Raw genomic sequence first — 64,797 nt, forward strand, 5'->3', positions numbered from 1 at the left:
AAATTGTCCAAAAACCTCAATACATGGCTTCCTCTTCTATATCAAATAAGCAATGCACAAATGTGACTCAAAGGAACCAAGGAATTTCATCTTTGGAGTCCAACCCTCTTGACTTAACACGACTTCTAGCAAATGATGACCAACGTAAAATCTTCGATGAGCACTTCCATGGTCACATTATCTTCACTCTCAAATACGGTATTCTCAGGAACTTTGAGTTTGGAGATTTTCTATTTCCTTATCTCTTGAGACAACAAAACCTTTTCGATTTCTGTTGTCAATCAAATGAAATTTATCCTGAACTGATTAGAGTATTTTACTGTAACATGAACTTTAGGAAAAACCGTCTTACTTCCTATGTAAAAGGAAAACACATTACTTTGGATTTGAAAACCATGAGTTCATTGTGCTGTAACATAGCCTATCAGGGGAGCATGGTAGGTTTCGGCCTTGTATGTGAATGGGAAAATTATGATCGAAAATATTTTTATTATTCTCTGTGTAGAATAACCAAAGAGGAAATAGAAACGCTTAAGCAATAGGGTTATGGTAAAACTGTTAAAAATAGAGATATCCTATCTGCTGGACATCTCAAACTGGAAGACCGTGTGCTTCATTATTTTCTGAGCTATGTCATCTTACCAAAATTTTCACACCACTCTCAAATAAGTGACATAGAACTCCAAGTGATGTATGCTATGAACTTTAATCTGAAAATCAATTGGACTCTGATGAGAATGAGACAAATATGGTATGTAAGAGGAACACAAAGCCCTTTGCCATATGCAATCTTAATAACAAAATACCTTGAGCATTTTGGTGTTTCTATTGCTGGTGAAACTAAGGTCTCGCTTAACCCTCGTGAAAGCCATATTGATGTGGATGTAATCCACAAAATGGGCTTCACATTTGATCTTTGTGACCGGACCTACAAGCATAAGAAAGATAGACCTCCTGCTCCAGAACCTGCCCCTGCTAATCCTTCTAAACCTCAACCTTATGAGTTTTATGCTCAATCGTCCTCATCAGATGTCATGCCTTCAAATCAGATGATTATGGATGAGTTGATTTCTCTTTGAGACTACATCACTAACCGGGTGGATGCCTTTGATACTCAAAATCAACAAATCCAGTTCGAAATTCATCGTCTCTCTTCTAAGCTGAGTAACATGGACGTTGATGAAGACAGTTTTGAGCCTGAGTCTTATACTTTATCCATTGTTAGGATTTTCTAGTTGTAATGTTAATTTCTCCTTGTTTCGGACAAATTTCTATTATGTTGTTTGTATTGTTGTTTGCATTGTTAATACTTGAACGTCTTTTTGCTTTTATGATATTGCTCAAATTCTGTTATATCTTGATATCTATATTATTATACGTTATATTGCATGTATGCTATATATATTGAGTTGGACTCTTGACTTTTCTACTTTTTGATGAAGTCAAAAGGGAGAGAAAAGTTGAGAGAGTGTATTTTCTGTTTAAAACATTTCAGGCACATAACTCTAAGTGAAAGGGGGAGCATACAATATAGGGGGAGCATACTCATGACAAGTTAAGAATATCACAAAATATATTGCTCTCAAAAACTACATTGTTAAGAAGATATTGGTTTGTAATCATCAAAAATGGGGAGATTGTGAAGAAGATCTTTGCTCTTGACCTTGGCACGGTTTTGATGAAGACACCAACATCACCAAAAAGAAGAAAAGGAAGAATACTTATGCAGACAATGATGATTCAAGCTTCAAGATATTCAAGACTTTTAGTCTAACTCTAAAATAGGTACTTCTATCCTATACTCTTGATTATACAATAGTAATGCTCAAACTATTTTTAAAATAAAATTGAAACACTTTAAAATATTTAAAACAATTTTAAAAAATCGTGTGTAACAGGTTACTTCATCTAAGTAACAGGTTACGAGTGTGAGAAAAGAGTTATCCAACTTAAAACTGATCAGAGTAATCCATTACTGTCTTTGAGTAACAGATTACCAGTGTTATTAAAGTTGAGTAACTGATTACTCAACTTGCTAGATTACTCTAATTCGAAAAAAATGATAAGTGGACAGAACATTTGAGTAATCGATTACTCAATGATGTAATCGATTACTGAGAGTTGTTGCATCAGATTTTCAAATTCAAAGTGAATGAGTTTCAACCCAAAAGACATGGTTTCATTCCAATCAAATCTTACCCTTTCAAAGAGACATTTTGACTGATTGGAAAGCCTATATAAAGGCATTAAAACTCACAATCACTACTCACAACATATACACAACTCTCATACAAATTTCAAAAGCTCTTACACATATTCTGAAATTATTTTCTGCATTCTTGGCAACAGATTCTTAAACTTTCAAAGTTGATTTTTCTGAAGTTGCTTAAAGTGAAAGTGTTTCAAGTTTACAAACTTATAAAGAGCATTATTACTAAGTATACAAAAGAGTTGATTGGATTGCAAGTTACATACTTTCATATTTGTAAAGGCAAGTCTGCCATTGTTGAACATTCTTCATTATTATTACAGAATATTTTCTTTCACGAGGTGTGATAAGAAAGGGCATTAGAATCACTTGGAAAAGTGTTTTCCAAAGGTGAATCAAGATTAAGGAGTGTGTAAGGTACATAGAGATCTCGATGTGAGATATTGTAATTGTAGCTCATAATCTTTAGTGGAAAAATCTCTTGTGCTGCAAGAGTACTAGATGTAGCCTTCGGTGGACAAGAAAGTGAATCAGTATAAAAATGTTTTTGTATTCTCTTCTCCCTTATCTCTTTGATTTTACTTGTTAATTTTTTGCATATATTTTCTGCTGCACTTTAATACTTGATTTTGCAGAAAAAGTGGTCATTATTTTAAGTCAACTAATTCACCCCCCTCCTCCTCTTAGTTGCATTCTCAGTCTTATAAAGTTTTATATTTTACAAGTATAACAAAATATTAAGAATAATTACTTATTTATACATTAATAAATTAAAAATTGCTATAACTAAAAATATAAAAAAAATGGTAAATTATAAAAATAAATTACGTGGACATGAATAAATAAAACCAAATATTGCATTAATTAAAATACATTACAAACAATTTCAGAATATAACAGAAATTACAACATAATAAATTAAAAGATAAATAAAATGCACAAAATAGATAAAGTACATCACAAAGCATAAATTTTATCTCTCATCACTAAGAACTATTCATGTTACCAAGTAATGTTCTTATTTAAAAACAAAATTTAAAAAATAAGAATGTCACAGTGGAGAACAGAATAAGAATGTTCTTATTCTATTAACAACAATATTAAAACAATCATTGTAGATGCTTTAAGTTAGGTAACCATGAATTTTCATGGACTAAAATGACATTTTACTAAAGTAGCCATGAATCCTTCACGCATAGCAACATTATACGGTGCATGACAATTATTAATGAAAGTAGGAACAAAGGAATCTCAGCTAGAAATCCTTCTAAAGATAACCTAATTAGCTCCTTTTGCTCAAAATTAAACTAAGCCCACGATAGAATCATAGAAAATAGAGAATAAATTATAATAACTGAAATCTAACTTCTCCGATGAATTTAGCTAGTTAGAGCAAACTTCTATTTATAGAAGTTCAGGTACAGAGATATTTATCTCCTGACACTAGCAAATATGGGTATACATATGTTGTCTCACTCTTTTATATCTCCATATGTTAGGAGATATAATTGGCCAAATAATATTTAATAATTATATTTTTAATTTAAATAATTGTTTTCAATCAATTACAAGTAATAATGCATAGAGTGATATAAAAAGTAGGACATCAAATATGATCCTACACATATGCCCTAGCTTGGATTAGCTAACCTAACTAATCTAAGTTTTTTTACATAAACTCTATTAAAATATTACAACCAGACAAAACAAGCTAAATAAAAGAAAATATTTCTTTCTCTTTTTTTTATCATTCTCTTGTATCAAATAATACCAAAAAAAAAATTATTCCCTCATTCCTTCTAGCCACTTCGTTTCTTACCTATATTTTTCTTCCCTTCATCTAACGAAGGTAATAACCTTTAATTTCCTTCGGCCTAGGTGGTCATGGAGTAGCCTTAGAGATCACATTTGATCCAAGTCTTTAAAAAATCTACACAAAATCTATGGAAAAAACTACGTTACTGTGGACATAAATCATACTTAGACTTTATATTAAAAACTTCTACTACGTTGAAAATAAGCCAACCAATTACACAAATTGAATACACCCGCTTATGACTAAATTTATTTTGGCCTTATATGGATCTACATATTTTGGAAACAAGTGAAACATGGAATTCTTTAAAGTTGTTTAATTTTGAAATTCAAGATTTGAGTTTTCAAAAAATATATTTTTAATCTAATAGGTCAATCTATTTATCAAATATTTATTATATATAATAAAGAATTTATAATACTTTATATGATTTGTGTATTAGTACGTTAGAATATTTACTTGTATAAAATATAATGTTTGTTAAAGGTTATATTAATTAAAAGCATTCTTGAATGAGTAAGCATACCGTTTAAATTGAGTCTTATCATAAGGTGGAAGAAGTAAAATTCCTTGAAGGACTTTTCTAATGTGTAAGCATGTTTTAAGAAACCTCTAATGAGTAAGCATGCCTTCGGAATTGATGTTATTAATGCATATAAACTAAAAAAATGCATCAACTCATATTGCAAACTTGCCTATTAGTATTATGAGTCTCTTCATACAGAGGCAAATATTTTAAAAAATAATGGAAAATATCATTTAATGAAAAATTTATTCTCTTAATTATATTGAAATTCCACATTTGTTACTAAAAACAAAGGGAAAATATTAATAAAGAGCTCATGTTGCTGTCGCGACTCGATTTTCGGTTGGAAGATCGGCTCTGCAACTTAGGAAGAGGCGAATTCGATTTGTTACCTCTCCCTTTTGATTTGGAGTCGCCACTACATTTTTTTGCGGTTAAAACGTAGAAAACTCTTAGTTTATGCCCAATTTGGATAAAAGTGGTCTTTGAATAGAGATTCTGAGCTCAAGAGTCGATTACGAATCAGAAGATATTAGCACCCCACCCGCCCGTATTAAAACGGTACCCTCGCTAATCACACATATTTTTATACCCTTAAAATTATTCATTCAAAATTCAATTAGTAAACAAAATATTTTTATTTTTATATTTGCATCTGACAAGAGGTTATCTTGCTCCTACGTATCCCCGGATGCAATAGGGAAATCAAGACTACGTAGTTTTAGTTCGAAAATTGTTTAGCTACTTTGGTTGATTCTTAGTGATTTGGAAAATACCGATAGGTTTGGAAGTATTGATTTATTGAATTGATTAATTTGAAATTTTTTAAAATATATAATTGTTTCGATTCAATGAGACTAATAGTTTAGAAGCGGTATTGATCGTAGACCTTCTCCTCATTTTCAGAGGAGTTAGAGACGAATCGAACCATAACCTCATTATAAAAGTCTCATAAAATTTATTTGGTAAAATAGTTTCTAATTATTTATACATATAGAATTTAGTGATAAAATAGTTTATAAATTATATATATATATATATATATATGGAATTGTTTAGAGACGGTGTTGGTCGTAGACCTTCTTCTCATTTTTCGGAGAAGTTAGAGACAACTCGAACCATAACCTTACTATAAAAATCCCATAAAATTTATTGGTAAAATAGTTTCTAATTATTTATACATATAGAATTTAGCGATAAATTATATGTAAATTAATTCAAATCAAAGGACCTAGTTGATTTCCAGGCATTATAGCATATGAATTATATTCAATGATGTTACTTTGTAACCCAATTATCCAAATGTTCTTGCTAATCATGAAATAATATTATATTTTGAGTTTTGCACCAAACAAGAAAATAGTAGGACAAAATTGAGTGTTGACAGTCGCATAAAATATGTCCCAAACAAACATTAAATTGAGTAAGATACTAAAGAGGAAAATGCTATAAAAATAAAAGTAAAATGCTAATGATAATTTTATTATTTTATTATAATAAGATAACATTTTTATCCTTCAAAATAAAAATAAAAAATAAGAACTTCTCTATCTGGTATCATTATTCCATTAGAATAATCCTCATTCAAATAAACAAATACCCTATCTCTTTTATTTAACTTGATCTAAACTAAAATATACATATATTCTCAAATAAGATTATGCTTGCAAGTGAGAATCAAGTTGTATAAATATTATTTAATGATAGACCAACAAAGCACGAGGCAAAATGCCAGTGAGAAACAAACCTAAGTCAGCAAGGTGTTTAGGAGCAGCCACAAAAGACTTTAATGTCTTGAACCCAAATGTCCTATGAAACACATTGTTTAATACTTGTTAGTCTTTGGACCAATTCATTTCATGCCTTCCAATTCACGGGGTGACTCCACTTACCGATGCTCAACTAATCAAACTACCTAGTCATTGCTTCAAAACTATTCTTAACACTTCTTTATTTTTATAACTATTATTAACAAGTTTATCACCCTACTTTTCTTTATAGATTTTCGTTCTCTTTGGCCAACTCATTTAACTAAATAATCTTCTCTCTCTCTCTCTGTTCATTTACCTGTTAAAAATGTTTGGTTGCTTATCAACATAGCAAAATATTTATCAATAATTGTAAAATTCCATGGGCTAACTTATTGAAGAAGAAAATAGAGACATGATCCGTTCATAGAGGGAAGTAAAGTTGTACAAAGGCTTATGAGTTCAAAGGAATAGCATTATATTATGTTCTGCTCAATGTTGATGAAAGGAAAAGGCAAAAACAAACGTTGTCTATAGCTACGCGCCACCGACTAAAATGTTATTAGCCCTATGAATAGTCAAATTTGTTTTTGTTCTTTAATAATTGTACACCAGCTTTAAAGCATAGTGGCCTGAATCTTCTCATAAAGTTTCAGGTAAATTCACCAACAAAAGGTCTTGAATGAATGGAATAATAAACCATATAAGACATATTACTAAATTTCCCAATAAAATATACGAGAAATCATTCTCACAAAAAAAGTAAGCGTACGAAAGGTTTAGATCCTCTATAGCAGTGGAGAGTCCACTATTTGACTAAGATTCAGATTATTAAATAGAGTAAGGTTCGACTTTTATTATTATTTTAATATCCATGTTATTTTTATTATTTATCTTATATTATTGTATTGAAGAGTTCAATATTTAAGAACAAACATCCTCGCAAGTGAAGCACACAAAATTTGTGGATCATTGATGGAGAGAACATAAAATAAAGAAAATAATTGTTTTTTAAATAAGGGTTAAAATAAATGAGGTCAGATTTTGTCTTAAATAGACTGAACTATATAAAAGTTTGCATCTTACATGTATTTTTGTTTAAAAGTCTAATCTAAAATGTTAGGCTATATAAAAGTTTGTTATAATATAAGGTCTTGAAATAAGTCATTATATCTACATTTAAATAAGTATACTTATAAATAGGTACTGTGACCTGGAAAATTAAATTATAATAAACATTTTTAAAATAAAATTACATATATAATAATATTAATTATATTAAAATTGTATCATATGATTATTATTATATAATATAATTAAATAGGTCTGCATATTAGTCTTAATAAACCTTTTAGATAGCCTAAAGTATGGTCTCTTAACATAAATATGCTTTTTAAAAAGCTTAAGTCTCTCATGTTTACGGAAAAATCCTAACCTACCATAGCTTCTTATTGGCTGGGTAATTGACCTGACCTTTGAGAGACAGACTTGTCTGTTTTTCCGCCTTATTTGTGAGGCATGTGAAAAGGGTGTGTATATTTTGGTAAAAGTGTATGAGTATTAATTTAGATAATTGTATATGGAATATGAAGATTTTTTTTTGTATAACTAATTATATATTCTCGCCATATGGATAAGTAATTAATCTCTTTCACGGTGTATGACTGTACCTCTTAACAAGATATCAGCCAAAACACGATCAGAAGACAAAATTATGACCGAGACATATCAGCATCGTGGCTTGGTCAAAATGAATGAGACCCATGCATCTACTGCATGAGGAATGGATAATGTGCATCAGATTGGCAAGGCCAAGACCATATATGATGCAACCAAGTTGACTTGGTAATCATGGTGAGAAACTAATCCAATACATGGACCCTAACTCGACAATCTCGATCACGCATGAGCATCATGACTCAACAATCTCGGTCAAGCATGGGCATAATGTCTCGATCAAGTGTGGCCATGGTGTCTCAATACCCTCAATCAACCTACAGATCTTGGTATGGTCAAAATGGCCAACCTATAGCCTCAGTCAAAGAAGTTATTGATTTGATTACTTATTATAAGGATATTTTGGTTAGTTAGGTTAGTTATGATTGGATTTTCTATGGTTGTAGCTACTAGCCATAAGTATCATCTCTTTACACATTCATTTCAATAAGATTTCTCATTCAAGTGATTGGTTTTAACCATCATTTTCTTCCTTCAGCTTGATCGACTAAATTCCTTCTTTAATTTTTCTATTTTTTCTATTACAAGTGTCGCTCACAGGTAGGGCTAGCAATGAACTGAACCAACTCGGTATTCGTTCGAAACTCGATTCGTTATATAGCTCGATAAATTTGGTTCATGAACCAAATGAGCTGAACTTGAGCTGGAAATTGAGCTCGTTAAATAAACGAGCCGAACATGAACTGGAAATTGAGCTCGTTTAATAAACGAGCCGAACTTGAGTTGGAAATTGAGCTCGTTAAATAAACGAGCCGAACATGAGTTGGAAATTGAGCTCGTTAAATAAACGAGCCGAACTTGAGTTGGATATAGTTTGACTCGTTTGATTCATGAACTGACTCGATATATATATATTTAAACTAATTTTTAAGTTTATTATGACCATACATTATTTTTTATATTTATTGTTATTATAAATATAAACAATATTATATTTATATATATATAACTTTTTTGAAGTATCTTTTCAAAATTTAATTATTTATTTGAGTTGTCCAAATGAACCATTCGAACTGAACCGAACAGTTCGCGAACTTTAACCGAGCCGAACTCGAGCTAAAATAATAACTCGTATCGAACTTGAGTCGAGTTTCGAGCCGAACCAGTCATTATCGAGTTGAACTGAGTTGAGCTCTGGTTCAACTCGGTTCGGCTCGTTTCCAGCCCTACTCACACGAATTGAATCATTATCATTTTGGTCTCTATAGGGATTCATTGGAAGCAAATCTATTATCTCATAAAATGTGTCACTTCATATGTCATCAGTTGTGATTGGTTAACAAAATGTATATAAATTGAAATTATAATTATTATATATTTTTGTGATGAATCACAACTAATAACACATGGAATAACACATTTTATGAGATAAAAGATGTACTCTGAATCTAGTTTAAAACATTATAATTGATTAATTAATAAATCTATATTAAAATTTAGTTTAAATTCATACATATCAGTGTCTACTGTATAAGTTAGACAATAGATGAAAATATCCCTTAAAAAACAAATAACGTTATTAAAAATAGTTATGTTCTCATATAAAATTTTACTCACTCGTCTTATATTAGTGATAAGCATGTAAACAATTAGTCATAGTACCATTATTGTTTGCCCATAAATACATGTTACTTTCACTCTTTTAGATACCACTGACAATCCTTAACGTTTGTTTGGTGCACGTAGATCATCTATCTAACGTTCATAGTCTGAACTTTCTTTAAACTACTTGTTTTGGTCATCTTCCTCCAACAGCAATGGCCCAAACCTTTTTCCTTTTTAGGAGCTCTAAGCATCTTTAATTTTTATATTGGGAAGAGAATATTTATTAAAGAAAAACAAAAATGTATATCCTTTAAGGGTCCTTTTAGCCTTTTAATCCTAAAGAAGAAGAAAAGGGTTGATCTCAATGAAAAATAATTAAAGCACCTATACTAGTAGAGTTCGAAAAGTAAAAGTTTGATTAACTTTAGTCTCTAGATCTTGTTTACGAAGCGAATTTTTCCACCACATAAAGCTGGTACTTGACCCTTTTGGATCTTGTTTTTAATCAAAATTATTAAAAAATTAAACCTACTTTAGTACCTATAATATGTTCATTTAAATATTAAGTCAGTAAAGCTGCCACCAAAGATTAAAAATTCAAGAGCCAAGCAAATAAATAATTAAGATGATAATGAAAGTGATAATGCATTCCCATGTGTGATGAAAAATCTGAATTCTTAGTTCCTCAAATTTCAAACAGTGTTGCTCTGTACTTTGGAGGACCAGAATTCCAAAAACAGTTACTCAAATTTTGGACTGGTGCCATATTGCCAATAATCTAAATTGCAAAATCTAATTTTCTTTCTATGTTTCATAAAAGATATCATGGCCTAGTTGTTTTTTGTCCACCGTCAAAATAAAAATAAGGAATCTTTTTTTTACAGAGTAAAGTACAATTGAATTGCTTTATAGTGTATAAATATATCATGAATATAAAGATTTATAGGCACTCATTACACAAAAGTCAATAATGGTTATGTTATATATGAATAATAAATGATATAATAATAATGTATAAAATTTACATATTGTCGGTGCATATTTTTTTTTCTTGTTTTTAAACACTCTTCGTCACTTTAAAGGGATTATTATAATTTATAAGTTAATCCAAAAAAACCAAATGATTGCCGCGTTGATAAGTAAGCATATGCAAGCACTATCGATATTGTACTATGTATTTATTGTCTTCACATTGATTATTAATGGGACGTAACTTCTCGCGGTAATGAAATTCAATATGGGTTGGCCTTTAATATGTGTTTATACGTGGCAATGGCATGACATATATCGATCATTAGTGACCCCTACTTCAATTGTAGGATTAGTAGGATGAGTTTAAATTTAATGCAAGATTATTATAAAAAATAATTTGCATTTGATAAAATTATGGGAAAATTTATAATTATTTGTGGTAAAACATTAGTAATTATCTCTAATATTTATTAATTTAAAATTATTTTATTATTCATAAATAATTTATTATTATTAGTATGTATTTTAGTAGCTTGAAATTAATAAAATTTGATAAATTATTAGTATAATTATTATTTCTTATTGGTGTTAAAAACCTAATTGAAGTAGTTTTTTTGAAAACAAGATTTCAAATTTCATTTTCAGTAGTTACAAGCTCTTTCCAATTTTTGTTTGTTGAATAGTACCCATACATCGGTCTATCTATAAATGCAAAGATAATAATTACAGAGTAAAACAATTACAAACTCCATTTTCTAAATAAAAAAAATTGCTCTTGAAAAGTGCCCATATATCAATCTCTATAACCATAAAGATCACAATTATAGAAATCAAAGACCATAGAATGAAAATTTAAATAGTAATAATTATAAGTTAATGGTCCCTACATACTAATATGTGGTCCATTTTACTTATGTCATTTGACCCCAAAATTAACAAAAGTTTAATGGAATGACTATATATAGTACTAATAAAAACAAATTAAAGAAACCAAAATGGAATAAAAATGGTGAAGAACTAAAATAAAACAATTAAATCATTAGATCATAACCCAATTGTGTCAATAAGTTAACCGTCTAACCAATGTGTCAATAAGTTAAAAAGTATCATCAAACAATATATATTTTATGTTTTAATCAACATAAATAAATTTAAAAATTATTTAAATAATTGAAGTTAAATTACAATATAAGATAATAAATGAAACTAAAAGAATGACAAACATAATTACCATAGAAAACCATACTTTTCTTCTTAAGATGGTGTTGTTTTGCCATTTTTTATATAAAAACAATTGAGTAAATCGGCCAATTCAAATTGTTCCAATTAGTTAAGACACTGATTTTATACTTAAAATGATAAAATTAAATCAAGTTATACCAAATTTGGTCATTAGATGAGCAATCATGAGATATCTAATTAGAGCAATAATCCAAGTTGAGTTTAATAATATTAATATACATTATGAACATTCTTTCTCTTCATTAGTGTGACTTATGTATGTCCCTTTCATTTTAATTTTTTCTCATGAATTTCTAGATATTAATATCAATTGAGACATAATTATCACTAAATTGAGTTTTTCATCTATCAATATAATCATACACATACCACAAGATGAGTTGAATACCTAATATATAATCTTAGCTACATATTAATTGTGTTGGATTATTCAATGCCTATATTTGAACAATGATCATGTTTATGATCTTTTCCGTTTCTCATAGGTATCTTTGCATGAAGGCAATCATGTCCAAGCCGAGAACATCCACACGTATATGGGGCTAACTTTCCCAGTTTTTTCCATCTACAAGACTCAAACCCGAAACCTTGCTTAAGGAGAATCAAACATGTATCACTTGAACTAACACCCGTTGATATCTTTAAGATATGATGAGAGTTCTTATTTTTCTATTTAATTTCAATAAAAAAAAATATAATTTCATTATATATAAAAGGATAAAAGTATCATAGTATTTAGTTTTTCTTTTGTTTTATAGTACTTTTCTCTATGATTCTTACTTCATATATTTATTGTTTTACTCACTCAACTCATAAATTATTTTGGTTTTTTATCCTAGATTTCAAAATCATAAAATAATAATAACATTAATCATTAGATTTATAAAGTAAATAAAAGTTGGTAAGCTGATATAAATTCATCCTCAATCTCACAATGACATAAATTTAAATTTTGTTATCAATATGAACATCACCTTATAAATAGTTAATAAGTATATAAGATATTGAGATACAAAATCTTATTTTTCACAAATAAATAAAAGTCTTTAGTTGTGGAAAATGTTATATTAACTTTATAAAGTACAATAAATCATCTATTAATTTTTAACATTATATTTCTCAGCCTAATAAATGATTTAGAATATATGAAATTTAACAATTTAATATTGCAAATACTTATTACTTCATTTATTAAAATGCTAGTTTTTTAAATTAAGGAATTATCATGATGAGCATAATTTAATGATTTCCAATTGTTAAATTTTAAAGTTAACGGTATCCATTTACTAATGGGGAAATTGATATGCTTCAGAATTTTCTTAATTTATTATCCATTGAGAGAAAAGGAGAAGGAAACAAATGACAGCCATAACTGCAATATATTGTCCAATTTTTTAATAGATAACTGATTTTTTACCCAAATAACATTACTCAATTGTACTAAATAAATTCTTTAAATACAATTATAATTCACTATCCCATAGTTTTATTTCAACATTCTTTCTAAGAGTGTCATCTATAATAATCCAAAAAAAATTATATTTCATTCACATAGGGATTTGATCATTTGAGAGTTTACCAAAGTCAATAAACCATACACCAGAGAGTTGGCAAATCTTCCAACTGTACATGCATGTTTGGTAGTAGAAAAGATGTTATTCTCGCATCACTTACGAGGAGAGTACAAGCCTCCTAGGAATAGAGAGATAGAGCAACTCTTTCAACAATTAATTAACTATTTCTTATAGTTCAACAGATTCTGTTATTTATATATATATATATATATATAATATATATATATATATATATATATATATATATATATATTATAATAGTAATAAATATAAATATTTTTTCTTCTGATAACTCAACTATGTTATAATATAGTGTCTTAACCAATGTTTGCCTTTTTATTGGGTTGTTTTTCAATTATACAATAGGCATAATTATTGTTGCATCTTGGTGCTAATCGATCAACATTGATTAACTATTAAGAATGAACTCGGTTACTCAGTAGACACAAGTTCTGATCAATATGACTGTTCATCATGCTTAGATGGTCGACCTAATTAAGAAAAGGACGATAGTCACATGACATTGCCAAAGGCAAGACCAAATCACAACAATGTCAATATAATAAGTTGAAAAATGACAAGGTCACACCATCCACAATGATGGCATACCTCCCATTAGACTCCAAACCACTTCACCCCACATTATAAATAGGTGAAACTACTCATAAGGAGATGGCGTGTATTCTAACTCTAATTTCTCTATCTAAACATATACATATAAATATTGACATCAACGTCGTAGTTCCTTTTCATGTATCCACCCAATGTAGTTTAAGGTTGACAATTACGCAGATTCAACAAGGCAACTCAGGTTCCTACCACCCGCTCCTACATAAGAACATTGGCATTGTCTATCGCTTACCTACACCATAATTACCACTAGAAATCAAGTTCACCCTCACAATCATCTTGATGGATTAGAAATCAACCTTTTTCTGAACCATAATGCTCCATCATTCAATCTTTAATCTAAGATCCAACCTTCAAAGCAGGCTAGCATAGCAAACAAACCACCATAGGTCGGCCTCCACATACCACCCAACAACTTTTAGAGATGATGGAGTGTGAGAAGTAACTGATCCAACAACGTGCACAAATGTTTTATGAGCTATGTCTACCAAGAACAACATAATGAAAACTAGCTATAAACCATCTAGGTCATTGCACCTCATACATGATAGTATTAATGAGGTTGAATCTAATGGTGAATTCACCCTTGTGGTAGCCTAACAAATCCCAAGTCCAATACATCAACATAGAAACTACAAGTGCTAGAACCCACGAGTGAATTAGGAGTGAAATACCCTTTCACCGCAAGGATCATGACCCTCAAATTCCAAACACAATTAGACCATCATAAAAATATCAAGCAATATGATGGGATAACAAACTCTTAGGATCATCTAGACTCCTTTGAAGCATTAATGATGTTTCATGGAGCTTCCGACCCCATTATGTGCAGAGTCTTCCTTTTGGCGCTGAAACATACGACACACCAATGGTGCACACAATTAGAAATAAATTTCATCACCTAGTGGAGAGAATTGGAGAACAAGTTCAGTACCAAGTTCACAAGCAGCAAGGAACAACCTCGTTCCTCCCACACCCTGTCTATGATAAAAAAGGGAAAAATGAATCCATCAACGGTAATTGAACTAGTGTTCTTAGCTCAATAGTCGATTATGATAATTGAAATAGAGTTCTTAGCTTGATAGTCAATTATGAGTTGGGGGAGGTATTAACATCTCATCTACCTGTATTAGTACTATATCATCATTAACTACATGTACTAATTATAAATTTAATTTATTTTATTAAAAAATTATTTATTTAAATAAATAATATATTTTTTAACTTCATGTCTCACAAAAGTTTATCCTGATCTTTCGTATCTGAAGATACAATAGGAAAATCAAGACTACATAGTTTTGATTTGAAAGTTAAAATTGTTTTGGTTTTTATTGAAGAAATTATTTTAATTAATTAAAAGGAAGTAATGGGAAAGAGATTGAATTGGTCGTGAACTGACTTTCAACTTTGAGAGCTGAAAGAAAGGTACATTTGGAATCATCACCGTACTATTAAATTCTCAAATTAATTTCATTTAAAACCATTTATAAGAGATTATTTTTACTTATTTAAATTTAATTATTATTTTATCATAAATGAAATATTTATTATTATTTTATCCATTTATTTAAAAACAAAATTATTCTATTAAAAAGATAACAAGAAACAAATAAAAAGGGAGGGATTAAATGGAAAATAAATTAATTACCTATACATGTGGCAAGACAGGAGTGGAGGTAGGGAATGTCGAACATGAATATGATGGTCCTAGTGTTAATCGTCTTCTCATGTTGGAATTGGGTGCAAGCATATCACCATCGCCCCCAAGTCAAGTTCAACCTTGTTCAAGTTTGATGGTCTTAAGTATATCTGAGTATGGACCACTCTCGAAGCTTTTCTTGAAAAAGGTTTATTGAAAGTGATAATATAAGATATTTTGTGACTTGTTTGATTCATTTTTTTATTCATCGTAGATCTATGATTAGTAACTTTAACATTGCCCAAGTTTTAAACTTATTGGTACTTTCCACTTGAAAACGAGGTCAACGCAGTGAACTGTCCTTGTGTGATATGTCTATTGTCACCCTTCTAATCAATTTATCCTTCATGATTAGCGTTGATAACCTTGGATAAAACCACTTCAAAATTGTCTAAGTTAAAGAAGACCTCAACAACTCTTCCTCTCCTTTTGGTTTCCATTCAGCATATTCTTTATTTCCATGCAAAAAATGGAAAAAGAAAATTAAAACAATGATCGTGCAAGCTTGAAAAATGTTTAGGCGTTAAGTGATAATATGGTGATGATGATGAAAAATGGCTCTTAATCTTATACATTAAAGATATGATACTTTTATCATAATTTATGAGATTTAAAAGAGTCGGCGTTTCCTCGTTATGGTCAGTACCTTGGGAAAATCAAATCTTCAATAAGATCTTTTTAAGCTTGTAATGTGGTCTCGTTAAGGGTTTCTATAAAAAGATATTGGGTTAAAGTATGTTTTCTCGTGCCCGTTTTCTCATTTCTTCCTTTCCCCGTCATCTTATTTTCAACAACTTTATGATATGACATTTAATTACTTTGATTTTATTAGGTTTTGGTAATGTAACGAATAAAGGCATAAAACTAAAGCGATAATCTTCAATGGTAGGACATTAATAGGCCATTTAGTGATATTGATAATGCATTTTATTTGCCATAATTTTTGTATGAGATATTTTTTGAAGATTAACAAATGGTTTTTTGTGTATTTTACGCACTTAGATTGAGGAACAATTTTGTTGGAATTGATTTGGATTCTTTATCCTTTTGGTAAGCAATGGAAAATGTTTATGAATGGTCCGTAGAAGTGTATTCATTTGTTAATAATTAAATATCAAAAAAATGCTGAAAAAATATCATCTCATGGCTATTGATATTTTGTGGATAGTTGAGGGGGAAATTCCTTCATAATGCCTATGCTCAAATGGGATGATTGTGGATGCCATCTTGGAATTTAGGAAATAACAAAGAAGTCTTGTGACATCAGAAAATGTTGTCTAAGGATGCACACCATTTTGTGTCTTATGTTTGCATCATTCTTCAAACTATTTAAATTCTTGAATTAAATATCTCACATTAATGCATGTGTTAATTTTATTTGATTTATTTTCCTTGGGTGAATATATTTTGTGGAACGATGTGTGAGATGAAAATTTGCATGACCAATGTGTTATTATATGCTTGTTAAAAGTATATGCAATAGAAAATAAATTTTTATTCATAACAGAAAAACACAGGTTCCTATTATTTGATGACCTTTAGCCTTGGGGAGAGCAATAAGGGATGCTAAACTTAGACATACAAATTATTTAATAACCTTAAAACTTTAGGCAGAGCAAAAGGGGTTTCAGAGCAACATTATTTATCAATTCTCTTATTGTAAAGTGAGCATTATCTTCATGAGCTCGCTTATTTGTTCTTTGAGCTTAGCCAGTTCTGATTCTTTTCTCTTGGATTATTTCATGATCTACCATCATTCAAGCATGAAATTGTGCATATTAAGGGTTCTTTGGACTATTGGTGGTTGAATCTGGTTTACAAGTTATTTTTTGGGTACATTTACAAGTTATTTTAATAAAAGGAATGTCTTATTTTCTTGGAGAGCATTTGCTGTCTATTTATTCATGAATACATGATGAATGAATCATTAATGAATGAGATGCATGAGCAAGCTAATGTAATGTAATTATGATACTTATGATTTTGGAATTTATGAACATACAAATATGAACTAACGCATAGAACTATAGAAGTGCATATGATGTGTGCAACTTTTCTTTTTTTGAATGCTTGAAACTATTTTAAAATACATTATTGGATGCAAAGGTAACTATAAAATGTTATGTTTGAAGATGTGTCACATTATTTGTTTTTGATTTTTATGTTAACGGATGAGGTAATTTATAGTAATGCATGAAATGAATATGGTGAGATAGTGGATTAGAAGGCATGGGGTGATAATTGTGTATAGAATTTGGATCTTCTCCATTACTGGAGAATCCATTACCATGTTAAGATCATGACACGTGGCAAAAATAAAAATCCAACAGTCCTTATTTTAACTCATTTTTTAATAAAATAAATTATATTTATTGTTTCCCCTTAAAATCCAGTACTGGACTCTCCAGTACTGGAGAGGAGTTGGACTCTTGTGTATATTGCAATATTTGGATGATTTATTTTTAATTTTTTACTGAATATATGAATGACTGAATAGATGTATGAATATATGAATGATCTATTTTGGATGAATGCATGTATGTATGGATATGATTTGTAATGATGACAATTCATTGTGTATGCCCCTAGGGTTGGGAACCTTATTTTGGGAGACAATATCCTCATTACAAAACATGATGTACCAAAATCGGTTGACAATTGTCATATAGTTCAGACTAACATAGGATAACAATGAGTTTCCCCAATTTCTCACTAAATATAACACTCGGGATAATGGTCCATATATTATAATTTATGCAAATGGGTCATCTTTATAACATAAGGATACCAAAATACAATGATATCATGTACCACTCACAATCGGGTGATGATGTGGTTACTTTATTTACGGGATGAAAGTCCAAATTTATGATGAGAAATATAAATGGTGAGAGATAAAAACATATGGTGTGCTTCTCGTGTCATACACAAGGTACACCCAACAAGTTTTTCGGAATGTCTAAAGGCCACATTCATACAACGAGGTATTATGATATGTCTAAAATAGACTCCAAAAAATGTTCTAGACTTCTAAAGGTCATCCGACTACATCAAATCTCTAAAGAAAGGAAACAAATATTGTGAGCTAGAAACGAAAAGAGACTAACTCCTCACTCAAGCAACTAACTCACAATATTGACAACAATATGGATGAACCATCATGCTAATACTAGATATCACACTAGCTCCTCAAGCAAAGAACTGCCATCTTCCCAACCAAGTGTCAAGCACCATAATAACAATAATGGCGACCACCTAGGATATACCAATCGAAATCTTGAAAGACAAAAGGACATTACTTAATTTAACGAAATTTCTTTGGCATTTGAAAAATGTTTACACCTAAAATGCTCGACAACCGAAGAGTGGATCGAGCCCAGATGGACTTATGATAAGCTTGACTACCATCGCTCCCAAAAAGAAAAGTTGTCACAATGGAGTACCCACATTGAGAACAACCATGCCACTAGACTTGGGTAATTGTTTCATGCCATTTCCACAATAGTTTAATACAAGCTGACTACTAGGAATGAGGCCTATTATCGGGCATATTAAATCTGGTCTATACAAGTGTTGATCATACCCAGAAATTCAACCTAGTTAGGAGAAAGGATGACAACAACAAGATAGGGCAACTTAACACTAGTCACGCTAGAAAACTATCATTCACGCTAAATTCAAGGCCACACCGCCTGAGCAATATAGTTTTACGTTGCTTACGCGACAAAGATAATCCAAATCTACAACATTGTTAGTCTAAAAGGTTAAAAAAGAGCAAGATCATATTGGTCACAATGATGAATGACCTCCCCATGGAGTGAAGACAATCTCACTCCCATAATGTAAATATATGAAGCCATTCAGAAGAAGATGACATGTATATTTACTCTACTTTCTCTCTAAACATATACTTATAAATAATGACTTGAGTATCAGATTCCCTTTTCAACCACCCCTCTAACATTAGTTCTCTAATACCGGAGAGTTTAATGCTAAATATAGATACTTATATAGGACATAAATTTCTTTTAAACGGTTAAGACTTTAATTATTTTTTTAATAAAATAAAATAAAAAGTTAACAAACCCTTTTCCCCTGTACATGGAAAAGATTCCAACCCCTCCAACATGAAAAGTATTATCATATCATATGAGGCTGTTTTTCAATCGACATTGTCAATACTGGATTACTATCTATGAGATGAAAAGTAATGTCGCCATTAAAAAAATGGAAAGAAATGGAGTGGGGTTCAGTTTTGGTGAGCTGTTTATACTGAAACAGTGCAACCCTTCTTTAATCACTTAAATTCCATCCACATGACCCTCTGTCTCTCACAACATTAAATCATTCTCACCCTCCTCCCTCCCATTTCTCTCTCCGTTTTTATTTCAAGAAATGTGGTATCACTCTGTAAAATCATGACCCTCCAAAACACTCTCCTCCACTTTCTTCTTCCCCTTCTCCTTACCTTTAACCTATGCTATGGCCTAACTAAGGACGGTGTCCTATTACTTTCTTTCAAATACGCCGTTTTAAGTGACCCAAACTATGTGCTATCAAATTGGAACTACAATGATACCACACCCTGTTCCTGGAACGGCGTCGTATGTTCCTCAATTTTAACCTCAACAAACACAACACCTAGTGTAACTTCATTATCTCTTCCAAATTCTCACCTTATAGGTTCAATTCCCTCTGATCTAGGTTTAATTGAAAATCTTCAAGTTCTAGACCTTTCTAATAACTCACTCAACGGTTCTCTACCTTCATCATTTTGTCAACCTTCTTCGCAACTTCGGTTACTTAACTTGTCTAGTAACTTAATTACCGGAGAGGTTCCTGATTCCATAACTCAGCTTAGGTTTCTTGAAATTCTTAACCTTTCAGACAATTCCTTGGTGGGAAAAGTGCCAGATAATTTATCTAACTTGCAAAACCTAAGTGTTGTTAGTTTGAGAAATAATTATCTCTCGGGTTTTCTACCCAACGGGCTTCGGAAGTTGCAAGTGTTGGATCTCTCTTTCAACTTGTTGAACGGAACACTTCCGTTGAATTTCGATGGTGATAGTATTAGTTACTTAAACATTTCTTATAACCGTTTTTCCGGTAACATATCACCGGAGTTTGCTGCGAGAATTCCGGTGAATGCTACCGTTGATTTCTCGTTCAACAATCTCACTGGTGAGATCCCGCGTGAGATTGTTTTTTTGAACCAGGAAGAGGAGTGTTTTGGTGGGAACATTGGTTTGTGTGGTGAACCAACGAAGAAACCATGTCCTATTCCTTCTTCACCTACTTCTTCTCCTGCAATCGCTGCGATTCCAAAAACTTTCGATGATGATGATGATGATTCGATGTCACCAAACGGATCTTACGAGCTGAAACAACAAAACGGTGGTATTAGGAGCGGAACTGTTATAGGAATTGTAGTTGGTGACGTTGTAGGCATTGGAATCTTAGCAATGATTTTTGTGTACTTATACAAGAGAAAGAAAGAAGAGAATGCAATAAAGAATGAAGTTGAAGTAGAACATTCAGATAGTGTCAAGAGTTCTTCATCGACAACCTCGGAAACAAGAAGGTTTACGAGGTGGTCGTGTTTGCGAAAAAGAACAGAAGAAGAGTCATCATCAGATGCAACAGTTTCATCTGATAGTGATGTAGAAGCTGCAAAAGATGTGCAGAATTACCAAAAGGGGCATGAAGATCAGAAACAAATACAAAATAAAACGGGTACTTTGGTAACTGTGGATGGTGAAAAAGAGCTTGAGGTTGAAACACTTTTAAAAGCTTCAGCGTATATATTAGGTGCAACTGGTTCAAGTATAATGTATAAGGCGGTGCTTGAAGATGGAACTTCTTTAGCGGTTCGAAGAATTGGTGAGAGTGGTGTGGAACGGTTCAAGGATTTTGAGAATCAAGTAAAGGTTGTGGCTAAATTGGTTCACCCGAATTTAGTTCGAATTCGTGGGTTCTATTGGGGACATGATGAGAAGCTTATCATCTATGATTTTGTTCCAAATGGGTGTCTTGCTAATGTTCGTTACAGTAAGTCTATTCTCTTCAATTCTTCCTTGTTTCATAATTCACAACACAAACACAAGAACATGCACATACTATTATTTTTTTAATTATTTTTGTTGTTGTTATTGATGCATGTTAGCATGGTGGGTTTTACTAGAATTCACTTTTGGTTAGTTATCATTTGTCTCTAAACATGTTTTATTATATATCTCAATATATATCTCAAGTTAATTATAATATTACTTTTTATAAATTATATTTTATTTATGTGATAAATATATTTAGTCCGAGACAAAAAAAGAAAAAAAATGTATTTATTAACAATATAAGAGTTCTTTATACTGTTATTGCATTATCTAACATTTATTTTTAATTATCATTGACTTTTCAAAAAAATTATTCAAATAAAAGATAAATAATACATTGATTATGTATATATCTTTACACTATCAGTACATAAATTTAATAATCGACAAAAAATAGGATAAGTTGAAAACATGTGATCCTAGTATCATATATGACGATATGACATAGACGGTGCAGTAGGTGTAACTACAACCATTTACTTTAATGCAATGGATAGTCAACTATGGTGAGAAAATAGTGCTATAGAGCGTTCCATGGCTTTCTGATAGTGATGTGAGTACCTATAATTGGAAGCACCTAATATGTTATTTGTTTCTTGCTCGAGTCTAATCACTTTCTTCACATTTCTCATCCCAAATCTAGGACCCATTTATGTTTTATATTATTGCCACTCTACTCAATGAATGCTATTATTCTCACCATTCTACATAAAATACATAGTTGTCAAATCTTGTGTAATAATGTGCATTTCCTTTTTTGTAAACTTTTATTGACCAAAAATAGAAAATTCCAAACTTACTTTAGGTCTTAGTTATCAACTCTAGAGAAATTTAAACCATTAAATTTTCTTAGAATTGATAAGTGAATCTCTTCTCTTAATCATGTAATAGAATTAGGTTGGAAATGTAGTATAAAGACTCCTCTAATATGGAAGTTGAATACACACCAAATTTTGATATAGATCCACTAATTGAGTATTGATATCACTTTTCATCATGTTGACAAAACATTAACAATATATATATATATATAAGAATATATCATTATATTCATAAAAAAGTGACAATCAATCATTAATATCAAAAGATATCACTTTGTAACACATGTTAATTTTCTTATAATGTATGAAAATTTGTAGAAGAATATATCATTTTTCTATAAGAATAATGATAGTAGAAATGTACATAAAAGATATACTAAGCATTATTGGACTTTAGTCAATGTTTGTGTGATTGATTATAAAGTAAAGTAAATTTGTGTTCTTGGAATATAGGGAAAGTGGGCTCCTCCCCTAGTCATTTGCCATGGGAGGCTCGGCTAAAGATAGCGAAAGGGGTGGCACGTGGACTAGCTTACCTCCACGAGAAGAAGCACGTGCATGGAAACTTGAAGCCAAGCAATATTCTATTATGCAACGACATGGAGCCCAAGATTGGAGACTTCGGCCTTGAAAAGATTGTGACTGGAGACACTAGTTATAAAGCTGGAGGATCAGCACGCATATTTGGGAGTAAGAGATCCACGGCCTCACGTGATAGCTTCCAAGACATGACTTTCGGCCCAAGCCCAAGCCCGAGCCCGAGCTCCATAGGTGGTGTGTCTCCTTATAATGCACCTGAGTCACTCAGGAACCTGAAGCCTCACCCAAAGTGGGATGTGTATTCTTTTGGGGTCATCTTTCTTGAATTGCTAACGGGTAAGGTTGTGATTTTGGATGACATGGGCCAAGGGCCCGGGCTTTTGGTTGAAGATAAGAGTCGGGCCTTGCGGATGGCTGATGTGGCAATTCGATGTGAGATGGAGGGTAAGGAGGAGGGCCTTTTGGCATGCTTCAAGTTAGGGTATAGTTGTGTGTCTAATGTTCCACAGAAAAGGCCTTCGATGAAAGAGGTGTTGCAAGTTCTGGATAAGATACCGTTATCATCTTATTCGTTGTCATGCTATTATTAATAACCCGTAGGAGGAAGTAGTATTTTTTTAAAGGATTTTTATAATGTGTAAATATGCCTTTGGAATTGATGTTATTAATATGTTTTAGGCGCACATTAAAATAATCCCATTTTAAAGAAACAAATACCGTGTCTTTTATATGTAACTTATTTAAAGTAAAATATATTTAGTCTCAAGTTAGATTATGCTTGCATGTGCCAATGAAGTTGTATGTATAAATCTCATTTAAGGATAGAGAAACAAAGCACAAGACAAAATGCTGGTGAGAAACAAACCTAGGTCAACATGGTGTTTAGGAGCAGCCACAAAAGACTTTATGTCTTGAACCCAAGTATCCTATCAAATATTATTAAAATACTATAATATTTACGCACTATCAGTATAAAAATTTATAAATAATCAATATATCATTTACTAATTATTTGTATTACTTTTTTTATAAAAATCAATAATAATTAAATATTAATAATAAATAATACAATGTAGTATGTAAAACTCATAATATCAATGCATACAATTTTGTTATTAAATACTTTTAGACTTTGAACCAATTCATTACATGCCTTCCAATATTACAGGGTCGACTCCAATTACCAAAGCAAACTACATGTTTGCTTCAACACTATTCTTAGCACTTTTTTTATTTTTTACAACATATCCTTAAAGAGAAAGACTGGTATAAATATATATCTATGTAAAGATAATCAATAAAATATTGACAATACATTAAAATTTAGTGCTACGTTATAGCATCACAAAAAACATAAATACATTTGTCTGTATTAAATACCATTTGTCTGTATTAAATACGTCTCCATCCAAAAAAGTTTCATCCTTCATATAGTAGAGAGCAGAGGACTAATTTTTTCTTCAAAGTAGAAAGATTATGGAAAAGATTAAAATGTGTCCCAACAACATAATTTCATATATACATGAAAAATGGAATCCTATTGAACCACTTGCATCATATTTAAGGAATCGACTATATATATATATTATTAACTGTTGAACTTTGTTGACAATGTACTCTTAGCTTTATTAATCTTATGTCTCTCTTTGGCCAAGTCATTAACTACTTAATCTTATGTCCCTCTTTCTGTTCATTTACCTGTTAAAAATGCCTGGTTGCTTATCCACAGAGCAAAATATCAGTACTTTTACATATTCCATGGGCTAACTTATTGAAGAAGAAAATAGAGACACGATCCGTTCATAGAGGGAAGTAAAGTTGTACAAAGGCTTATGAGTTCAAAGGAAAAATCATTCTATCATGTTATGTTCAATATTGCTAAAAGGAAAAGGCAAAAACAAACGTTATCTATGGAGCCTAAACTTCAGTTTTAAACTTTGTATTACTTTATATACTTTTTGTTTCTCATTTATTAGAAAAGTAAAATATAAAATATAAAATAAATATAAATTAATTTTATATTTTTTATCAATAAAAAACAAGGAGTACATAAAGTAATACAAAAATTCTGCTTCTCGTTCTCTATAGCTACCCGCCACTGACTAAAAGTGTGTTTGGCTATGTGAATAGTCAAATTTCTTTTTGGTTTTGATCATTGTACACCAACTTAAAGGCATAGTGGCCTGAATCTTGTCTTACAGTTTCAGATTACTTCACCATAAAGAGGGTCTTACATGAAATGAATAATAAAGGATAAGACATCACTAAATTCAGCACTAAAAATATACTAGAAATCATTCTCATTAAAAAATATAAAAAAGTAAGCATAGAAAGCACACAAAAAACTGTGTAGGTTATGAGGTATGTGAAAAAAGGTATCCTATAGTATCTACATTTGGTTAATATATATATTAATTTAAATTATTGAATATATTGTTTAAATTATTAAATTTAGTAAATGAATATATATTAAAATTTGATGGATGTTTATATACATTTATTTTATATATATGCGAGTGAAATTAAATACTATGGAATACTAACCTTACATATAATATAATAATAATAATTTACTTCAGTGGAGTATATAAAGTAGAAAAACGTATACAAGTAGTATGAATACTGTATCATCCATCATTTATATTTATTAATTATTAGCTTTTCAAACAAAATAATCTAAATAAATAGTGAATAATAACCCAATAACTTGGAATTACACAACCAAGCTATGAGCTTGATCACAACTTGAAGAACTTCTGTAATTAACAACGCAACTTCTAACATAATGCAGTGATTGTGTGTATGTTTTTACATTAACAATACATACATATTAAGCTCTATAAATTATGAGTCTTTTGTCATCCATCTAACATCCATAGCATGACATTTCTTGAAGCTGCTAATTTTGATCATCTTCCTCCAACAGCAATGGCCCCAACCTTTTTCCTTTATAGTAGCTCTAAGCATCTTTAATTTTTATATTGGGAAGAGAATATTTACTAAAGAAAAGCATAATTGTATATCCTTTAAGAGTCCTTTCAACCTTTTATTCCTATCTAAAAAAGAAAAGGGTTGATGTAATGAAAAATAATTAAAGCACATTTTACTGTTAATGGAGCTTGCAAAGTAAAAAAATTGGTAAACTTTATTCTCTAGATCTTGTTTACGAAGCAAATTTTTCCACCACATCAAACAGGTAACGGACCGTTTTGGATCTTGTGTTTAATAAAACTTATTAAAAGGGAATTATGCCTAATTTAGTACCTATATATGTTTTTTTAAAAGAAAAAAAATGTATATACCGACCACATATGAATTTTACATATTATTTTTATATTATTCCCAATTCATATTTAATAATCACTAAGTCTTTAAATGATATAGTAATTATACAAATTATACTGATAATATATTACCTCTTATTTAAATATGAGGTCATAAAGCTGCCACCAAAGATTAAAAATGCAATAGGATTAGACAGGCTAATAAATAATAAGATGATAACTGAAGTGATAATGCATATCCATGTGTTGTCTGAAAATCTGAATTCTGAGTTCCTCAAATCTGAAAGAGTGGTTGTTTTTTACTGAAAGAGGAACCAAAACTGTTACTCAAACTTTGGATTGGTGCCATATTGCCAATAATCTAAATCGGAAATCTAATTATATGTTTATGTTTCATACAAGATAAAGGACATCGTGGCCCAGTTGTCTTTTGTCCACCGTCTAAAAAAAATACAATAAAAAATACCGACATCTTTTTCCACATAATACAATTGAATTGTGTTTAGAGTGAGCATAGCTTCTTATAAAAAATTTAGAGTATTACTTTGATTGCAAAAAAATAATCTAAATTAGTATTCAAAGACAATCAAAATAGTCCGATCATAAAAAACTAAAAATAAATAATTTGTATTACGATTGACATTTTTTATACCATTTTCATTTTTTTAATGATCAAATTGATGTGTCCAAAAATTTGAACGAGATATTTAATACTGTTTTAAGCAATCTTACAAGAATTACATGTTGATCCAAAAATAGCAAAATGTTTGATGCGTTGATTAGTAAGCATAGACCAGTACTATCGATATTGCATACGTATTTATTGTCTTCACGTTGATTAATAATGGAGCCATAACTTCTCGCGGTAACGAAATTCAATATGGGTTGGTCTTTAATATGTGTTCATACGTGTCAAATGGAATGACATACCGATCATTAGTGACCCCTAGTCCAATTAGAAATTGTAGTATTATTAGGATGAGTTTAATTTTATTGCAACATCATTATATAAAATATCTTTATATTGTCAACCACATATCAGTCAAGCATTAGGCTATTAAGCGAGATTGAATATCTATATTATAATATTTCATCATAAATTATATTAATCAAAAAGTATTAATCTCTAAATATTTTATATTCGTTTCATCTAAGTTTTTTTGGGACCTCATATGCCTCTAAAAATTAGATTAACTTGCATTTCATTCACACTCATTATTGTCACTTCTTATTTTTAATTCATACATGTCAAAATCAATTGAAGTATAGTTCTAGTAGATTTTTCAATATTAAGAGGTACAATAATTTTATCTTTAATACAATTATTCATAATCCTATATTTTTTAGTGTGTTTATTTATTTCTATTATATTTAGTTTATTCTTGACATTTTAGTATCTAATATTTACTATCATATAATATTGGGATTTCATAATTTTGTAGTAAATTTATCATTGTTTGAGTAGCACTTGTATATCATATATGACACTCATGCATTCCACCATTTCAACTGTTGTATCATTAACTTCAACTACTTAAATTTAATAACTTGTCATATAAAACTATCTCTAACTTTTATCTTTACAATAGAGTTTACCATCTCTTTCTAAATTTATATATTATATATTTCATCATATTTTAACTTATATGGAAATTATGTACTAAAAATTATACTCCACTTTTCTTATAGATGATCAATTTCCCTTACAAAACAACTTCATTTCACTTCAACATTACTAAAAGTCTAATAAGTGAAATTACCTGTTAACCAAAACAAAGTTCCTAAATGAGATAAAAAAAATGAAAATCTAAAATGAAAATAACAATTAAAATAATAAATTAAAAGCTTATTTTTTTATATTAGTGATTATAATAACATAATTTGGATTGGGACTTAGGAATTCGTGAGTGTTTAATAATTTATTTATAGTCATATCACAACTTTTTTATTTACTTTAAAACAAGAAGTGGAGAACCCCTCATATAATGAGAAGGCTACTTTTAATAATATTTAACACAAATTACAATATTTGATATATATAACATCTAAATTATACATTTTAAACAATAAAAAAGTAGATTAACAGACACCAATCTAATAACAATAATAAAATCAATAATTAAATGGTAAGGATTGTACTGAGACTAGATTTTTATTTGTTTTCCCAATAATTGAACAGTGACATTGTGAGGTAGTGTTACACTGTTACGTTATGAACAGTCTCTGTCTTCAATAATGACAGTTTTATGTCTCTTTCTTTTTTATTTTCTGATGAAGTCCTTAATCAATATTCATCGATTAATATCATTTGAGACATTATCACTGAATTGAGTCTTTCAACCCCAATTCTTATTATTTGGTAATATAGTCTTGATAGGTTAAAAATTTTAAATACAATAATTTGAATATATGCTTTTTCATTTATGTGTAGATTACTCGAATTTTTTTTGAAAGAAAGTGATGACTCTCTCATCACTTATATCTATGTTATAATTAATTGAGGAAAATTTAGATAATAAAACTGATGGAAATTTTGATTTCTTCATTGAAGTTTTTTTAAAATTTATTAACAATTAGTTTATCACACCTTAGAAAACTAATGCATGCAGTTAAAGTAATTAAGGTAATATTTGATTTAAGGATTTTACATACCGATTAAAGACATTTTAATATCAAATAAAAACTCTTGTAATAGTAACTTTTTAAATAGACATTACAAAACAATGAAATTAGATTATTTGTGAAACAGTTAGAAATTCGATGTTATTTAAGTATTAAACAAATGTTATATGACAGTAGGCTAATTATGCTCTATTAAATTGCATTTTACATACTTTAACATACGTGAGGCTAATTAAAAGTAAAGTGTGTTATAACTTACATATATAAAAAATGTATCGAGAATGCAAGAGTTTAATACCCTATCAATCATTCATTCATTTCTCATTTTTAATTATAATTAACTATTAAAAATTATACAAATAAATGTTGGATAATATAATAATTATATAAATTTTTATACTAACATTATAATTATTAAGTTCTATAAATTATACATTAATTTGAACATAAATGTTCTAGGAAAGAAGGAGCATAATAACTCATAAATTTGTGATTCATGAGTTAGGGACAGACATGCAATCATACACATGCTATGAGGTGAACTGAAGTGCCATCATCTTCAATAGGAATACCAACAGTTTCAATCAATCCACTGTCTTCCAACTTTAACAACAACTGCAAAACCAAATGTCTGGCACAAAAATGTAAGATATCAAGGAAACATCAATAATTCACCACTTAAAAAAAGTCTGGATCCTCTGCTCTGGACAAAGATTTTAAGTTTTCAAATTTTTTTCATTCCCTAACCAATCAAACTTCATAAAATAATATTAAAATATCAAACTTTATCCCTCTCTAATGTCTGAGACAAATGTTACATAAATATTGTGACATTTATTCAAAAATAAATCAAAAGTTCAAATTTTAAAATGAAAATTAATTTAATTTTCAAAATTAAAGAAGAAAAAGAAAAACAGATCCAAAGCAATGTGGATAAGGATGAATGATCTCCAACCTCTTTCCTCCTCCTTCAACCACCACCGTTATTCTCAGCCACATACACTATGTCATGGCAAAGGATCTCCACTACATGCAGCTGCTTGCCACCATTAATGGCACTATCAACCGCACAAAGCTCAAGTCTTTCTCCGTGTTCTTGTGGAATATTGTTGCTCTTGCAACTTCAATAGCCAAAAATGGCAAAAGAGTCATCCCAAAATGGGGCCATGACAAATTTGAGTCATCGACGAGGGTTTCTTTACTAATTTATTGGTTATGTTTTTTCAACAGTGGCATTGTCGTCCATGGATTGAAGGAGGAGGAGAGAGATTGGGGGTCCTCCTTCCTTATCTACATTGTTTGTTCTTTAAAAATATTAAATTAAATTTCTTTTTAAAATCTCCACTATTAATTTATTTTTGGATATTGTCACAATTTCTATGTAGTATTGATCTCTCAAGTAATGAAAAGGATACAAACTCCTTAAAAAAGCTCAACATCCAACTTTTTGTTAATGGGAAATATAACATTGAAAGAAGAAAAAAAATGATTTTTTCATATGGTCCATGCAATCAACGTTATACATCTCAAAAGATACACTGGTCACTAGAACAACAATAAATGTTTCTCTTTATTTTCTATTTTCCTTTTAGTGTTTAAAACTTGTCATTTTGTTTGTTGCTTTCATCATTTCCTTCATAGAGGTTTGAAAACATGAAACATGAAGAAAATAAGTGATATCTTGTTTGTTTCTCTTACCATGCAGGCATGCGTCAGTCTAAAGAAAGACAATTGTTTGATATAAATTGGCATACATAAGGATATTGAGTTATAATAATTGTAAGGTATTCACTGTGAGTACTTAGTCAGCCAAAAAAGGCTATATATTTAGTTGGATTTGACTATCAATATCAATTAGTGCAACTAGTTCTTCACATATGAGTCGATGCTCTGTCCAAAGAGTAAACTCAATGCTGAATGAAATAAATTTTAAGGTCTAAAAGGAAGCTGTAGTGATAAATCTCGACTGTATGATGTACATCTAACATTTCGTATAAAGAAATTTATTTCTACTCATAGAACTTCAATGAGGTTAAAATTGAGAAATAAGAATGTTTTAACTGAATGTGTTTAATGATTGTAAAGCGCATTATTCCAAAAGTGTTCAAGGGCTCTAAGTGTTAAAGGTCTTAGTCAAGTGAGCTCTTTCGATCTTATCCTTGCACCATATCTTCCTTTTATATATAGTGAGATATAAGTTTATTAAGTGACCATTTGTCATTCTCAGTGTTGTAGCTTGAACTGCCAAAGTGTGCAAGAAGCAATATCAAAATCAAGTACATGAGCAAGACATCATCAAACTATAATTTGAGCGACTTGAGTTTTGATGTGAGATTAGACATTTCCATAATGTATTCTCATGTTTCTTTTACCTTTATACTTCATGAATATGAGTTTAGCCAAAAGGTTACTCGTCCCCGCCATTTTATTTTTGGAAAAGTATTGTTCAATTTCTTTAAAGAACTTCATTGCACTCTGATCCTAAAAAATAGAGTCCCGAAACACTTTTGGAATAGTTTGTGCTTCATGATCATTAGGTACATTCAGTTAGAGCATTATCATTTCTCAATTTTAACTTCATTGAGATTTTTGAGAGTATAAATGAATTTTTCTATATTAAGTGTTATATCTAGATCAATATAGTCGAGAATTATCTCTATGGCTTCTTTTATGCTAATCACAATTCACATACATAATATCATACAACATTTATGTCCTTTTAATCAAATCAATTTCCACAATAGAGATTACTTTAGCAACATATTGCATCAACCAATTTAAAAATATTATCAGACAAAAGGGAAACAATAATGATCCATTATAAAAATGCAACTTGGAAACAAAACTTCTCAAATTTAATAACTTTTATTATTAACAAATCTTGTGCAACCACATGATTCCAAATTAAATATGCTTATGCATATATTAATACATATAGTATAAAATATAACATGCCTTATAAGATCTTTTCCTACATTGTCTGCACATTCTACTTTGTTCTGATTTCTTTGTTTCTCTCATCCAGATGCTCATGATTAAGACAAACATACATTTGCTTATGGACATCAAAAGCATATTGATTTAGAAGCCTGAGACTTATGGACATTAACACTACAACTTGATTTATTAAAAAGATCACCCTACTTCTCATATGGATGCTTCCTTTGGAGTATGAATCATGCAACAGAGTTTATTCTCTTTATTTCCACACATGTTCATCATTTCACATGTGCTTCATAATTCGTTGGTTGAGTTAGTTATGTTTGTTATTTTAAACTAACTCTTGCTTGTGCAACAAGGCATCGTGTATATAAGGATCTTCGATCCTTCTTTATAGAAAAAACAACATATATACAATCAATCAAGAGGTTTTGCATTCAAGATTCATTCAATGAAATCCAATATGGTATCAGAGCTGTCTTTATGAAAGCTCTGCTGCAAACCCATACTCCTCTTACACTTTTCATCTTCATCTTACACATATCTCTCCTAGACACTTCTTCATTTTAACTTGCTAAGCAAACAATCACCAATGCAATGGAGATAGAATCAATCACAGGTGCAAATCATGGTGCAGAAACACCAACAGATCCCTATAAGAATCCATTCTACTTACATCCAGGATAAAATCATGGAATGATGTTGGTATCACCACCCTTAAATGGGATGAATAACCACTCATGGGGCAAATCGATGCGGAGGGCTTTACTTTCGAAAAACAAGTTCAAATTCATCAATGGAGTCATCAAGATGCCTGAAGAATTAGATCCAATCTTTGACTCTTGGGAGAGATACAACACAATGATCATATCTTGGATCACAAGGTCTTTAACTCAACAAATTGCTCAAAACATTATGTATATTGATAATGCCAAGGAATTGTGGGAAGACCTCAAAGAACATTTTTCAAAGGGAGGCTATTTCAGATTCTCAGATTTACTACATGAAATTCACTCTATAAAACAAGGAGAAAGAAGTCTATCACCCTATTTAATTGATCTGAAGACTTTGTGGGATGAGCTTGATTCTTTGAGGCCTTTGCCAACCCGCACTTTCAACACCAAATGCTCATGTGATCTTTTAAAAATCATCAGAAGTCAAAGGGAATCAGAATATGTCATATGCTTCTTGAAAGGGGTTAATGATCAATACAACACATCAAGATCTCAAATACTCCTCATGGAACCCCTACCAACTATCAACAAGGATTTCTCACTAATCATCCAACAAGAAAGGCAGGAAGAAGGAAACATTCTTGGACAAGAAGACAAGATCTAAGTTAATGCAATCAACTCCAATCAGACTTGGAGGAATCAATCTAATCGGAACAACGGCAATGGCAGAGGGAACACTGATTACAATAGAAATGAAAGGAGGTTTAACAATTCTGCATCCTATATGACAAAGAATCATGTTTCCTCTAACAATAACAAAATATGCACATTCTATGGCAATGACAAACATACAGCCGAGACATGTTATTTTAAACATGGATTCCCACCCAATTATAAGTTTAAGTCAAAAGGAGGAAATATAAGATTCATCAACAACTTGACCAGTGGCAATGAGAACATAGGAACTTTGGCTCATGAGGAACAACACATGGAATCAAAATCAAATAAACAAAATAATCACTTGACTTCAAAACAGTCTCCAAGCTTGAGCATCACTACTGAGCATAAGATCAATCAATTCAGTTATGACCATGCTGAGGATGAAGTCCTTCCAATATCAGGTAACTACACTAAAACGCAAGCTTGGATTCTTGACAGTGGTGCCATGGATCATGTATGAAATGATATATCTAAATTCACATACTACAATGCTATCAAACCTATACTTGTGAAAATGCCAAATAACTCTACCATAACAACTAAATATTCTAGAACCATTCAACTCACTCATAAAATCACTCTTTATATTGTATTGTATATGCCTTAATTCAAATACAACATAATTTCCATTAATAAGCTTGCTAATGACTTACAATGTAAGCTTATCTTTAACAAGTACTCTTGCCTTATCCATGATATGATTTCTTCGAAGATAATTGGACATGCTAAAGCTCATAATGGTCTTTACATACTAAAGGGGCATAACAAATACACTAATAATTCTCTGCACATTCTTGGTTCTTTTGAAAATTGTATAATGACTGGTTTTGATCTTTTGCACTTTCGGTTGGGGCATCCTCTTCCAATGTAATACAAAACATTAATAAAGTTTTCCGTTATGTGAAGTTTGATAGCAATATAGTTTGTGATTTTTGTCACCTTGCTAAACAAAGCAAATTGCCTTTTCCTACTAGTACTACTCATACTTTGCATGTGTTTCAACTTGTACACATGGATATTTGGGCCCCTCTTAATGTCCCTACCACCCATAGACATAAGTACTTTCTCACCATTGTTGATGACTTTACTAGATACACTTGGGTCTTCCTTATGACCGCTAAGTCAGAAACTAGGACTCTAATGCAAAACCTTATTCAATATGCCTTAGTTTAACATGAACAAAAGGTAAAAATCATTAGGAGTGATAATGGTTTAGAATTTAGTATGCCTACTTACTACTCCAACAATGGCATAATCCATCAAACCTCATGTGTTGAAATACCTCAACAAAATGTCATAGTAGAAAGGAAACATAGGCATAATCTTAACACCACAAGATCTCTTCTATTCTATGTCAACCCGCCTAAGGTATGTTGGGGATATGTTTCCAAGCATGTTGTCCACATTATCAACAAATTGCCTACTCCTACCCTAGATTACAAATCTCCTTATGAGATGCTATTTGCTAAGTTACATGCCTACAATGAACTTAGGGTCTTTGGGTGCCTTACTTATGCTTCCACTCTCACAAATCACAGGAACAAACTTGATCCTAGAGCTCGAAATTGTCTATTCCTTGGTTACAAGGATGGCACAAAATGTTACATATTGTGTGATTTAAGAAGTAGGCAAGTCCTCGTTTCTAGAAATGTTATATTTCATGAGGACATTTTCCATACCACTCTTTTACCATTCAACACACATCAAACAAAAACACTCCTCACCATGACACAAATGATCAACCTATGCTCCTAGGTCACATCCCTGCTACTCACCAAACCATCCCTGCCATTGATCCTCAAACCAATCCCACTCCCACCTCCCCTGACCTTGACATTACAACCTTGTCCAATAATCCACTTGAACACAACCTTAGAAGATCTCAAAGACCTTCCAACCCACCTACTTACCTAAAGGACTTTCATTGAAATTTCCCACCATTATTAGTAACCAAACATCACAAACTAAACCTCTTAGTAAGGTTCTATCTTATGCTTGCATACCATCTACCATTATGCACCATTGCTTGTCCATCACAAAACATATTGAGCCAAAAACATACAAACAAGCCATTAAATCTACTGAATGGATACAAGCCATGGAATGTGAATTGCAAGCTCTTGAAGCTAACAACACCTGGACACTTGTACCTCTACCACCCGATAAACAATCCATAGGATCAAAATGGGTCTACAAATTAAAAGTTTACTCTGATGGCACAATTGAGAGACACAAAGCCATACTTGTGGCAAAAGGATATACACAAACTGAAGGTCTTGGTTACTATGAGACCTTTGCCCCAGTAATCAAATTTACAATAGTTAGGATTCTCTTAGCCTTTGCAGCAACTCAAGGATGGGCATTACAACAACTTGATGTCAATAATGCCTTCCTACATGGCGACCTTAATGAAGAAGTATACATGAAACTCCCTCAAGGCATTTAATATTCCAATCCTAACCTAGTTTGCAAACTTAACAAATCCTTATATGGCTTAAAACAAGCTAGTAAACAATAGTTTGATACATTGTCTCATTCCCTAATTTCCTTGGGATACAAGCAATCCCATCATGATCATTCCTTATTCACAAAACCTACACAATCTTCATTCACTACTTTACTAATATACGTGGATGACTTGATTCTTCCTGGCAATGATCCAAAAGAAATTGACAATGTTAAAGATTACCTAAACATAACCTTCAAGATAAAAGACTTAGGTGATCTAAGACACTTCCTTGGTTTAGAGGTGGCTCATTCCAAACATGGCATCACTTTATGCTAAAGAAAACATGCCATTGACCTTCTCACTGATACTGATTTTTTGACCTCTAAACCTGTCTCCACCCCTATGGTTAGATCCATCCATCTTCATCAAAATGACAACAACCCCTACTCTAATCCTATGCTATATATACAATTAGTAGGAAGACTATTATATCTAACCAATACCCGACCTGACATAGCCTTTGCCATTCAACAACTCTCTCAATTAATGGCCAATCCTATCATTAATCATCACAAAACTATTAATAGAGTCCTTCATTATATTAAAGCTACTATTGGATAAGACCTCTTCTATCCTTCCAATTATATTGTTCATCTAAAAGGTTACACTGATTCAGATTGTGCAGCTTTCCCAGATACTAGACGTTCAATTTCTGGTTATTGTATGTTCCTAGGGAACTCATTGGTTTTATGGAAATCAAAGAAACAAAACACGGTTTCCTGTTCATCATCTGAGGCCGAATATAGAGCTCTTGCAATTGCCTCATGTGAAGTTCAATGGTTAACATATCTTTTGAATGATTTTCATGTTGATTTCAAGACCCCTGCCTTATTATAATGTGATAACGACTTTGTACATCATATAACTGCAAATTCTGTGTTCCATGAGAGAACAAAACACATAGAAATCGATTGTCACGTGGCTAGGGAACATTTACAAAACAAACTTTTTCATTTGCTCCCTATTCCCACATCTGAGCATGTTGCAGATTTACTTACAAAGGCTTTAGAGCCTTCTACCTTCACCTACCTATTGCCTAAGTTGGGAGTAATTAATCTATACTCTCCAGCTTGAGGGGTTATAAAATATAACAGGCCTTATATGATCTTTTCCTGCATTACCTACACATTCTACTTTGTTCTGGTTTCTTTGGTTTTTCTGTTTCTCTTATCTAGATGCTCGTGATCAAGACAAGCATACATTTGCTCATGGACAACAAAAGCATATTGATTCAGAAGCCTGAGACTTATGGACATTGACACTACACTTGGTTTATTAAAAGGATCATCCTACTTCTCATATGGATGCTTCTTTTGGAGTATGAATCATGTAGCAGAGCTTATTCTCTTTATTTCCACACATGTTCATCATTTCACACGTGCTTCATACTTAGTTGGTTGAGTTATGTTTATTATTTTAAACTAACTCTTACTTGTGCAACAAGACACCATGTATATAAGGATCATCTTTGTAGAACAACCAACATATATATAACCAATAAAGAAGTTTTGCATTTAAGATTCATTTAATGAAATCCAATATATAGAACTATATATAGTTGATTAAGTCAATAAAATATATATACACTTTCAAATAATATATATATATATAGTAACCTCAAACAATAACCATATATATATAAACATAAATGTTTGAAATTATTATTAAGAGTATTTCACCATATGAATAATAAATTAATCTCTTTTGGAATATGCGGTTATTTCTATCAACAAGTGTTGCTTCCAATAATAAAACTTTTATTTTTTTGAAGATCTAGTATGACCTTACACCATTAACATAATAAAAATATATATCATCTCAATATTTTAAGTAAGAAACTAAACTCTTTTTAAGTACGTGATTGCTCATTTTAATAAATACCGTTCTTATGGGGTATATAAATATATAACCAAATACTTATATATATTTATATGAATTCAAAATTCAATGTAATTGATTTCCAAAAGTATGAACCGCATAACATATTATAACAGAAGAACTTCTTTTACATATGATTTGGACAATTGCAACACAAGCATGAGTTGTTTCAAATTAACATTAAAAAAAATAAAAAACAAGGTTCATACAAAATGGGGGAAACACCTTCTTGGATAATAACAAAATTTCTAACTTATGTTCTGATATTAGTTATTAGAATTTCCTTATAATTAGTAATAACTAATTCAGATCTTAAATCTCATTATTCTCACGTATATAATAAAACAAAGATATAAACATATTCCTCAATCAATGTTTTTAGGTCTAATAACTAACCAAAATTATGGTGCAACATTTGTTTTTTTATTCTGCCAAGATATGCAAAATACCTGAAGTGATGGACAATATAATTTATGCTTGGTATTGTTAATATTCTTTTTGTGTGTGTAATGGATCTTAAATGATTGTGGGTGTATCATGTTGACGGCGCAGTGTGTATGTGATAATTGGGCTTTTCTGTTCGCTCACTAAAAAACATTCCATCCAGTTAACAGTCCAAAACGGTAAACCCTAATAAAAGAAACTTTAAATTTTGAAAACTGCCGCTTCTCTCTCCATTTGCTTGTCCAAATAGCCGTTAAGAGAATAGAGAAAAAGAAAGCATCAGAAAATGGCGACCAACATTGGAATAATGGATTCTGCTTATTTTGTCGGTAGATCTGAGATCCTCTCTTGGATCAATTCCACTCTCCAACTCAATCTCTCCAAAGTCGAAGAGGTTAGGTTACTACTCCATTCACTTCCCTAATATAATCCATTTCTCCAATGCAAGCGAATAGACTGTTTCCGGGAGTTGAATTTATGACTTAATGTTGGCAAGACAAGGAACCTTATGTTTCTGTTACTGATTGAATTGAATTTTCAGGCATGTTCTGGCGCGGTACACTGTCAGCTTATGGATGCGGCTCATCCCGGGACGGTACCGATGCACAAGGTGAACTTCGACGCGAAGAATGAGTACGACATGATTCAGAACTACAAGGTTCTTCAAGATGTTTTCAACAAGCTCAAAATCACTAAGGTTTTTATTTTCATTATTATTAATATCTCTCTCTTTTATTTTGGTATCCATTGTTTTTGTTAAATTACTTAATTGCTCTCCCAATTTACTTGTGGCTTTGCTGAAGTATTGTGTGGTTTTGTTGCAGTGCATTGAGGTTAACAAACTTGTGAAGGGACGGCCTTTGGATAATTTGGAATTCATGCAATGGATGAAAAGATACTGTGATTCTGTTAATTCTGGAGCCTACAAGTAATTTCATTCAATTCAATCCCCCATTTTATTCGCTTTATAATATTCTAGTATTAGTATAATTAGGATTACGACTATGATGGTGGTATGTAACTATTTTATTGCATAACATATTATATACACAGATAAAGGCGAATGTAATTCGTGATTGATATGATGCTATGTGATGCAAAAGACAAACGCTAGTCTTGATTAATGTAATTCGTGATCGATCATAGGCGTGGAGAAGCATGTTCTCTGATTATATCTCTGTTTAATTTAATGAAGACTAACTTTTGTTGTTTGTATTACTTAGAATTATATCGGTCATGAATTTCTTTAATTACTAACTACGGAGTTTCACCTTTATGTGTGTATATAATATGGATTTGGTTCTGATGTCATATAAGAATTAGTTGGTTTAACTTCACTCCACGAGGCAGCTCTTATGGAATGGTTTTCTGTCATTGTAAATGATTGTTTGCTCATATATTCAACAGTTGTGAGACTTAAGTCTTAGCAATGTTACTAATGATTTCACTAGATTTTGTGTCTTACTCTTATCCATTAGTGTTTTCGATTTGTTTGACCATTTATACATTGTTGCACATCATGGCTGTTAAAGTTTACCATTATTTCCCATCTTAGTTACCATAGTTTTTAGATTGAAGATTAGGTCTCAAATATTGCAATTTTATAATCCACAGTGCATACTGTTTCCCAGCTAGAATATCATCTTGTTTTAGTTCTGAGATGGGTTGTTCATAATGGTAAAAAATTTGAGAGCTAAATATTTGATGTTCTTTTTTATGTGCTACCTTAAATATGTTATGTTTGTTAGGAAACTCTTCGGTTAAATGGTCTTTAAATTTGACTGTTACAGCTATAATCCTCTAGAAAGGAGAGAGGTAAGCAAGGGAGGAAGAGAAGTAGGCAAAAAATCTGCACAATCTCATTCATCAACTAAGAATTCTTCGGCACCAAAATCTCATTCTTCTCATACTGCTAGAAGAAATGATGTTTCATCAACAAACAATACAAATCAAGCAGCAAAGGCTGTGAGACCTTCTTCTGCTAGCAATACTGCTTATGAAAAACAGGTACTGTGTTTTCTTCAAGCTAACATCTATCAAATGACAGCAAGATTACTCTATCATGTTTAAATTGAATTCAATGCAGATCACGGAGTTGAAGTTATCTGTCGATAACCTTGAGAAGGAACGCGATTTCTATTTCGGAAAATTGAGAGATATTGAGATACTCTGCCAAACACCAGAGATAGAACACTTAACTGTATTGCACTCTGAACTCTTTTCCTCTTTAACTAATAAGATGTAAGCAATAAATATTAGATAAAAGTGTTAGAGATAATACTGATATTATTATTCTTGGTGGTCCGTCATGCTTCAGGTTGTAGCAGCAATACAAAATATATTGTATTCTGTTAATGATGATGGAACTGCTATGGCTGAAGCTCAAGCTATGATTTCGGGTAACCGCGAAGGATTATTGAGCCCCATTGCTGAGATTTCGGAGGAGAAAATCAGTTCAGAAAATCAAAAGAGGAAGAGTATTGTGAATCTGGATTTTGATGCTGCTGGCATAGCAAATTTGTCTCCAAGACAAAGGCTTTCAGACATATCCAATGTTCATTGTAGCGAGTCACCTCTTATGCCTCACTAAATCTTTTGTTGTTTATGCAGTTCTCAATGTTTATTTTAAAAATTATTCAGTTCCCAATAATTATGTACAAGGATTTGTTCTAGATATACTATCATGTTACGAATACTGGTATACATCTAGTCTGCCAAGATAGAAGTGACAAGAATTAAGACATTTTTTATGAAGGATTTATGTCATGTTTGATTGTATTCTTAGTTGTTTTTTCCATCCCCTGTACAACAATATCTCTCACTTTCTTATGAATTTATTAATGATTGGTTACATTGAATAATCAAGGAAATAATGTCAGCCCTTGAATCTAACTTAAATCGAGGGATTAGATTTGGTTAACTACTCCCTCCATTCCATATCACGGAATGATTATGATCTTCATTTTTTTCTTGTTTTTTCAATCATGAAAAAAATGTCACTTTTCAATTAGTTAATTAGAGGATATCCTTTCTGGAACATAATTTTTATTCTTGTTTGGGTTATACACACAATTTTATAATTTACTATATATTCTCATAAATTCAGAATAACATTAAATTTTTCTTCATAATAATAAATATCATTCTTATTATTGTTTGGATTTCACAATCTACTCACTTTTATATTTTATAATAACAAATGATTTATTTTCACTCAAGAAAGATATTTAAGTCTTTAATTTTAAAGGGAGAGGTATTGACCAATATATGAATTTAACATGGATTCACGATTCTTGTTCAGGTAAATACCATTATAGAAGGACAAATTCAGATATGATACAACCTGGTCATAACAAATAGATTTTCTTTATCATCATGAGACATAATTTTATTGGATCAGGATCCATTGATCCAAAAGGGTGGGTTTGTTCCATGACATGTGGTGGGTTCCTGTTGCATGGTGGAGACCCTTTTTCTCTGCCTACATAATCTTCTTTAGGCTAATCAACATTGAACTCATGATATAAACTCTAAAACTTTGTGGGAGTTTAATGCTTTATTTGGTTGAGAAGAGAAAATAAGAAGAGAGAAAAAAGTGAGAAAGAGAAAGAGAAAAAATAAAGTAGATTTTTGTGATGTTTGATACAAGAGAATAAGGAGAGAAATATGATGTTGTAGCTCAATTGACAAAAGTGCCCCTAAATAAAGAAGAGAAAAAATGTTATTTTGTTATTAATTAAAAATAAATGTTATAATTTTAAATTATAGATTTTATTATATATTATACATACTTTTATTATTAATTATTACTAATTTATAGTTAATTATCCGAACAACTCTTTTATTTATTCTAACTTTTTATCATATATATATATATATGAAATACATTCAATTAAGTATATATAATTGCAATAACCCAATTTTATATATGCCCTCAATTTAAGTTTATTAGTTAAAATTTTTGTAAATTTATTGATTGAATATTATATAGAATATAATTTTTTAAATGTTATGTTATATTGCATTTTTACTTTTAATTTAGAAATACATATACAAATGGGATAGGTCAAATTTGTAAAAATGACATAAGGAGTGTCATTTCTCCTTACTTTCTTCTCAAAGTTGAGGAGAAATTTTTTTGAGTGGGACCCACTAGTTTTTCTTCTCTCTGCTCTATTTCTCTCATCAACCAAATGAAAGAAAATATGAATCTCTCTCCAATCTCTCTCTTCTTTCTTTCTTTCCTCTCAAAATCATCTATACCAAAGGAAGGCTAAGAGTTTATTTTGAGTAGACATAATAGAAAGACAAGTAACCTCTTTTACAACTGAAACATCTGAATTCAATTTCAAATCACCCTTAAGGGAAGCACTTCAAAGATTAACTTACTAGGTTAACATGAGTGAACAAGCTAAGGGGGTACTGTAACTCTAATGATTATTTCATCATTTTTCATTATAACTTTTTATTAGGATTTGATGAATTGCATGCATGCCATATAATGGAAAGAAAGATGGAAACCATGGATTATCTATCTTCTGCAGGGAAACAAGGAATAGAAGAGAGGAAGGTGGAGGTAATTCACCAGCATCATTCCGAAAGTGATGGCAGTGATGTTCTTGCTAGTGTTGCAGCTGCTGCAATGTGTTGGGAGTTCTTCATTCATGGAATATAGCATTCTTCCATGAGCTAAATGAAAGAAGCATATAAGTGATTTGACACCACATCTTGACCCAAAACCTTAAAGCATTTGGTATATAAGTCCACCCATTTATGTTCTTTAATTTATCTACTTTTATATAATGTGAAACTTCTTCATTCACATTTAGAATACCCAACATAGTGTCATCCACTATTATTCAGGGAGCCAAGGATGCTATATACGAAAAGTAATGTTAATTGACATTTATTGTGTTACTATGGGTAGTTGCTGTATAAAAAGGGCGACACATTTGCACGAAGATGGTCTCATATGGTAAAGCATAAAAATATGGACAAAAATAATGGCTATCATGCAGTCATTGTTGATTTGATCATATAAATGTTTGTTTTATAAACTTTTGTAGTTCTGACGATTTATAGCATTTGGTATGTGCTTAATCAATATTTATCATTGTTCAGTTGAGATATCTTTGATTACAAATCAAATTCTAGTATTCAACATAGTACCTTCTTTCATCCTCAGCAAATGCATAATAAACAATAAAAAGAAACTAATGATAAATAAAGAAAAACAGTGATATGCTGGTTCTAATGATCCTCTGACTTTCTGTTATATGAAGTGACATTAAATGTGGATGCTTATGATAAGATATTAATGAAGAGTTATGTTTCAAAAGTTTTTTCTTGTTTTTCAGACCATGCCCATATTTTTCTTGACTATTTCATTGAAAATCCAAGGTACAATATTCTTAACAAACCTTGCGTGTAAAACCATGGAAAGTCATTAGAGCATCTTTAATATTAAATAAAATCTTAATTCTTATTTGGGTCATATACGTTATTTTATAATATATTATAACTGTCTATGAAATAAGAATAATGATTGTTTTATCACAATGACAAACATCATTCTTATTTTTTATTTGGATCCCACAACATCTACTTTTTTTCACAACATCTATCTCTCTTCTCACTTTCTCTTGCCAAGAACAACCAATAATTCTTCTTATTTAAGAACAAAATTCAGAAAATAAGAATAACAAAGTAAAAATATTCTTATTCCATTAAAAACAACCACTTGTTAGGTCCCACAGGGCTCTGCCACTCGCCTAAAGGGGGGAGGTGAATACGTGATACGGTACACAATTACCGTCGCTCAATAAACACAGAAATTACACAAATAAACACACTGTTTAATTGATTAAAGATAAACTTAATCAATTAAATTATCTGCAGTTAATCGATTATGTAAACCACTTAATCAATTAACTGGTTCAATTACAATATAAATAAACAAAATTCTTTCAGTCATCCAAGATTACCAAGATTCAACCAAACTTACATGCAATTATACAGACAATTAAAAACAGTAAATGTACTATACAAAATATGCAAGTATCAGAGAATTATATGCATGCCAAGTTAAGTAAATCAAGTAATGTGGAAATGTAAAAAGATAAGGGAAAGAAGAAGAAGACTCTGCTTTTTATCCTGGTTCGTTTGCTGTCCACTACAAACTACATTCAAGCCTCCCCTTCTGATCTTGAGAGATTTTATCTTCACTATGGAATCTTCAATGTTTCTTACAAACACAATTCTAATACAAGAATCAAGATGCTCGTTTCCTAGATCTTAAACCCCACTTTCTTGGTTTGACTATTCTAATCGCCTAAGAAAACATTTCTTACGATCTAGCCCCAACCAAGAAAAAACGCTTACAAACAAGACCTTTTGCTTCTCGCGAAGTCACGTACCTAACTACAGCTAGAGTTTTCCCAAACCTATTCTCTTTCTTTGGTGATACAACACACCAAGATAATGTGTTATTGCTTAAGTCTAACAATAATTCTTCAAGTTAGATATGCACCTCAATGCGCAGATTATACAATCTTCTACGAATCTAATAACCCCTAAAAGATCTCACAAATACAGAAAATACAATGCGTGAGATGCAGGTTTCTTTTTCACAAATTTGACAATGAAAGCTCAACAGATATCTTGTAAAGATTCACCATTTTCTTTTCTTGAAAGAACACTTAGAAAATCTTTCCTAAATATATGAAAGTTTGAGCTCTAGATTTTCTAAATAATTTGTAAACTCTCTGTTTTTGAAAAATGTGTTCTAACCCTCTGAAATTTTCTCAAAGTTAAGTTATGAACTGATATGAAAAACTTGGGTTAATATACTGTTCTGTTTTTAACTGTAGTTAATCGATTATGTTGAGCCTTAATCGATTAACGGGTTTCTTCACAATAAAAGAAACCGTTATCAGCTAAACCACCTTAATCGATTAACTCACCATTTAATCGATTAAAGTGTTCAGCCCAAAGGTTAATTGATTAACACAACTGTTAATTGATTAACGGTTTTCTAAAACACATTTTAAATGATGAATGAACCTCCTATATGATTTATAACCTAATGATGATGCAACATGATTTAGAAATACTTTTTAAATGCATTCAAAACATATGATCATGTATGTATTTATGTACATGTAAATCATGTATGTATACATGTGCATCTAAATCATGTATGTATATATATGCATGTAAATCATGTATGCATGTATGTAAGTCTCATTTTAGATATGATTGATTTTAGCTTGTGAGACTTTCATTGGGGTTCATGCTAGCCTAGACTCTTACTAAGAAAGTAACTTAGGATCTAATAAAGATATAAACAATACTTAACCCCTAGATCTTCTTTTGCATGGTTTGCCTTGTATAATCTTGAGTCTTGACTTTAGTTAATACTTTGTTGTTTGTTGATTTGCTCATCTTCTCAAGCTTGTCCTTCAACATTTATGCATGTTGTCAATCCTTTGCCTTCTTCACTCTTTTGTCTTCATCAACCTTTGTGTGTCCTTTGTCTTCATATCTTGCATTCATGCATAATTACATCTTCAATCTCCCCCGTTTTGATGATGACAAACACTTGTTGACATATGACATATACTTGTTGACATTTGTTAACCACTAATTGGATCTAACAATTCTTTGTTGGATTTGCTTGATGAAAATCAACTTTTTTTGCCTTCTTCTTGTAAGTTGATGCGCGTTTCTCCCTCTCCTTCTTGATCTCGTTCTCCATCAATTTGATCATTGGGTGATTTATTCTTTTTCATTGTGGAAGCATTAACTTATCTTCTCTTGTAAGTCCTGCGAAACATAAACAACAACCTTTCTCCCATTTTGGCATGATCAAAAAATAGAGTCATATATGAAAGTATTTTGCCAAAAGAAAGAACAAACAATGTAATTTTACTAGAGTTAATCGATTAACGTATTTACTTAATCGATTATGTCTTCTTCAATTTTGCCAAGACTTGTATTTTATATACTGGTTAATCGATTATGACCTGCTATTAATCGATTAAAGCAACTAATATGGCAGAAAACAATGCAAGCTACATGCTATTGGCAAAATGCTTATACAATTTGATTATTAGTGGTTTCATGCACTTGTTTTTGTATATTACCACTTGGTATGTGTCAATTATGTACATCTCCTGAAAAAACTTTGCTTAACTACTTGTTAATACCACTTGTACTACTTGTTGGTACCATTTGTTAATGACATTTATTCACGATATTACTTTCCATACCACATGTTAATTGACAATTATATGCAATTAGATCAATGCAAGTAGATTTGAAAGTTTCTAACATTTTTTATCCATTGATCAGGTGATATAAAAAAGTAATAAGAGCAGTACACAATTCAATTTTCACATCACAAAACCAATTCATTCATAGCATGTTATGATTACATTGATCATATCAAAACACAAAAACAAACTTAACAAGTTGGAAAAATTAAAATGCAACACCCAAAAGATTACACAAACCACAAGACTCCTAAAACAACAACTAACTAGGACACTCTAGACATCCTATGCTAGCTAGGAGGTATTTGGGGAAATCCACCATAGGAATTGAACATAAAAGAAAGCTTCTCAAAATGAATCTGATTCTCTTCATCTTGTCTATGAAACTTCGCCATAATCCTATCCTCCATAGATTGTATCCTAGATACAAATTATTGGTTCCTTGAGTCAATACGCTCATTAAGGCATTGTTCCATGGTGTCCAGATGAGCCAAATTAACTGAAGATCCTCAAGGCAAATTAGATGCCTCGACATTATGATGTCCCTGGTTTTGCTCACCACCTTCTTCTTCAGACACTTCTAAATCAATCGTGGTCTTATAATCTTCTTGATACATCCATTCACCTCCATATTTGTAAATACCCATCTTGTGAATGATGTTCTTGTGGACCATATGCTCTTTGGAATTCATAGCAATTATCTCCGAATCAGATGTGTCGATCTCCAAATGATCAATGACACGAGAGATAAATATTCCATAAGCCAAAAATCTAGAAGAAGAAGATGCAATACCATACATCACTTTGAGAATCTCATCGGGCCAACTAATCAGTATTCCTTCTTTCACAACAAACATAAGCTTCAGATCATTTACAGTAGGTTGCGCATGATTAGTGTTGCGCTGAACTAATATGTAAGTTATCAGGTAATGTAAGAGCCTACTTTCTATGGTTAATGAACCAACTTTTGTGAGCTCACCTCTCACAAAGTAATGAGGTCCCGTTCAACACGATTTATACACCCAAGTAGAGTCATAACCATAGTAGTTAAGATCACGATTTAACTTGTATGATCGGTAGATCTTACGAGTTTTCAAAAGCTAGCGAGTCACATGTCCACTCTGATTGCGATCTCACCACCACCAATGAGATTGCCGACTTGCTGTGGTTTTCTGTTTTTATGGCAAAAAGCCCTAAATTACAAAATCTTCATCTTTTAAACTCGTATAGAAGGGGAAACACATGGCCCAAAATCATTTGACCCGCCCAAAATTCTTGTAAAGTGATTTTCTTTCTCTCTTTTATGTGTAATAGGAGAAAAATAGTATTCACTTTGTTGTTTTTATTATGTTCTCTCTCTTCTTTTTTATGTAATTTTTGTGTGTTATGCTTTTGGTTAAATTTTGTTTTATACATGTCACTGTCAACACTCAAATTGACTTTTGTTCCACTTTCCACATCCATACTATTACAATATATGTGTAGGTTACATAAAGCATGAAGTTTCCACCTAAAACATCGTGTAGCTACATGATATTTCCACATGCATATTATATTATATATATATATATATGTTTAATATAATATGTATGTAATATAATATTAGGTTCTCATACTTGTTGGTATTTTTCGCTATTAAACACTTTAGTTGATTATGTTGATATGTTAGTTTTACAATTATGTGGGACTTTATACTTTTGTATGCATATATTTTGATGTTGGAAGTGTAAGTTTATCAAGTGCTACTTGTTAATTTTGTTATTTACAGCAATGGAGAAAGTTGAAGATTGTATTATCCTATGTATATGTATGTCTAAAATTTTTAATATTTGGTAGGATCTTACCATCCGTGTTACGATAACACGTTTTACGTTTTAATCTACCCTTTCCGATCTTATGTAAGATCTCGATCTTGTCAACTATGGTCATAACTACTCCATTTGTCGTCATTGCAGTCTCCAAGGGTACCACAATCACATGATAATCCTCCCACGTCCATAAACAATATATCATTCATCAAAATTAGATTTCCTTTCACCATACTCCTATACCCACCATCCTTATACTAAAAATTTGCATAAAATTCCCGAAAGAGAGAGGGATAGATATTACCCTTTAATTCCAGAAAGCGCACAACTCCTTGTGCCTCTAGTTCATGCGGGAATTGGAATCCTTACTCCACCATCCACGCCATGTTGGCATACCATATGTATGTATGTTTCTGGCTAATAAACCGAGACAACCTTTGTGCTTGAAGAGCAGGAGCATAAAACAGGTCAATACCCAGTGTGGGATTTTGCCTTACAGAAGAGGAGCATGTGACACTCAGAATTCTCGCACGTCCAGGATGACGCAAAGATGGGTATGCACCGACTGTATGTTTCACTCTGTTTGGTCTCTCGTTACTCATAGTTGCAGAATCAATGGATAAGATAACCGATTAAAGGATGAAATTGAAGTTAGGATTTTGAAAGGGGAAAACTTGGTTTTTCTAATTTGAACCAAATTGATGGATTGTATGCTTAGAGAGGAGAAGAAGAAAGGAATGGATAGCTCAAGAACGAGTTTTGAGGATGAATTCTATGATCAATTTCATACAAGGGAATGGTGTTCACGAGGTTAGGGTTTGTAAAGACGTAACCCAGAACTGTTGCAGAATCTGTTTCATTACTGCGTTTAATCGATTAATCTATGTGTTAATCGATTAACATGATTAAAATTTTACACAATTAATCCATTATGTTCCAGCTTAATCGATTAAGATTTTAAAAACATTTTATCCCAAGTAATCAATTAAGGGAATAATTAATCGATTAAGACAATTTGAAAAATCCCAGGTAATCGATTAAAACACAAAAAATCGATTAAATACGTCACAAAAGTAGATTTTGACACAATTTGAATTACTTTATAGGTTTTCCAAGACTCTAAGATATCAATCTATTCTAAACACCTAATGTGCACTTAACATGGAGCCAAAAGAGCACGAAAACATCTTCAAACTAGAATACATTTTGCAATTAAGAACACATGCATATTATGGTGATAAGTGAACTTAGTTAGGATTATGTAGAAGTCAATCATACACTCAAGCATTTAGATAATATATCGGATATAAAATGTGATTAGACAATATAGAGCAATATTTATCACGATATTTGGTTACCTCATACACTTTACCTCATTCTTATCAAGATGTTGGAGATTTGCTATTCCTTGACGTTTTCTTTGGCCATTCTTCCATTCTTGATTCTTTTCTTTTTCTTTGCATAGAATATCAATTCTTGAAGCATTTATCTTCATTAGTACCTACAAAACAGTAATCATACCTTTTCTCTCCTCTTTTGGAGATGGCTTAATCAAGCATTAAATTCTTATAGGCTTTCCAAGAGAAGAATCTTCAGTTGATTGCATTAATGTGATATTTAACTTGTTGTGCTTCAATATGATTAGAAAATCCTAGATGATATTTCTACATTTACTTATTAATCAAAAAATGATTAAAATATTCTTATAAATTTTCAATAATGTCATGTTTGCATTTAAAAGAATGTAAATGTAACATACAAAGAATTTGGCCTAACGATGATTTATAGGGGAATTCACGATTTTTTGAGTTTATGGCCTTGCTAGGATTTCATTTTAGAATATAATTATGACACTTATTTAGTACTTATAGTTAGGAAGTGATACCTTGTTTTACCTTTGTTGTACAATGCTTCCTTTCTTCAAGCATTTGTGTAGACAAGTTGCTCATAAGTGTCATAGTCTCCTTTCCTTTGGTGATAGGGCAAAGAAATTTGATTTTCTCACCTTCTTATGTGCGTAAGACATTTGTTGTCCATAATGAGATTTGAAGTCCATATGTCCATAAGCACACCTACAAAACACAATTACTTGCTCTTCTTGGATGCCCAACTAAACTTGGGTCCCTTGATGTTAGTAGCTTGGGGATTTTGTTTCTTTGTAATCCATATACACTTTCCATTTGGAATATCATGTATTTTTACATTACATGCATTTAAAGTATGACCATACAATCCACAATAGAAACAGGTAGGGGATTAAAGATATGAAATTTTCAGAATATTTACTTGATTCTTGTGGAATGTGTTATTTGCATGCATATATTCCAAATTAGATTTAATCCCATCATTTTCATATGAAACAAGTAAGTTGTTTGAATTGTGATAACTAAATGTGAAATCATCAAGATTATCATTTAAGACATTTATGTTCATTTTTCATGCAAATGCAATTTTCACACATAGATGCCACACTTAAGTTAGAAGTACAATCACATGAGGAATTAGCATATTTAGCATCTAAGGTTTCATTTTCAATTTTCAGCATATCAAAGAAATTTTGCAATTCACATATTTTCTTTTGATAATCTAAAATTAACCTTTTGCTATTCATGCACTTTTTAGCTAACATTTTAAGTGCTTCATGCATTTCAACATAAGCATCATATAACATGTTATACGTGAGAGATATATCAGAATTTGAATTAGAATCATATGAGTATACCTCACTAGGCTCATCTTACCACTTACTTCGCAAGAGTTAGAATTCTTAGCCATTAGAAAATCTTGTGTGATTCTTCATCTTCTGAGATGCTTGTTGATGAATCGTCCTCTTCGGGTTCATCCCAAATGATACATGCCTTCTTAGCTTTGATGTCGCGAGAGTCTTTCTTGCAATCTTGTCGTTTTGAAGGAGGTTTCTTTGATGTTCTCGTCCATTTATTCATTGAGTGTCAAACGTCTTAATTCTAGCTCATGTTCTTGAAGTTTGCCAAATAGATTTGCGAGCGTCATTTGTTCCAAGTCCTTTGACTCCACAATTGCAGTCACCTTGGGTTGCCATTTTCTGTCTAGACATCTCAACACTTTAACAGTTAGTTCATGTTTGGCAAATGATTTATCTAATGCAATGAGATGATTAATAATATGAGTAAATCGTTTATGTAAATAAGAAATAGACTTATGTGGAAACATTCGAAACAATTCATACTCATGCAACAATGTATTCAATCTAAAACAATTGATCCCACTAGTGCCTTTGTGGATCACTTGTAAAGTGTTCCACATTTTCTTGGCACTATCGCACTGAAAAACTCTAAAGAAATCTAAAGAACTCAATAAACATCCTTATTCGGTTTTACCAGTAGGCGTACCTCTCACCACTGAAAATCGGAGGGCAGTCGATGGATGTACCATAACCACTAAACGGGTTAGAAGAGTCCATGATAAAAGTGCCTAGGTTCAACGATCTAAGTGGATAAGATAGAATGGTCGTACTACCTCTGATCACTGGTTAGGTCCCACAGGGCTCTGCCACTCACCTATAGGGGGTGAATAGGTGATACAATACACAATTACCATCACTCGATAAACCCATAAATTATACAAGTAAACGCACTGTTTAATTGATTAAAGACATACTTAATTGATTAAGTTATCTGCAGTTAATCGATTCTGTAAACCTCTTAATCGATGAACTGGTTCAATTACAACATAAACAGAATTCTTTCGGTCATCCAAGATTACCAAGATTCAACCAAACTTACATGCAATTATATACACAATTCAGAATAATAAATGCACTATACAGAATATGCAAGTACCAGATAATTAAAGGCATGCCAAGTTAAGTAAATCAAGTAATACAGAAATATAAAAAGATAAGGAAAAGAAGAAGACTCAGCGTTTTATCCTAGTTCATTTGTTGTCCACTGCAAACTACATACATGCCTCCCCTTCTGATCTTGGGAGATTTTATCTTCACTATGGAATCTTCAATGTTTCTTACAAACACAATTCTAATACAAGAATCAAGATGCTCATTTCCTAGATCTTAAAGTCCACTTTCTTGGTTTGACTATTCTAATCGCCTAAGAAAACATTTCTTACGATCTATCCCCAGCCAAGAAAAAACGCTTACACACAAGACCTCTTGCTTCTCGCGAAGTCACGTACCTAACTACAGCTAGGGTTTTTCCAAACCTATTCTCTTTCTTTGGTGATACAACACATCAAGAGAATGTGTTATGGCCTAATTCTAACAATAATTCTTCAAGTTACATATGCACCTTAATGTGCACATTATACAATCTTCTACGAATCTAATAACCCCTAAAATATCTCGCAAATATAGAAAATACAATGTGTGAGATGCATGTTTCTTTTTTACAGATTTGACAATGAAAGCTCAACATGTATCCTGTAAAGATTCACCTTTTTCTTTTCTTGAAAGAACACTTAGAAAATCTTTCCTAAAGATATGAAAGTTTGAGCTCTAGATTTTCTCAATAATTGTAAACTCTCTATTTTTCGAAAAATGTGTTCTAACCCTCTGAATTTATCTCAAAGTTAAGTTATGAACCAATATTAAAAACTTGAGTTATTATATTGTTCTATTTTTAACTGCAGTTAATCAATTATGTTGAGCCTTAGTCGATTAACGGGTTTCTTCAAAATAACAGAAAATAGAAACAATTATCAACTTAACCACCTTAATCGATTAACTCACCATTTAATCGATTAACTCACCATTTAATCGATTAACATGTTGAACCCAAGGGTTAATTTATTAACGCAACTGTTAATTGATTAACGATTTTCTAACACACATTTTAAATGATGGACAAACCTCCTACATGATTTATAACCTAATGATGATGCATCATGATTTAAAAATACATTTTAAATGCTTTCAAAACATATGATCATGTATGTATTTATGTTCATGTAAATCATGTATGTATTTATGTGCATGTAAATCATGTATGTATGCATGTGCATGTAAATCATGTATGAATGTATGTACGTACATGTAAATCATGTATGGATTATGCAAATCTCATTTTAGATATGATTAATTTTAGCTTGTGAGACTTTCATTGGGGTTCATCCTAGCCTAAACTCTTACTAAACAAGCAACTTAGGATCTAATAAATATATACTCTTGTTAGGATCTAAACAAGCAACTTTGGTTGATTTTGCATACTTTGCCTTGTATACTCTTGAGTCTTGACTTTAGTTGATACTTTGTTGTTTGCTGATTTGCTCATCTTCTCAAGCTTGTCCTTCAATATTTATGCATGTTGCCAATCATTTGCCTTCTTTACTCTTTTGTCTTCATCAACCTTTGTGTATCCTTTGTTTTCATCAAGACATTATGTGATGCATGCTTGCCTCTTCAATCTTACATTCATGCATGCTTACATCTTCACCACTATGATTGCTCTTATCTCTAGTGGCGGACCTATGAAAGGACACGTGGCTGCCCCCGTGGAATTTCATTTAAAAAAGTTACGATGACACTTTTTTTTTTAATAAAATTCATTTGTTGTCTCAAAAAATGTGTCACTTCATGTGTTATTTATTGTATTTGACCAAAAAATGTATTTAATTATTAAACTTTTAAATTATAAAAAGTGACACATAGAGTGACATATTTTTTAGAACAATAGATGTACTTCCCTTATACCTTCGAATAACGTCTTTATGGAGATACTATTGAAACTCACATATATAGATGGTAAAACGGGCATTACCCGTGGGCGCACCCGCATAGCCCGCATTTTCTTGCAGGCATGGCATACAAATGTTGCCAAATTTCCCGTTTCGCCTGACCCATTTTTCCTGCCAAGTTCGCGGGCATTTCCGTTTGGTATGCGGACGACCCATGAACGTTATTTAAGGAAAAAAAAATTATGATGTAATGTGATTTTTAATCCCTAAAAATTGTAATCTAATGTGATTTGTTAAACTTCATATAAAATATCAAAAAAATTGTTAATTTTTTATCTTCAACTACTTTATTTAATTTTATTTATTATATGAATTTTTATTTTGTTAATTATTCAACAATGCCCGTGTGCCGCCCACAAGCATGGTAGCCCGTTTTAAAACGGGAAGGACATTGAATTTTTTCTGTTAAAACAATGCGGACATGTCTGCGCTCGCTTAATTTTTTGCAGGCATTTGCGAGCGCGGGCAAAATGGGTCGGCGGCCCATTTTGCCATCTCTACTAACATATAATAATATGACTTTATTCGAGTTTGTAATAATTTTACATGAAACAAATTATGTATGTATTGATAATATATATCCTAAGGATGCTTACAAGTCATTTAATATTGATAATATGTATTTTTGTACAAAAACTCTATCCTATGAATTTCAATAAGAAAAGAAGATTAGTTTGAAATGTCAATTTCAAAATTTTGTTCTTGACGTCGTTAGTCATTCATGTTTGAAAAAATCTCAACCATATGTCGTTAGTCATATCTTGTCTTATCAAGTTATTGGTCTTATCTTAGCTATTGTGGTTTAGCTACTACATAAATATCATTTCCAGCAATGAAGACAAATAAACAAAATTACGTAGTAAGATGAAAGATTTATTTATTGTGGAGAACATAATAATTTATATTGAAAAATAAATAACTAAATTTTTTAACTATGAACCAATCATGTATATTTCTTTGTATTTTTGTTAATTAATTTTAGTTATAAATTGTAATTAAATATTGTTGTCCCTCCTGAAATTTGGATCAAGATTTGCTAATACTTATCTCACTTGGATTTTTAGACGTGGACAAACTTACACGAATTTCACTTTTTCCTCACCAACCTGTGCCTTTTTGGTACTCACTATAAATCCTAAAAAAACTACATGATCCACACATAAATTGGATTTCTCAAGGATTGCAAACAATCATTCCTCCCTATATACAAACAACACAACTTTCAAATGTTCAACACGTAATTCTAAGCTAATGCTGCAAATTACAATGCCATCAAAGTATATGCAAACAAAATTTCCAATTAACACTCTTAAAATATAATTAATTAATCTCATAAAAGTACTAGGGGCTTTAGATAGCCCAAAAGGCATAACGAGCCAATCGAAAAATCTATATTTAGTTTTAAAATCCATTTTTTATTCATCTCATTCTCTTATCTATATTTGATGATACCCACTCCTTAAATTAATTTTATAAAAATATTGGGCATCGTGCAATTATCAAGAAGATCATATAACCTTGGTATGAGATGTCAGTGTTAGAACTAGACATGATCTAAAAGAGTTCTAAACCATATGAAAACATAAAAGCGGAAGCAAAAATGATTGAGTTACCTCCTGCCATTGTTGCGTTTTCTAGCAAGCTTCAGACTCCGACTTTGGATAATGATTTTAAGGTTCTTCTAAGCTCTTGTTCTCACTCTTAGACGTTGTTGGTTTTCTGAATGTGTGAGTAAGGTTAGGGACCCTAAAACCTTTGAATTAATAGTCACATAACCATCAATGAACAATATTACAATTAATGACAATTCATTGATTTTGACAATTAAATGTACATTATATTTTGTAAGAAACCGTTTGCTTAATGGACCATGTTAATGGAGATTATATCCATTGATATCATAAATAATATGGAAATATTCTTACATTCTCTCACTTGATCCATATAACGAAGCATTCAACATAAAAGAAACAAAATGTATGAATCATAGCGATATGTTCTATATGAGTGAGTATTATCTTTCATGTATTACAATATATTAAGTATCTAATAATATCCTTTATTCTTTAGTGAATAAAGCATAAGTTTATTCTGGTTCAACACAAACGATATTTGTCAATAAATTAAAATGAAAGTGCACAACTATATGAGAAAATATCTAACTGAATGAGAGTTTATTGAAAAATAATATACTCATTCAACAAACGATTACATCACAAAACCAAGTCTCATATTTTCTACATGATCCTTGAGTTTCTTTAGTTGCATGCCTCTAGTAAGAGGATCGACAATCATCAAAGCAGTGCTATATGTTAGATGATCACCTTACCATCCTTAACACGTTCTGTTATAGCTAGATACTTAATGTCGATGTGCTTACTTCGATTTCCACTTTTGTTATTCTTAGCCATGAATGTAGCTGCTGAATTATCATAATACAACTTTAGTGACCTAGACATAGAGTCAACAACTCTAAGCCTAAATATGAAACTCTTCAACCAAACACCATGAGTTGTAGCTTCAAAACACGAAACAAACTCAGCCTCCATTGTGGAAGTAGCAATCAATGTATGCTTGAAGTTGCTCCAAGACACAACTCCACCAGCTAATATAAAAACGTATCCTGAAGTGGACTTTCTTGAATGCATACAACTAGCTAGTTCAGCGTCAGAGTAGCCAACCACCTCCAATTCACTGGTCCATTTGAACATAAGCATATACTTCTTTGTTCCTTGAAGGTATCTCCTAACCTTATTTACATATTTTCAATGATCAAGACTTGGGTTACTCTGATATCTACCCAATACTCCAAAAACATATGCAATGTCAAGTTTGGTACAAACCTGAGTATATATAAGGCTTCCTACAGCGAAAGCATATGAAATATCCTTCCCGTTCAATGTCACTCTTTGGATATTGATCCAAACTGAATTTGTCACCCTTAACAATAGGTGCTATACTCGGTGAATAATTTTTCATTCAAAATCCATATAGAACTTTGTTGATATAGGTCTCTTGAGACAAACCCAAAATGTCTCGTGATCTTTCTCTATGGATCTTAATGCTAATGACATAAGATGTCTTACCCATATATTTCATATCAAAGTTCTTTAAAAGGATTTGTTTCACCTCATATAACATTCCTTTATTATTAGTTTCTAACAAAATATCATCCATATATAAAATAAGGAAACATATCTTACTCCCCCTAATCTTTCGGTGAATACATTGATCCATGATGTTCTTTTCAAAACCGAATGAAGTGACGACATCATGGAACTTTAAATACCATTGGTGGGGGGCTTGTTTCAAACTGTAAATAGATTTATTACGTTTGCAGACTAAATGCTCACCATCTCTAGAGGAGAATCCTTTAGTTTGTTTCAGGTAAATCTTCTCCTCTAGATCTCTATTAAGGAAGGTCGTTTTCACATCCATTTGACGTAGCTCAAAATCAAAGTGAGCTACTAATGCCACAATCGTGTGTAGATAATCTATCTTTGATACATGATATAATGTATATGTGTAATTCATTCATTCTCTTTGGCTAAACCGTTTCGCTACAAGTCTGGCTTCATATCTCTTGATGTTGCCTTGTGAGTCTTTCTCTGTCTTAAAAACCCATTTATGCCCAATGTCTTTTACACCATCCAGGAACTCGACATGATCCCATAATTTATTAGTTGTTATAGAGTTCAACTCCTCAATCATGGCCTTGTGCCATAAGTTAGATTCTTTATAACATACAGCTTGTGCAAATGTTTCAGGATCATTCTCGGCTCTAATGTTGCATTCCATTTCTCGCAAGTGCACTTCATAAATACTAGGAATTGCTTGTCTCCTCACTCTAGTAGATCTTCTTAATGTTGCATCATTTTCTTGAGGAAATTGTTGTTCAACCAGTTTCTCAATTGGTTGTTCAACATTATCTTGATTAAAAACTTGATCTAAAAGATATAATATCATTTATTTGTAGAACTTCAATAACTAGTTATCTTACATACATTTGAATTTGAGGTGTATGCATGACAAACAGTCTATCACTTGAACTAGAAGATTGAGCTTCATTGTGATCTTATGCAAAGACTGAGTCATGCAGTTTCCCACGCCCACTAATCAAGTCATCCTCAAGAAATTTTGTATTTCTTGATTCCACAATCCTAGTATTGTGAGACGGACAATAAAACCAATAACCCTTGGAATTTTTGGCCTATCCAATGAAATACTCACTAATATCCTATGATCTTGTTTCTTTTCAGGTGGATTATAGATTCTAACCTTCAACGGACATTCCCAAATGCGTATATGTTTAAAATTGGGTTTCCAACCTTTGAATAGCTCAAAGGCATCTTTAAAACAACCTTGGTTGGAACTCGTTCATTATATACACAACCATCTTTAGTGTTCCAGTCCATAAAAATTGAGGATGTTTTATATTACTCCTCATACTTCTCACCATGTCCATTAAAGTTTGGTTTCTTCTTTATGATACACCATTCTGGTATGAAGTACCAAACATAGTGTATTAGGAAACAATCCAATGTTCTTGAAGAAACTTAAAAATGGGTCAGGTGCTTGTTCATTCTCATTATATCTTCTATAATACTTACCACCTCTATCTGATCTCACTATTTAAATTTGTTTACCATATTGTTTCTCGGGTACACATCTGCTGTCCTACAAGTTGTGCCACTGTATGTGCCATCAACTGTGATTGGTCAGGAAAATAATTAACTATTAATTTTTTAACTTAAATAGATTTTTTCAACCAATGACAGGCTAGTGGCACAACTTGTGGGACAACAGATGTGCTCCCATTGTTTCCCTACTTCAGCCTTGAAAACTTAAAGGCGTCTATAGCTTCGTATTTAGAACGAATTAAACAAAGATTTATAAATCGAGAAAAATCATCTATGAAGGTGATAAAATATTTTGGATTACTTGCATCTATATTAGGACAACAAATATCTATATGTATGATTTCCATTAAATCAGTACTCCTTTTTGCACCCTTTTTAGACTTATTGGTTTGCTTTCCCTTAATGAAATCCACACAAGTCTCAAAATCAGAAAAATCAAGAGCACTAAGTACTTATTCATTGACTAACCTTTTTATTCTCAAAATGGAGATATGTACCAATATCTGATGCCACAATAAAGAGAAATGTTCACTAATAATACAATGTTTTGATCCAACAATAACATTCATGGAGTTATAAACAACGTTATTTTGTATTCTAATTGAATAAATACCATCAGACAATGTACCATGACTACTAACTTTGTATTTATTAAATAATATAAAACCATTATCCGAAAAGTAAAATCCATAATAATAGGACACAAGTCTTGAAACTGAAATTAAATTCCTCGAAAAACTAGGAACGTAAAATGTATTCTCCAAATGTAAAATAAAGTCACTACTTAACACCAAATTGCATGAACCAATATTCTCCACAGGTGAGCTCATCCTCCCTCCTGAATGAATGAAATTCTCTTTTCCCACTAGCTTCCAAAGGTTTTGTATACCCTGCAAGGTATTTGCGACATGAATTGTAGAACCAAAGTTAATCCACCAAGTACTATGGCCAACATTTGTTAGATTAGATTCATAACATACAAACGAATGTTGTATACCTTTCTTGTCAAGCCAATTTCTGAACTTAGAGCATTCTTGCTTCATGTGATCTTTCTTTTTGCAAAAGAAATACTTCGACTATTTTTTAATGTCTGGTTTGATAGAGATCTTGCCTTTGAATTTGGAACAATCTTTCTTTCTCCTCTCAGAGAAGTTCATATTCACTTCCACACCTTTCTTGTCAAGCCAACCTTCCCTATTTTTTAAAGTGAACCGGAAAGGTTTCTGACATATCAACTTCCAAGGCTTGCAATTGAGTCGCAATATCTCTCATGCGCTTGATATGATCACGCACACCTCCCAAAATGGTAAGCTCCATGATATGAATTGCATGATAAGAGTACTTTCCAAAGCCTTGTCTGAATTGAGAAATTGTTCGTCTATTGCTTTCATTAAGAGTCAGACATTGTCATACTTCTCAATAGAACCCCTAATCCCAGCAGATACTTTGGTCTCTATGAACTTAACACAAAGGAAATTAGATTTCTTCCAATTTTCATAGAGATAAACCTAATCTAGGGTACTCACCTCAGTGATTGTAGGTGGTTTCGACTTTCTTATGGCATAATCAATGTCCATCCATCCCAAATGAAGAAGAACTCTTTCCTTCTAGACCTTAAAGTTGTCACCCTTGAGTTTGAGAACATCAATTTTTACATTAGAGAAACTAACAGGTTGAGTAAATGCAAATTAAAAAAAAATGAACAACATGCTTAATAAATTTGTTTTGAAGAAAATAACTATATCATATTTTAGCAATGTAAATCATCTTTCCAATGAATATAGAGACATAAAACTTGCATGTGGGCTAAAGTTCTAATTTCGTTATATTCACGCAATGATGATAAAGTTATCAAATTGAAAATAAGTATAACATGTTCTTTCAATATAAATCATGTTTCCAATGAATATAGAGACATAAAACTTGCATGTGGGCTAAAGTTCTAATTTCATTATATTCACGCAATGATGATAAATCTATCAAATAAAAAATAACTATATCATGTTTTACTAATCAAAATCATGTTTTCAATTAATATAGATAGATAAAACTTGCTTGTGGGTTAAAGTTCTAATTCCATTATATTCATGTAATGATGATAAAACTATCAAAGTATGTTTCGTTTCCAAATACATGTGGGTTGATTAGGAAATATAATTTGATATTTTATCCTAATTAAATATACAAAAAATTAATAAAATATCCAATGGGATGAATTATATTAGACCATATATAATCAATCACAATAATGCTTTAGGTATCTAAGACAATAATTTTTTAATAATTAAAGATGTTGTGGCCACTCTTTAACAAAAAAAAATAGCATCATATTGCGACCAACACATGAAAAATATTCATGCAGTATGTGCAAAACTAAAATAATAATGATATACATAAGCCAAAGAAATCATTATCAACCATCCATCACATAAAAAAAAACAATCAAAAACATTCATAAACTAATATGACTTAAATAAGTTATTTTGTTTTTTGGTCAACAATTCACAATCGTATAGTTTACGAGATACACCAAAAAGATAATATTTTTGTCTTATAGGTTCTTTTCTTATTCCAATAAAAATTAAGAGACTTGAAATAAGGTTAGGATTATAGATGAAAAGAATACTAACGTTTTGGTGTAACACATGAAAAAATAACGTTGTCCTCCAACGAAGAACCAAATTGTAATTTGTAAACAACGTCTTTAAAAAAAGAAACATGTAATTTGTAATTTGTAAATTATTAACATTTATATCATAATTAATATAGAAACAATGAAGATTATTTCCGTTGATATCATAATTAATATGAAAATATTCTTTTGGTCCGTACTTGACAGTGATATTATTTATAGCCTATGGCAACTGCACATTATCCACTTAATATCTTTTTTGTATAAGATCATGGGGACCGCACATTGACTCATGCTTTTCAGACCCATCCTTTAATTGCCTTTTGTTTCAACATGATTGCTCCTATAGTTTTGCAGTTGGGCAATGAATCTTCAAAGATGTGATCCATGAGATGTTTTATTCCTCTCAAAGGTGGCAATCCCACCACGAGTACTTCTTTCGGGAAGATATCCTTGAAGTCTTGCAAAACATTATTAACACGAAAATGCAACACAATTGCATCATTGAATAACAGTAAAGTTGTTATTTGAGTATAGTATATAAAGAGGATGCTTAGCAAGCAATCTGCTTTACTTACCTCTTTCTAACTAAGAAACAATAATTGCTCTTATAGGGTTCACTCCTTTTCTTTGCACTCCTTCTTTTCTGATGTGGATTCTCCATTTCTTTTCTATCTTGGTGAATTTTATTTATCATTCTTACTTTATCATCACACACCTCCCTGTATCACTATAACTCCCTATGTACCACTATAGTTCAACTTGCTTGTAGTTGCGCCCAGATTTTCGGCCGCACGACTTTCTTAGAGTCGTCACTATATTTTTTAATAAAAATGTAGAAAAATATTTCTAGCCCAATCACATTAGGCTTTGGATTTTTTATACCCAGGTTCGGGTATCAGTTACAGGGTATGAAAGGTATTAGCACCCTACCCGCCCGCCTTAAGTGATACTCTCACTAAATTATATGACTTAAATTATACTTTTAAAATTATTTGGTTATTTAATTAATTAATAGCAAGGAAAACTTAATTTATTTTTTTGTTGTGCCTGACAATATGAAAAATATTATCTTTTTAGGAGTTCTCATCATCTCTCACTACACTACCCCAAAGCCTCCTAATTATGAAGATATATACACTCATTGGCCCAACTTCTTCCTCACTATCAATACCTTCCTACTATGCATTTTCTAACTAACTAGTGTAATCTCTAATATCTTTAAGAATGGCGACTCTCTTAGTTGGGTATTCAGAAGCATATTGCTCTCTTCCTTGATGATTGAAGAACTTCTTTCCACTCGCACACTTTTTGATTGGTGAAGCACTCCTTTTTGTTGGGGATTTTCTGCATGGTGTGGGTGACACTACAAGAATATATCCTATTAGCCACGGATTGTGGGCTACACTTAATGGCCCGTGTCAAAACTAATTCTAAAACCCATACACTTGTTACTCTGATTGGGCCAGTAGCAAAAAAAGTACCAAAACTTGTCACTTCTACTCTCACTCTTTTTGTCACTGTTTCTCACTTACTCTCATTGATTCTCTCTACTCACTCATTACCATTTCTCATTCAAGCAATTTTTTCACTTTTGAAGCAATTTCTCTCATTATTCAACTTAATTGATGAAAGTTCGAAATGATTGTCCAGATTTTAAAGCCCGCAAGAATCACGTCCCCTTCATCTACCTTCGACGAAGACGACAAATCCCTGCGATGAATGTCATCGGAAATCAACAATTTCGATTTGATCATTTGATGTTGAACCATAACTGAATCCATTTCTTCGCCGGAAAGATGTGTTTCACCGTCATCAGCGCCGATGGTACGATGGAAGAAAGCCTTTTTCAAAGATATTGACAAGTTTATCTTAATTTCACCAACTCAAATCAAAGCTTATTCTAAGGTTTGATTCTCTTCAATTTTGAATAAAAATCTCTAACTAGTTGACTCTTCTACTATAATCATTAATCCTAAATCTCTAATTTCACTTTTTCTAAATTTTCTATTGTTTTCCCCAAATATGTTGAAATCCCTAACACGTGAGTTTATTATTAAGTCTATGTTTTCCCCCAATAAGTCTATTGTTAATTTGCTTTTCATTCTAAATTTTGATTCTGTTGTTAGACTATTAAGTAATATCGGCATAAGAGAGCGAAGCTGGTGTCTCCTTTCAAGCTCCTGAAGCTGACGACAATCTTCGCACCATTCTTCACTCATGCTCCAAGGTATCATAACAATCAAATCAAAACTAATCATTTTATTTCTTTTAATACTGATTTATGTATTGCATAACTGGATGAAACTTTTTGCACTATGGTTTAAATACAATTTTAGTACTCCGTACTGATTTTCACTGTTTTAAGTTGCAATCCGCAGTATTGTGGTTTGGAGAGTCTTCCAGCGGCATTGCGACTGTAATTGTGGCCGCATCTACTGCATTTTCCTACAATTTCCTGCGACACAACCGTGCCAACAATTTAAAACATTGGTTAGAATTATGGAAGAAAAAATGAATGAAAAAAGGTATGAACTTGTAAAGGAGGTTTCATTTCTGAGAAGGTGTCTAGTATTGGCAACACTTATGGATTGATAAAATTTCTTACTCAGATTTGTGGAGTCAGTTGAAGTATGACTAGAGTAATTCAAATGGGAATTAGAACTTATATTGGCTTGTTCAATTGAAAGGTTAGAACTTCGGTTGCATTTGAAGACATTGTAAAATGGGACTGAACATAACATGAGTTTTATTTTATGTTTGATCTACTTTATAAATAGAACCAAACATGACATTTGGTTAAAAAGTAAGACATTTTGGTTTAACTAAAAGTGATGTCAAAGACAATAGAACATAGCACCCTGTTTCATTCTATTTAGTCAACACATCTTGATTTTCAACTAAGCAGCCATCAATTGAAAGCGAGAAGCCGAGAAGAAAGTAACATATCAAATTTGAGAAGCATTGTGTCACTCATCGTTGTAAGAAGTTGCTATATGAGGTGAAGTATTTGGTCATTGATAGAATAATTGACATTTGCTTTTTCCTTTTCATGTATTTAGAGTGAACAAGGTGAACAGGGCTGCTAGAGTGCTTGATAACTTCACGGAGGGAGAGAAGTATGCAGAGAATTTCAAGGGGGAGGGGATTAGGAAAGGTTGAAGTGAGATGATAACTCATGGCTAAGGCTTGACATCTTCTATGTTGTTATTGTCCACCAACTCTGCCATATGTTCATTTATCGATTGGCGTATGCTAAAGATGGACTGAAAGAAAATTGGGAGGAGCTTGTAAGTGTGCAAATTTTATTTAATTTCACAGTATTCAAGTTGTTTCTTATAACGCTTCAAGTTTATATCATGCTATAGGTGCTACTTTTCAATGTTTTAATTTCACTTGGGTTTGTACATGGTTGGCATTTTCTACTTTTTATTGTTGACATATGTAGTGGTTTTTGAGTTGCTTTGTCTTAAG

General features: G+C 31.5%; 2 protein-coding genes and 1 long non-coding RNA gene across 5 annotated transcripts in view; all 3 read left to right on the forward strand.

The window, feature by feature from the left end:
* Positions 20,003-23,863, forward strand: LOC109350114 (probable LRR receptor-like serine/threonine-protein kinase At4g37250). Its single transcript, XM_019591253.1, has 2 exons — positions 20,003-21,746; positions 23,083-23,863. The coding sequence occupies exons 1-2, from the start codon at positions 20,117-20,119 to the stop codon at positions 23,757-23,759; spliced, it is 2,307 nt and encodes a 768-aa protein (XP_019446798.1). The 5' UTR covers positions 20,003-20,116; the 3' UTR covers positions 23,760-23,863.
* LOC109350115 (microtubule-associated protein RP/EB family member 1C-like) lies at positions 38,468-41,020 on the forward strand. Of its 3 annotated transcripts, none has more exons than XM_019591254.1 (6): positions 38,468-38,634; positions 38,782-38,937; positions 39,065-39,168; positions 40,031-40,247; positions 40,327-40,440; positions 40,558-41,020. In XM_019591254.1, the coding sequence occupies exons 1-6, from the start codon at positions 38,527-38,529 to the stop codon at positions 40,828-40,830; spliced, it is 972 nt and encodes a 323-aa protein (XP_019446799.1). In that variant the 5' UTR covers positions 38,468-38,526; the 3' UTR covers positions 40,831-41,020. The 3 variants fall into 3 exon arrangements, with proteins under 3 accessions (XP_019446799.1, XP_019446801.1, XP_019446800.1); XM_019591256.1 differs by having other exon boundaries at positions 38,468-38,596; positions 38,879-38,937; XM_019591255.1 differs by lacking the exon at positions 40,327-40,440.
* The window catches only part of LOC109350871, a 7,827-nt gene continuing 621 nt past the window's right edge, over positions 57,592-64,797 (forward strand). Inside the window, exons 1-2 of the long non-coding RNA XR_002108134.1 lie at positions 57,592-57,605; positions 64,772-64,773. This is a non-coding gene — a long non-coding RNA (uncharacterized LOC109350871). The remainder of the gene's footprint in view (positions 57,606-64,771; positions 64,774-64,797) is intronic.

This window comes from Lupinus angustifolius, chromosome LG06, assembly GCF_001865875.1.
Source record: "Lupinus angustifolius cultivar Tanjil chromosome LG06, LupAngTanjil_v1.0, whole genome shotgun sequence".
NCBI lineage: Eukaryota > Viridiplantae > Streptophyta > Magnoliopsida > Fabales > Fabaceae > Lupinus > Lupinus angustifolius.

Coding starts and splice junctions, on each gene's coding strand:
- LOC109350114 (XM_019591253.1), top strand. CDS start 20,117: ATGACCCTCCAAAACACTCTCCTCCACTTTCTTCTTCCCCTTCTCCTT. Junction 21,747..23,082: donor TCTTGCTAATGTTCGTTACA/GTAAGTCTATTC, acceptor CTTGGAATATAG/GGAAAGTGGGCTCCTCCCCT.
- LOC109350115 (XM_019591254.1), top strand. CDS start 38,527: ATGGCGACCAACATTGGAATAATGGATTCTGCTTATTTTGTCGGTAGA. Junction 38,635..38,781: donor ATCTCTCCAAAGTCGAAGAG/GTTAGGTTACTA, acceptor TTGAATTTTCAG/GCATGTTCTGGCGCGGTACA. Junction 40,248..40,326: donor ATACTGCTTATGAAAAACAG/GTACTGTGTTTT, acceptor AATTCAATGCAG/ATCACGGAGTTGAAGTTATC.